The following is a 72,089-nucleotide window of genomic DNA, read 5'->3' as shown; positions in this document are numbered from 1 at the left end:
TTTGGAGAATTGACTAAAAAGTTGATAATGTCTTTGTGTGCAACCGAGTCTCTCCATCCATCTGACATGATTGAGCAACCATATTTAGCCCAATGCTCGTGATGTACTTGTTTCACCATCTCATCGGTTGCCTTAACCGCTTTAGTTAAAAAAGGAACTCGAATTTTGTGGTACGTAGGAGGTTTGAAACATGTCCCACATTGCGCAACCGCTTCCATTGCTACTTTAAAACTATCATAATTTGCTGCATTAAACGCCAATCCAGCATCAAAGAACCAGTTTGACAACTCCATACATGCTTTCTCCCGTAGTTGTTTTTTACATGCTTCATTGATGCTTGGTTGCTTCATTTTCCCATCTTTTCTGTTTTTCACAACTTGTTCAGGTGGTGGGGTGAAAAACATATCAATTGGTCCTTTAATGCCCTTTTTCTTCTTTGATGCTTTACTAGTACTATTACCACTTTTGCGAACACATGTACCAACTTCATCATCCTCGTCATCCCCAAAGTTGTCTACATCATCAAAATCATATAAAACTTTTGCTTCTTTTTTATTTTGACACTTTTTTCTCCATGTATTCTCTAATCTCCTCACGTAAATGAGCTGGACATTTTAGACATATTGTACTATTCCGGTATTCACCCACTATATGTTGTTTAGCCCTATAAATACATTCGGAAGTGATTTTGTCACAAAACATACATTTTACTTTACCTTTGCCCATGTCAATGCAATACTTCCAAGTTATATCTTGCTTTGAAGAAGTTGATGACTGATTTTTCAGAAGTCATAATGTCAAATCAGATTTTCCAAAAGCAAAATATTGATGATTAACAGCTGTAATATTGTCCCAGAAGCCAGAAAAATGAAAACAGAAAATTAAATAAGAGAAACTGTGATTATCAAGAACAGACACATACGCAAACGAATAACTGCATACTTAAAAAAGAAAAAAAAACAAGAACAGACACATACAAAATTACGAATAACTGTATACTTAGAAAAGAAAAGAAAAAAAACAAGAACAAACACATACGCACGAATTGTGGTGATTATCAAGAAAATTTGATTCAGAAAAACAAAATTCTTTCAACACATATGGTTAATAGTATAAATCGAAAGATCAATCGAAGAACAGAATCACTTACGGGAAGAATTGAATGTGTGAATCGATTAATCGAATTGTTTCTACTTTCTTGTTCAACGTCGCAGTCTCCAGTCGAAGAAAAGGAGGAAGCGAACGATCGATATATTAGTATGTATGGATTAGAAGGCTGATTGACAGTAGATTGAGGGTTTTAAATAAGAAAGGAGAAGGAAAAATAAGAAAAGGAGACTCTTACGTGTAATTAGAGCCTTAAAAGACAAATCAAATTCAAATAATAATAAAATATTTTCTTTAAAAAAATTAAAATGAAGATAAGATAGGATAAGTTTATTTTAAAATTTAATATTAAAATTTGTGTTCTGTGAAATATTATTATTTAGATTAGTATAATGTAAATTTCAGAATAATTAAATTAGATTTCAAAATAAATAAATTTAATTATTTTAGTAAAATTCGAATAATTTAAGTATACATACTCACAAAACTTTTAAATCATAGATTTATATCCTTCACTTAGTTATTAATCAGTAAGTTAATTAAACATTCTTTTTAATCTATGCTAATACATAGAAGTACCCTTTCTTTCCGAGTTTCATCAGTTAATCGAAATGCATTCCTATTATAGGTTTGCTTAATTTTTAGACTATCACAAATTTTGATGAGCGGAAAAGAAAATATCAAATACTGATAGATAAATAAACTTAGGTGAAGAAATGACCAAAAACGATTACAAAGCTTATTTGTTTGAAACAACATAACGAAAATGGTCGTTCATTTTTGCAGGCCATGTATGCATAGAAGAGAAGGCCCTGCAGTAATAATTACAAGGTTTTAAGCCCACATCTCGCCTCAATTGCGCCTCGACTGAGCCTCGCTGCGCCTAGGCTACGTGCCTCGCTTCAATGTTGAAAAAACCCCGTCCAGTGAGCCTATGCGCTTTTGCGCCTCAGGCGCGCTTTTTACAACTATGGTCACTCCAATCTGCTAAACTGAGTCTTGGTTGAATCAAGAGGATAAATATTGAGAAACAACAAATTGACAACCAAGGGATAAATAGATGGAAAGTAACACCCTCTAAATTACCATTTGTGCTCAAATCATCAATACTTGTATGTCTCACTGTTTCATAGAGGGGAGGTATGTTTATCGATTCAAACAAAAATGGAAAAAAAGTGAAAGGGATAACCCTACTAAAGTCGGTATAACAATAACATTCAGAAAGAAAGCATAGCATATCTGAATTTTCTATACCTACCTACTTAATGTATTGAGAAACCCACTTGAAACCATCTCCATAACCCATTTTTCGAACAATGCTACACATGAATACCTCAAGGGGGCGAACGTTCGAGTCTCCCAAGTTGACCTGACCCTTGCCAGTGGTGAAATTGGTCAGGCCAAGATGATAACGCAACTCGTCTTCTGAGGCAGCGTATGGTATATCAATCTTGTTGCCCAATATCAGGAATGGAACATTAGCCAAAGATTCATCAGAGAGGAGAGCATCCAACTCTTTTTTTGACTCCGCAAACCTCTCTTTGTCATAAGCATCCACCAGGTAAACAACAGCATCCACCTACCAACAACTTTTATATCAGTTCAACTATGCACTAAAGAAAAAGAAAACAGACATTCTGGTTGAGAGGTATAGACTCGAATCCTCTCTCTTTCGCACCAGTAAAGGTATATTTATTGAAAAAAGTGAATAGTAAAAGAAATGGAAAAGAACTTTAATGAGGTGGCCATTTTTTACACCTACCGCCTTACAAAAAGCATCCCTACATGCACCACCAAGCCTGTGCCTGATTAAATGGGACTTGCCCAAAAGGGTGAGGCGCTTTCTTTGTCTAGTGCTAAGGTGCATGGCACAGGCAAACCTAAGCACATGCCTTGAAAACACTGCTAGTAACTATGCTCTTCTTACAACATGAAATTGGTAACAACAGAAACTTGAAAAACCTATTGTGCACAAGTTCAAACCAAATGAGGAACCAGAATGCGTATAAATTATTGAAGATAAACATAAAAAGAGAACTCCATGTGATTTCTTTTAAAATATTCCTACACTGAAATCTTCACATTCTTACTTTACTAACATAGAGTGGATTATCATCCCGAGAGGTACCTTCAGAACAACTTTTGTTAAATTTAAAGTCATTATCAGCAAACTCCCCATCCTTATTCTTTGCCCATCATGAATCAGATAATCACAACAATCATTATCTGGGATTATAGAGGCACAATAAAGAAAAGGACTATGATAAAACAACTCTTGCAATTAAGTAGGTGCTCAGGTAAAATAGTAAAGAAGAAAAGAAGCCAAACAGGTGCCTATTACTCCCATATTTTAAAACCCCTATTTACACAATGCAACAAGCTTTACCCATACCGAACATTAATTTGTAAAGGGCTTTAGAATTTATTACCTAAAGTTCAATTCAAAAGGAGCTAATATTTGCGAATGATTAAACCTATGTTCCACGGTCCACATCCATGAATAAACACTTTACACATATATAAATGGTGACAAAATTTTGCAAATAAGTGCACAGTTTGTTGTCTGGAAACGATAAAATCACATGAACTTGCAGGTAAAAGATATATATACCTTGGCATAGTAATTTTCCAAACTCTTCGAGCAATCTGATGGCCTCCCAAATCAAAAGCCTTAAATTTGATTTTCCCAATACTCAATTCCTCTGATGTAGGATGCTGTGTAGGCTGATGTTGAACTAATCTCTGTCAAATGCGATTAAAATCAAACTATGAATCAACTTATTATAGAAAAAGGAGGGGGAAAAAGCAACCAACCATTTATTTTCTTCTTTTTGTAAATAAAAAATTCCAGCTACACGATTAATCCCTACATGATCCCATCAATAGTTCAAGAATAGAACATGTTAAATAGCATTCAAATCATTGTTAGATCAGAAATATTAGAACTCCATCAGAAAAACCAACAAGACAACAATGTAACACACAAATCAAATTCCCCAAAATGAGAATTAATATCAACAACAACAAAAAATAATGAATAAAGGGTGAATTGTGAAAATACCTCGTCTTTGAGCATGTGAAGCAGCGTCGTTTTGCCGGCATTATCAAGCCCTAAAAACAAGATCTTGGCCTCTTTCTGCCACAAACCAAGGGAAGCAAGAATCCCATAGAACCAATCAAAGATGAACATGATTTAGAATTGTTTGCTTCACTAAAACTAATTATAACCCAAAAACGAAAATTTGAATCTCGAGTCAAAATAACACAATCAAGAGAGGGTGGAGTTGGCGCAAACATAAAGAAGGGCGAGTTGGCGAGTTTTGACTGGGTGGGTGAGTTGTCCGGACCAATCAGGTGCTTCAAATCACGAGGGTAGTTGGGGTTTGTGGGACAATGGCCAATGGGTCAATCTGGACCGTTTCTATTGTGGCCCTCTCTTGCTATCGGGCTTTGTATTGTTGGGCTTTTTATTTTCATATCAACTTTAAAAATTACTTTTATTTTTAAAAATAAATAAATAAGACTGAATTTAAAAAAAATTAATTTGATTCTCAAATTCGATCAAAAATAATAATTCAGTTAATCTATTATATCATCAACTATTGAAGGTCGTCACGTCAGTACTGCGAACTATCATGTCAACATCGTAACGATCAACAATGAAAAACATTAATCAAATGATTAGATTGGGCTTTTTTTCTGGTCACAATGAGTGTAAAAATAATTTGAAGGTCACATTAATTTTTTTTAAAAAGTTTGAGGACGTCAAATTTCATTAACCCAAAATATTTTAAATCATTTGAGGTTTGGCCACTTTCTTTTGTCCAATTCAGTTAAGGTTTGGGTCAGCTTTAGATTCCAACTGTTTTAGATTTGAGTCATTTAAGTTTGGTGTTAGATTTTTCAAGTTGAAGCATTATGAGTTCTACTTGCATCAAATCAAGGTCATCTCATATTTGAGGTATTTCGAGTTATGGTTAATTTAATTTTAGATTGATTCAGATTTTTAAGTTTTCATGGTCATCAAATTAAATTAAATTTAAATTGATCGAGATCAATTATCGAATTCAATACGCCTAATCAAATGTTTTTCAGTATTATCGTATTATTTTAAGATGAACTTTATCATGTGAAAGTTCATGTTATTTTAAGATACACTTTGTCATATAAAAGTTTATATATACATTTGAAATTATAATCAATAGAATCATATTACTATAACTGAGATCAATTACAAATAAAAGTATATCGAAGACAATAACATCAATGGTCGTTGATGATGGACAGTTGTGGAATGAATATAGAAAGTAAAAAAGGTTCAAATGTTTAGGGTTATCAAATAATTGAATGAAATGGAGAAAATTATGGCACGGTTTAGAATTACTTTTGAAAAGTGTAGTTGAAAAATACTTTTAAAAAACTATTTTGATAAGTATTTTTGGATCATCGGGTAGTGTTTAGTATTATTATCAAAAAGTGCTTTTGAAAATGTAAATTGTCAATTTAGATATGATGTTGTAAATTAAAAGTATACATTTAAATAATATTTAAGTTAAAAAAGGTTCTACCTATGATGAAACCCTCTGAAGCTTCAAGCGTTGATCCCACACTCCCCAAAAAACAATGGCGAAGAGATGAAGACCCGCCTGATCCATCTGTCATGGCAAGAGATAATGCTCCTTCTCTGATGGAGTGCGATGGCTCTCCAGCTGCTATCTCTTACAAGGATGTTGTGACAAAGTCCACTGCTGCTCAACCAGATTCTAAAACTGTCGATTTAGAAGATGATGATATCGAGCTTCTTGAAGAGGATATCACTCTTGGCTCCTCTAACGGTATCCCAACCATAGACTTTTCAGAACGAGTTCAATCTATTGCTGTTAAAAGCATGGATTTAACGCTCGTAGTTAAAGTTCTTGGACGAAGAGTGGGATATAACACCTTGCACAATCGCATGTACTATATTTGGAAACCTTCTCAGCCCCTCAATCTTATTGATATTGAGAATGATTTTTTTTTTCTTGTGAAATTCAGTGATCATGGTGACTACCTTAAGGTGCTCACAGAAGGACCTTAGACCATTTTTTGCCACTATTTAACAGTCGAGCCATGGTCTATAGACTTCCAACCGACTCAAGATTATCCTAATCGTCTCATGGCATGGATTCGATTACCTGGTCTTCCAGTTACTCTTTACAAAAGAAGTTTCATTGAAGCTATTAGAAACCAAGTTGGTTCAGTGATAAAAATTGATTTCCAGACGGACAATGGTTGCAGGGGGCATTTTGCGCATCTAGCTGATAGTCTCAAACTTCATCGGCCATTGGTATCCAAACTTCTCATCAATGGTCAATTTCAAATTATAGAATATGAATCGTTACCCACTGTCTGCTTTCATTGTGGCATATATGGTCATCGTAAAGACCTTTGTCCGCAGTTCTCAGCACAGAGAGATGTCCAACCAACGACTGAGGCTCCACCGCCTCCGACTACAGAAAACCCAGTCTCGGATGAAGCTTTCGGACCATGGATGCTAGTGGAAAGGAAAAAGCATAAATCCAGGAATGCAAATTTTGCAAAACAAATGGTCAATGATTTCAGCCCCATTATAGCAAAATCAAATCACATTTTTGAAGCAGATCCTAATAATCAGGAAACCCATCCAAATTCTAGGGTGATTAAAGCGGAACCCATGGTGCCACCTCCTGCGTCGCATTCAAATCCCGAGATTATATCTTTGACTAAATCAAAGAGTATTCTTGCAGATAAAAATAAATTAAAGGGAAAGGCTAAAGCTAATAAAAAAAAAGCTCTAGCTGCCCCTTACGCCCCCAAGAAGCAACCACACCTTGGAGTTAAACCCGCCAAACTGCATGCATTAATTAAAAACCCCATGCAAGGTTCACGTACTTCAGCTAATGGAGCTTCCTCCAATTTTCCACGATTGAACTCGGCTGAGAACCTCGATCCAAATAAGCATCACGCTCTGAAGTTAACATATGGAGACAATCCCTGCATTCCAACCGAAGCTCTAGCCCCTCCTACAACCAGCAAAGGCCCCGAGGCCATGATGGAATAATGGGCTCCTCTGCCTACCCTCTTCATACTTCTTTATTTATGTATCTAACCATATTTATGTGGAACGCTCAAGGTTGTGGCCACCGGAATTTCAATCGCGTTACTTGGCAATATATACGTAATAATTCTCCGAATATTGTAGGCTTTGTTGAAACCCGTATAAGCAGTCATACTGCTGATAAAGTTATTGCTCAGCTCAAATTTCCAAACTCTTTTAGAGTAGAAGCTGATGGTTTTTCTAGAGGCATTTGGGTCTGTTGGTATGATCATATTCACGTAGACGTCCTATTCAGCCATTTCCAATTTGTTCACTGTCGGATCCACTGTAAGTCCAACAATCATTCTGCTCTTACTACCTTTGTTTACGCAAGCCCGAATCCTACTAAAAGAAAAGCTCTTTGGCCGTACATTCACTCGCTCTCCAATCATATTAATGATCCTTGGGTTATCTTAGGTGATTTCAATGTTGCGTTGTCCCTTAATGATCGAAAAGGTTGTGTAAACATTCCATCCTCGGATCAAGACTTCAGTAATGCTATTTTTTATTCAAGTCTACATGATCTTGGATACCAAGGACCTGACTTCACTTGGTATAGAAGATCATGTGCAGTTCGTCTCGATCGCTGTTTATGCAATGACAAATGGTTGGAAGCATATCATGACACATTGGTTTATCACCTCCTTAGGATGAAGTCTGACCATAGACCTCTCTTACTATCTATTGGCAAAAATCCCAGCAAGCTACAACAAAGTCAATTTCGTTACTTTGTTGGATAGACCCTCCACAAAGATTTTCACAAATTTGTGCTTGATAAGTGGGATTTTTCCCTCCTAATAACAGATACTATCTCTAAGTGGCTTTCCACCAGCAATTACCCGACTCATTTTGCATTGTATTTCATCCTCTTCTATGCAGGTTTAATTTAATGGAGGCCTTAGCACTGAATTTAAACCGCAATGCGGAGTTCGCCAAGGGGATCCAATCTCTCCTTACCTTTTTGTTCTTACTATGGAAAAGCCTGGACATCATATCCAACTTGCTTCTGAGGAGGGTGCTTGGAAACCGTTTAAGCTAATACGTGAAGGACTTCCTATCAGTCATCTATTCTTCGCAGATGACTTAATCTTGAATGCCAAAGCAACTGTTGCACAAGAAATCTTAATTGATAATACCGTGGATGAATTTGGTCACTATTAGGGCCATAAAGTCAACAAGCTCAAATCACATGTGTATTTCTCGCCCAATACAAGTTCGAAACAACAAATACAGTTTGTTCTCATTTTGGCATCAAGCAAGTCCCTAATTTGGGTATCTATCTCGGAATGCCGATGATGATGCATAAGCGCGCCACTTGTGAGTTTTATAACTTCATTATTGACAAAATAAAATCAAAACTCCATGGATGGTCGACTAGAACCCTCTCTTTTACGGGACGGATTACCCTCGCTAACTCCGTTCTTATGGCTATTCATACTTATTTCATGCAAACTTGTCGCTTCCCTTCTCGAGTCTGTCGAGACATTGAAAAGCTAGTTTGGCATTTTATATGGAGTTATAGTAATCAAACTCGAGGCATTCCTCTCGTTAGTTGGGACACCTTAACTCAACCTAGACATAATAGAGGCCTCGACATTCGGAGGTTACATCAACATAATTATGCTTTCCACATGAAACTTTGTTATGACATTGCTTCGGATACGAAGACGTATTACATAAAGCTTCTTCGCCAAAAATATAAGGTGCTCTCTAATTGCCCCCCTTCCATCTTCCGGCCGAATTGCTCTCATTTGTGGATATCCTTATCCAAAGTCTAGAATAGCTTCTATGACTTCATCTCTTGGTCTGTAGGTGACGGTGATATAATCAAATTTTGGCATGATAATTAGCTGCCGAAACTTGGGAGTCTCTCAGAATGGAAACAAGAGTGTTACTATTGAAGATAACATGATGGTCCGTGATGTTGCTCTACCAAACGGTAGTTGGAACTGGAACTTACTTCAGCGGTCTCTTCAAACTTCCACGATTCAGCATCTTCTGAATGTTCAACCTCCTAATCCTAACGCCTGTAATAATCGATGTTTCTGGTCTCACGTCAAACATGGTGAGTTCACAGTGAAATCTGCTTATGATCTCATGACCAAAGACCTTTGGGACTCCAAAGATGTCAAATGGACCAAGCTTTGGCGTATGACTATCCCGGAGCGCATTAAACATTTTTTATGGCTTTCATTTAAAGATCGCTTACGAACGTTAATCGTTGTGCAAGAAATCTTACTGATCCTTTATGCCAAATATGTGGCTTTGCTAACGAAAATATGTTGCATGTTCTGCGTGATTACAAGCACACTGCTACTCTTTGGCAACTGATTATTCGGCAGCAACACTTACCAGACTTCTTCACCATTAACGCTACTGATTGGATCAAGATGAACCTTGAATCTAATAGTCTTTTTGCTGGCACAAAAATCCTATGGAAAATTTTATTCTCTTCCATAGCTTGGCAGATCTGGAAGCGAAGAAATTCATTCATATTTTCTGATTTGATCCTCCACAATGAACAACTCCTCTGCCTAAGTAAAAATTAGTCCCTCTATTTCATTGCAGCAACAACCATTTCTCCAACTGATTCTGTTGCCGCTCGTCCAGAACTAATCCAATGTAAACCCGCACCTGCTGATTGGTACACCCTTAACACGGATGGAGAGTTCATAACATTTCCTCTCTCGGATCGGTGGGTGGCCTCATTCGAAATATAAATGGTGATTGGATCATTGGATTTAATAAACCGGTTGGAATTTCAACTCCACTGCAAACCGAAATTTGGGGAATTTTTGAAGGACTTCAATTGGCGTTGTCCCATAAAATTAAACGTCTCCAATGCCAAACGGACTATGCAGAAGCTCTTAATCTCGTGTCTTCGCCAACGACCAACTACAACCCCATATCACTTGTTCACTCTATTGCAAATATTATATGAAAACAACGGACAATTGAATTCTTTCTCATTCGCCGTGAAGCCAATGCTGCAGCAAATTTCCTTATAAATTCTACCGTTGTTACAAATGAACAACCACAAACTTATCTAGAACCCCCCAAGAGATTATATCTCATCTTCACCGTGACCTCTAAGATCCTGCTTTTATCCGCACTTGATATTTCATTGTAATAGTCTTCTTTATAATTCAAAAAAGAATAATCTTTAAGTTCTTTAATATTATAACATATAAAATATATCAACTTAAATTTTGATACTCGCTCTGTCCCAATACTCGAATGCAGAAACTATTTGCATTATATAAAAAAGGCTATTAAAGCCTAACCATATACCATCTCACAACAGCAGGCTGTCATGGAATGCTATTTTGGATACAATGGAAGCATAAAACATTCACTCAGAGGGCGACCATACTACTCGAGTTAAATACGAATTATAAATAGTCTTAACATGATATAGATCGCCATTTTTCAGATTCAATGCCATTGGCATAGCTATACTATAATAAAGCTTGGGGTTCCCAAGCAAGTCCACAAGCTTTTTACCACTTCATTCTTTTCCATCGGCAGCACGAAGTGACCCGAGCTGGACCGGTGCTTGAGTTCCAACCACCTTAGATGACCCGTAAACAGACAGGTCGATGCCTTGAGTCTTCTCTTTCTCGATTTGTTCCTTGATCCAGAAGTACGTAATTCTCAGCCCATCCTATAAAACAGTAAAATCAGTGGAAAGCAATGACTTTCGACTTTCTTTACTTTAATGGCAAAGGAACGAGACCATTTTTGTGAAATCAGTGAGAATATCATGTGTAAGAACTTAATTTAGTTACCTTCAACCTCATTGTAGGAGCCCAACCAAGTTTTTCTTTGATCAATGTATTGTCTGAATTACGACCACGGACACCCTCTGGACCCGGGATATGATGGATCGGAAGGTTCTTATCCTCAAAGCTAAGAACAATCTCTGCCATCTCATTCATGCTAACCATCTCATCACTCCCAATGTTAACAGGCTCTCGGAAATCTGATTTCGTCAACCTCAAATGCAAAATATAGAAAAAGGTTTATCACTAATAGCGACCCCAAAACGGACTAAACCAGCTAGTAAATGTCGAATACATATCTAGAAGTATTTAATCTAAGGCATAAATACCGTACAGAAATAAATTCCAATTACCAAAATCATCACTTCCCAAATGGCCAAAAATAAAACACATTATACAAATGAGTTGGTATATATATAGCGCTCTAAACAATTGTCTAATATACTTGATATTGAAAGCAGGCAAATATCAGAACTTTGAGGCTTATGTTGATATTTATAGTTTCAAATTCAACTAACATATATAAATCTTATACTATAAGCCAGATCCATGCAGACTAATGTTTACTAAAATGGAACATTGTGGTTTTTCCCTCTAAATTTGTTGCTTAAAATGAGTTCGAGCATGTGTTCTGAAACTGCCTGAATGTTACCTCAGTACACCTTCAACGCATTCGTCAATGAAGGTGAAAGATCGAGTCTGAAGACCATCTCCCCACATCTCAAACTTGTCAGTGGAAGTAATAGCCTTTCTGCAAAAGGCAGCTGGAGCCTTCTCCCTTCCACCTGTTGATACAGACATGTAGAAACGACAAAATTGGTAAGTACCAAAATCAACAAAAATATATATGCACACATCAAAACTAAGAGTTTACCTTTCCATGTTCCAAAAGGGCCGTAAATGTTGTGGAACCTTCCAATGCGACACTCGATTCCGAAGTCTTTGGTGTAGTGCTTGCACAACTCCTCCGTCGCAAGCTTCTCCAATCCATAAGCATCTTGAGGCTAAAACCGGAGTTTAAAACATGGAAATCAGTAATTATATCAGATTAACTAATTGAACATAAGATTACAGGATAGCATTTAATGACTTTGAGTCACAAACCTCAGCAGGCCAGGCATCAGATTCTTTCAAGCTCACATTAGTTTCCAATTGCTTAAATTCAGGATAGATACAAGCACTGGAGGCATAGAAAAACCTAAACAGACCAAGGTATCAAGTTTAAACTAACTGTAAACTTGGTGGCATTGCAATGAATATAAGACAAACATATGATAAAATATACCAATCCGAACAAACCTCTTAACTCCACTGATCCGAGCAGCCTCGAGCATGTTGAAACTTATCATTGTGTTGTTGTACATGATGACAGAGTGATTGGACTGAATGAAACCCATGCCGCCCATATCAGCGGCAAGGTTGAAAACATGATCCACTCCATTGGTAACCTTCAAGCAATTTTCCATCACTCGAAGATCAACGAGATGGAATTCATGGCAGAACATATCTTCTGTCATGTGTTCATTCTTCTTCCAGTCAGAAGCAATGATGTAATGTCCTTCACTCTTCAAACGTCGAGCTATGTGCGAAGCGATGAAACCGCCAGCCCCGGTGATGGAGATTTGTAGCTTCTCGGATGGCCAGTAGGGCTCCCTCTCCAGAGCATCATAGGTGTAAGAACCATAGTTGGTCCCGTCAGCACTTCCCATTCTGCATATGCTCAAATCAAAAACATGCCTTAATTTACAATTTATGCCTGAATTTTGATGAAACAAAAGCAGGATACAAATCAAACCTCAAATTAGTGCTATATTTCACGTTCCTATCTATTCCTCTGGCTTGTAAAGCCAAATTAGTTGAAGAATTTTTATTAACATCCATGAATTATAAAAAAATGAAAAAAAAATCATTCATAATGAAAATGCATGCAACAAATCACTGCAATCCTCCAAAGCCTTTCTGGAAAAGTAAAATAAAACACACATTGACAAGCAAATCTTTTCCTTTTGGGACTTGGAAAGCAAAAGTAATCAGCCAATTCACTACAAAAAAACAAAATAAAAATTGCAAAACAAACACAAAAGTGAAAAGAAATGACCCAAGATTTTGTTGAACTAATGGCTGTAGTGTAAAGCGCCATAAAAATAAAATTCTCAGGCTCTGACCATGTAAGGGTGGATAATCGAAAAATGAGAGGCTAAGGGTAAATAAACATGGAATCTAATACAAACCCAGAAAAAGTTAAACCATAAATAATGAAAATAAGCATTGAGAATCCATAGAAAATGGAACTTGGACAAAGCAAAAACATAGTATTTTAGAGAGAGAAAACATAGGAAATAGCAGGCATAGATATGTACCTGTTTCAGAGTTCAAAGTTGAAAACTTCGACGAGAACAGGATAAGAAAAAAGGAGAAGAAAAAGGCAGAGAAAGAAGATGGAGGGGGAATGGATTGTGAAAGCTTGCAAGGGTATCCTATATATAGAGACAATAGCCATTAATGTTGTGGGGAAAGTTTAAAAAATGTTGACTAAACCAAAAATCATAGTACGGAATTTTGAATTAGAATTATAAAATAGATATTAAAAGATAAAATGATATTTTAAATTAATAGATAATATTTTATTTGATTGAAATTTTATTTTGAATCTTTTTAGTATTTTCAAATAATAAGAAGAAATTAAAATTTTAAAATGTTTTAAAAGTGCATAGAGATTTATAATTTATTTCTAAAATTACAATTTTGAGAATTTTTTATAATTGATAAAATTTTAATAAAATTCTTCATATTTTTCATTGTTTATATATATTTTTTAAATTTTATAATAAAATTTAACGATCAAATATATTTTTAAAAGTTTAATAATTCAATTTAAATTATTTAATTTTTTATTCTAATGTTTAATTTCTTTTTAATTTCGCCATGTTGTTAAAGTAAATTGACTTCGCCTTTAAGTGTTCATGTACTTATAAAAGGAACCTAAAAATATATATATATATATATATATAAATTAATAATAAGAGTTTTAATCTCAGTAAGGGTGTCTATAATTGGATATTTGAAATATTGGGTATTCGAAATATTTGGTATTAAAATGTAGGTCTCTACCCTTCCTCCTTTAAATTAAGACTTCTGCTCCATCACTCTCTGCTCAGTCTTATGTAAACTGATAACAATTATCTTGGTTCATCGCCTTCAACATAACTTGCCTCAAACTCATTACTTCCAACTAAACAAGTTTTATCTCGAGCAGGAATATCTTCGAGAACACTATTATAAACTAAGAAGTCATTCACTCTATGAAATCGAAAAAAGATAAAAACGGTTGGATGGCTATCAAGCTAGACTTTGAGAAAGAAATCGATCGCTTTCGTCAGGGTTTCATTGTTGATTCTCTCAATTAAGCTAATTTCTCCCCTCTTATCACCTGCATTATCCTCCACTAAATCATTTCCTTGTCCATACAAGTCCAACTTAACGGTTTTCTTAGCAGGTCGTTCAAACCTGAAAGAGGAGTGAGACAAGGCGATGTTGTCTCCCTCTATATCTTTGTTCTCACCATGGAGAGACTTGGTCATAGCATCAATAAAGCTCTTAATGAAGGTCTTTGAGATCCATTCCAATTAGTCATATGAGGCCTTTCCGTTTCGTTGATGATTTGATTTTAGATGCTAGAGCGACTACTGATCAAGCATTGTATTCTTGGTGACTTCAGTATCTATTCTAGTCTACTTCTCAGAAAACATTGACAATGATACAACTTCTGAAGTCTCTAATTGTCTTGGGATGCCAAGGATTAACGATTTCGGATTTTACCTTGGTATCCTTGTCATGCCCAAAAGAGATACTTGTGAAATTTACATCTTCATCCTTGACAAAAGCGAAAGAAATTAGATGGTTGGTCTGCTCGTTCTCTAATTTAAATTTTAAATTATAGATACAAAGATAAACCTATAATTTTATCTTCTATAAAAATGTATACATTAATTTCAATAATTCTAAAATTTTCTAACTTCGTACGGGATAAAAATACAAAATATGACGTAACGTTAGGAAATTTCTTAAGAAGATACGAATATGGTATTACAAATTAGGTTATATCGTGGTTTGGTGGTGAAAATGACAATTGGATTAAAGTCTCCGAGCAAGTGAGCAACGTACAATAATTGAGTTAAATTATATTTTCTCCAATTTACTCTTACTTCATTTTCAAGGATATATCTCTTTATCGTTTAGTCTATTGTTTTTTTTTCTAGTGAGACCTACAACTTTTTTCTTTTTATTTCTTTAATATGATTTTCTTTTCAAGTTTAAATATTTTATTAGCAATTTTAATGGCGTGATGCATCTGTACATAGTTTTTATTTTCAATTTGGTATTTAAATTAGTCAATATCTTTCAATTGTTATCTAAAGACTTTCTAGTCCTCAATTTATGTAGAAGTTGTTACTCCAAGCAATCTTGGACACCAATCTTATCCCTTGAGTTAATATTTGAAATATCCCAAAATTTAGGTCAATAGAATTAAGTTTGCAATCGAGTAAATTTCTGTCATTTTCAGGAAAATTAAATTTTTTGAAATAAAAAGAGATATTAATAATTGATTTGAAATTATAAATATGATTTTATAATATATTTTTTAATTTTAATTAAAGGACTAAATTAGATTTTATAAAAATTTAGAGTTTAATGATTAAATTGTAAAATGATCAAAATTTATAAATCTATGAAGATTTGTCCAAAATCAATAATGCATCGTTATGAGAAAATAGATAAGTCCATGTATCATTGTGGACTAAAAAAATACGATACTAATGTAGTAAAAACATACAAATTCAGATATCAATATAGCCTTTAAAAAGAATATATGTATTAATGTGAGAAAAATAAATAAATTTAGAAGCTAAAATATGATTTATCCATATAAAATTTATTGACCATTTCAATATTATATTTAGTAATTAATATTCATATTTTTATTTGAAAATTTAGAGAATAAATAATTTTAAATGGATTTTTTATCAAACTTAAGGGGTTTTGAATGATTTTCCCTATTACAGATTTTTTTCATATTCAATCTATTTTATTTTATTTTATTTTTGTTACTCAGGGAAAGAATGAAACAAAAGGTTTAGATCAGGGAAACTCTTCCAATCTAGGGTTATGGCATACTTAAGACCCAATTAAGATTTACACATGAATTTATAGATTGTCCGTCAAGAGTGACGGTGATAGGATTCGAACTTAACCTTATAAACCAAAATTTATGAATCTCAACTACATGTATCAACACTCGTTTGCTAAATATATTTTATTTATTCATAGCACGCCTAGACATATTAATATGACCTGAAAAGATAATTAAAGTGCAATACAAATATAAGGGTATGTTGAATTTTTTTTATCATCACATAAAATTTTAACTTATGAAAATAATAATCCAAACACAATTATAACATAAATTAATTAATACACGGATTATAAAACTTATAAATCTTTGAAAAAGTGTTGGCACAGGGATGGGTGTGAAGTCAGACAATTTATTTTTTTGGTGTTAATTTTTTTTTATAAATTTGAGGAATATAAGGTAATATTTGTTTAAATACTTTTAATTTTTTGACAATAAATATTAGGATAATATATATATATATATATATATATATATATATATTTCTTGAATTTTTAAGACGTTTGCATTTTGGTCATCCAACTTTTGAAAATTGTAATACAATCATAGAACTTTTAGTTCATTTTCTGTAAGATCTATGTCATTACCTCCCATTAGTTTTTCCTGACGTGGAACTTAACCCCCGTCAACCCCCTTCTTCTTACACTTCTTCTCATTTTTCTCATTCTTCTTAACCAACGGCAGACAGAGGAGGCATGACCGATTGAGTTTTGGTTGGAACGGTGTGAGAACTCCAATGGTGGTGGCGGCGTGGCGAACGAACGACCTAATTAGCTAAAAATCAATTAAAATAGAAAAAGAGCATTGGGATTTTCTGACGAGATTTAGGGCTCTCTCCACGGCGAACAGAGGTGAGTCTCGGCGAGTAGCTAGCGGGGGTTTTGGTCAAAATGGGGTGGCACTCCTACTGGTACTGGCGGTGATAGCCACCTATGACTGACGACAGAGATCGGGGATGGGTGTTCGAACGATCTTCTCGCGATTCAAGCCGAAAGGTGGATGATGAGAATGAATCAAGGGTCGAGGTGTGGTCGAGAGGCGATGCCAATGATGATGGTGATGGTAATGGCGGTGTGTGCCACCACTGACCGGAGGTGTGAGAGAAGAAGAAGAAGGGGGTTAACGGGGGTTAAGTGTCACGTCAGTAAAAATTATCGAGAGGTAACGACAAAGACATTACTGAAAACGAACTAAAAGTTCGATGATTTTATTACAAGTTTTAAAAGTTAGGTGTGTAACACTCCTAACCCGTATCCGACCCATATATGAATCTGAGGTGTCACATTGACTTTTCAAATTGTTTACTTTTAAAAGATAGTTTAAAATTTAAACTTTTAATTATATAAAAGTGGTGGAATCCCTTGATCAAAAAAATATAAAAAAAAATTCAAATTCCAACTGAAAATAAAATACTTAATAATTTACATAAATACAGTAAAGTTTGTTTACAAAATGATCAGAGCATATACAATTTAACCTTTAATTACATGCCAACCAAATTTAATACAACAAAACACATACTGTTAAATCTTCGGAAGGCTTATGCTATCTTGACTCCTAACTTTAATATTCTTGCTTCTCCGAACCTACGTGTGAAACACTCACACGCTAAGTCGTTGACTTAGTGAGACATATAAAATATATATAATAAAGCAATTCATCACTTAAACAAATTCTAAGTATTTCATATAATCATGTAAAAAAACTATAGAACACATCATATAACAAAAGCACATATGGACACATTTATATATATATATATATACATATCATCATCATTATCAACATCATTATCATTGTCAACATCTATTCTCATCATCATCATCATCACCATTATCATTATCATTATCATTATCACTCATTGTTCATTTATATTTATTATTTCTTTTAAATAGCCCATAGTACATCATTGAGAAATTAAAGTATGTGAGTGCATTGAAGTTGTGCACAAATGTTGTCATCACAGCTCGTATAAATTGAACTGAAGTGCTACATAGAAATGTCTCGAAGGACTACATAGTATTGTCCCGAATGATAGTGTAGAAATGTCCCGAAAGACCACATAGAATTGCCCCGAAAGACCGCGTAGAACCCTAGACTCTTGGCATGCCAATCATACCCTTAGCTCTCATATCACATACTTATGGGCTTTACTTTTTATACCGTTTCATATAGCTTATCACATAGGCATGTATTTCACATATACCATTTTTACATTTCACATATTCATATATTCATATATTCATATAATAACGTAGTTTAATATCACATAAACATATAAGCACATCGATCCTTATCATATAGCTTATACCACATGTTCATATAATCACTTAGGTCAATAACACATAGCTTATATCATATTCTCATATAATCACATAGATCACATAACACATAGAGTATGGTCACATATCATATATCACATTTTTTGGTATCACATAAGTAAATGTCACATAGCTTATTTTACCTTTTCATGTAATCATATATGTAACACCCCCAACCCGTATCCAACCCGGATCCGAGGTGTTGCATTGACTTTTCAAAACTTTGTTATTTGCAAATTCACTAAAAACTTAATTTCATCAATTGAGAAAATGAATACTTTCCAGCAATAAATACAATCAAATTATTTTACAACCCAATCGGAGCATATTCAACTCAATCAATTAGTACATGCCAACTATATTCAAAAAGAATCAAATACATTTAATTCATCTATTTTCTGATCTGAAACTTTGTAAGGGAGATGCTGACATATCTTGCTTCTCTTAGCTTCTCTTCTCGCTTCTGTAACCTACGTGTGAAACAATCACACGCTAAGTCTATGACTTAGTGAGGCATTAAATTTATAAAAGAACTCTAACTATTTAAACATGCATAAGCACATCATCTCATGATGACACACTAAAACAATATAACATTACATACATTGTAATATACACATATACATATCTCACACTATTTCTATCACTAACCTTATTCCACTTTCCATATTCTTATTATTTATGTTTTATAATCATATACTCATATATTCATTCATTTAAGCCACATATGATTCATTTAATCAAGCAATATACATATCATCTCATATATCATATAATACAATTCATATCACAAAAGCATATATTTTACATGTAAGATATATTTATTGTTATCTCTTTGTTAGCCCATATACACTTTTGAGAACTATAGATATGTGAGTCTATTGAGGTTGTGAACTATGTTGTCACCACAGCTCGTATAATTGTCCCGAATGACCTATCCTGAGGTCATAAAGAACCTCATCAACTGTCCATAGGTCTCGAAGAACCTAGGTAAACTGTCCATATGCTTCTTAGAACATAGGTATACTATTCATATGTCTCAAAAGACATAGGTAATTTTGTCCATATGTTCCATAGAACATAGGTAAATCCTCGACTCTTGGCATGCCAACTATACCACTAGCTCTCATATTACAAAACATGGGCATTATCATTTATAACATTTCACATATTCATATAAGCACGTAGTTCACTGTCACATATCACGTAGCTTATGTCGGATAACTTGTATCACATATACACATTCACATATACACATAGACACATGGTTCACTTACACGTAGAACATTTTCATATGATTCACATATCACAAAGCTTATCACATACAATTGTATTCTTTTTCATATAATCACATAGTCATATAATATTTCATATGATCGCATAGGTCATATCACATAGATACGTATTCAATACTCATAGTCACATAATAATTTCACCTGACTATATCTTATGTTCATTTCAGGCTTAAATCGTATAATATCTAAGTCTCCTTTATATAGTTTACGCTACCTATTCATATAATCTTATTTGAATATTATAGGTAATTGCTACTTCTCTTGTCTCATTTCCCTTTTACCAGTTTACATGATTTATTACACTAACATTTACAATAACGTATGACTTATATCACTTATCTCACCATATTTAAATCCTAGTTTACTCTATTTATTTAATTCAGTTTCATATAACACCTATAATCCTTCTCATAGGGATTTTCTAGTTCTTCATTTTATAACTCATATATCATAGTTTCTATAGTGCTTATCCTATAGGTTCGTATCACCATTATATAGTCATGCACACATACAAATCATGTATTACATATAATCACAAATATCACATATACTCATCTTACACCCATGATCATGCTCATGATTTTATGTATACTACCATAGGAAATAGACTCATCGCGAGTATTCTTTCCATTCATCATGCATCACTAATATGCACTCACCTGTACCCCACTTGCTATCAATTACTCATATGGCTTGCTTTCTCTTCTTGATCAATTATAACCTTTCAATCATTACGAAACTTGCTCTCGATCGATATCTACACAATCATGTATTTATACTATCAGTATCCCATTTGATATACTTTAATATATCATTTCATAAGCTGAAATAATGATTTATTCCATTTCCCATTAAAGTGCATCCGTACAGTGTATTGATGCATCCCTTAACATGAGCATCGATGCATCCCTTAATATGAGCATCGATGCATACCTTAACATGAGCATCGATGCACTACCCATGCATCGATACACAATTCACCTTCAATGTTTTAATCTTATGGGGGTGTATCGATGCACTCCTTATGCATCGATGCAATAATTGCATTCGATTTTTCCATTTTTAAGGGGTGCATCGATGCACTTCCTGTGCATCGATACACACTGAACAATTTCTGGAAATTTACTCTTGATGCATCGGTACATGTTGAATGTGTACCGATGCACACTAGCCCAGAATTCTATTTCGTACACGAAAATCCACTCAAATCAACTCAAATGCTTCATCTTTCATCTCCTTTCATGTTCTTAACTCATATACACATACTTAAACCAATTTATATCCATATAAACCATTTTTAACCTCAAAATTCTATCCCTCATATGTAACTCAAGAATTATACCAACTTTGCAACATGTTTTAATTCTAATTCTATGGCTTCTAACTTCTTAATTAGACCATTGACAAGTTAAATTTAACTTTCAATTTAACTTATCAACTTTCATTCAAGATTTCCTTTAAAACTTCTAATCTTTAATCTCTCTTGACTCATTTATCTTATGGTTTCAAGATAAATTAAGCTTTCCTTAAGCTTAATTATCATCTAATGATCAAAACTCAATCTTAAATTCGGCTAAATATCAACCAACAAAAGATCTTACCTTTGCTTATGGCTTCACGTGGAGAAGAAGAAGAAAGAAGAAGAAGAGAACTCTGGAGAAATCTCTCATCTTTCACGTGGTTCCCTTATCTTATAAAGGAAAAATAAAAATCTTACTTGTCAAATGACCATTTTACCCTTTAAGTCATTCAATAATTATTAAACAGCCTTCAGCATATATTTCAAATAAGTCATTGAACTATTCATTTATCCTACTTTAATCACCAATTTCTGAAATTTTTCAATCTAGTTACTAACCCGGTATTGAGGATGTTACAAATCTCCCCTCATTTTAAGAAAATTCGTCCTCGAATTTTCACTGCACTCATTGATAAGTACACTACCTATACATATCTTCTAATGCTCTTCATCCACATTCTTTCCTTTATACATTCATCTACTGTCGCTTATCATATAAACAATAACTAGTAACCTTAATCCTCTTCCAATGTGATTAAACATATACTTTACGAAGTTAAACAATCTTTTCACATCACCTTACACACTTCTCTTACTTATATATCAAACTTATCATCTACACTTCCATATACCCTTTATCATATTTAATCCTTTAACTCAATCCTTTTCATTTCTTTATTCCATTATTTCTTTATTTATTCAATATCAAAATCTCCTTATACCCAAATCACATTTTTCCTTTCATGTTCACATACTCTTGTCCTATCACCTATACTCATCTCTGTGTACCAATCTTCATTGCATCCTCATAACTTTGATAACCCAATTTACTTATACATAACTTCATTCTTTATCATCTCTTATACTTTGTATTTTCCTTCCTTAAAGCTCCATACAAATACTTTTCCCTTATCTACATCATAGATATCTGATCAGAATACACAACAATATTCAGATCCAAGTTATAATTGATTAACTCAACTTTATATTTTCTTCCAACCATATAACTCTATCACCTTTACTCTGACAGCTAATCAATAACATCTGTTCAATCTAGGCACAAGCCCTAGTCAACCAATCATATACATCCTTTCCAATCGAAATTATTTCAAAATTAGTTTACTTAACTTATCAATTTCACCTCTATTCTCATGCATCATGTAATTTTCGTTGTTCAAACTCAACATTCCGAATTCCTTTGTCTTATAAGTTGATCATTGGTATACACATTCTTAAACTCTTCTTATCAATCCTTAGCTTGTATCCAGATCCACTTCACATCTTTTATCTTAACCTGACAATATCTTATAATCTTATAATTCTGGTACATTTTTATCACATATTCTGGTTAGCCAACGCTAACTCTTTCCATCTTAACTGCAAATCCTTATCATATACACACACTCTTGCTTATACACAATATTATCCCTTCATTTCAAACCCATAAGCTCTGACTTTATACATCTTATACGCTTGTCACTAATACACTTATTCTTGAACTCTTCCACCAATTCTCATTGCATCATTTGATCTTTTAACGCTCTTATGGTGACACTTGTTCACTATATTCTATCTTATCTAAGGAATAATAAGAATACTTCACATCACTTTTCTGATTTAAAACTGGGAAAACCTTCTATCATTATTCTAATATGATTTCAACTTCTGAAATCAACATTTGATTTTATGAGGCACTTCCTGAGGTGTTCGCTCTTTATCCTGCCTGGCCAGGACAGATGAATAGCTATAACAATCAGGAATATCACCTTTCACTTTATTTCAAAATTATCATAATCATACTTCTATTATAACTTAGCAATCTAATTCTATTAGCAAGACAACACACTTCTTACACTATCAAATAGGAAATTTTCACTCTATGTTGGAATGTACACATTTTTAAAACTCATTTGACTTCGGTTTAAGCCTAGAATCGGCTAAACCTTAGCTCTGATACCATTAAATGTAACACCCCCAACCTGTATCCAACCCGGATCCGAGTCTGAGGTGTTATATTGACTTTTCAAAACTCTGTTCTTTACAAATTCACTAAAAACTTAATTTCATCAATTGAGAAAATGAATACTTTACAATAATAAATACAATCAAATTATTTTACAACTCAATCAGAGCATATTCAACTCAATTAATTAGTACATGCCAACTATATTAAAAAATAATCAAATACATTTAATTCATCTATTTTCTGATCTGAAACTTTGTAAGGGAGATGCTGACTTGTTTTGCTTCTCTTAGCTTCTCTTCTCGCTTCTGTAACCTACATATGAAACAATCACACGCTAAGTCTATGACTTAATGAGGCATTAAATTTATAAAAAAACTCTAACTATTTAAACATGCATAAGCACATCATCTCATGATGTCACACCAAAACAATATAACATTACATATAATGTAATATACATATATACATATCTCACACTATTTCTATCACTAACCTTATTCCACTATCCATATTCTTATTATTTATGTCTTATAATCATATACTCATATATTCATTCATTTAAGCCACATATGATTCATTTAATCAAGCAATATACACATCATCTCATATATCATATAATACAATTCATATAACAAAAGCATATACTTTACATGTAAGATATATTTATTGTTATCTCTTTGTTAGCCCATGTACACTTTTGAGAACTATAGATATATGAGTCTATTGAGGTTGTGTACTATGTTGTCACCACAGCTCGTATAATTATCCCGAAGGACCTATCCAGAGGTCATAAAGAATCTCAGCAACTGTCCATAGGTCCCGAATAACCTAGGTAAACTGTCCATATGCTCCTTAGAACATATGTATATTGTCCATATGTCTCAAAAGATATAGGTAATTATGTCCATATGTTCCGTAGAACATAGGTAAACCCTCGACTCTTGACATGCCAACTATACCACTAGCTCTCATATTACATAACATGGGCATTTTCATTTATAACATTTCACATATTCATATAAACATGTAGTTCACTGTCACATATCACATAGCTTATGTTGAATAACTTGTATCACGTATACACATTCACATATACACATAGACACATGGTTCACTTACACGTAGAACATTTTCATATGATTCACATATCACAGAGCTTATCACATACAATTGTATTCTTTTTCATATAATCACATAGCCACATAATATTTCATATGATCTCATAGGTCATATCACATAGATACATATTCAATACTCATAGTCACATAATAATTTCACCTGACTATATCTTATGTTCATTTCAGGCTTAAATCGTATAATATCTAAGTCTCCCTTATATAGTTTATGCTACCTATTCATATAATCTTATTTGAATCTTATAGGTAATTGTTACTTCTCTTGTCTCATTTCCCTTTTACCAGTTTACATGATTTATTATAGTAACCTTTACAATAACGTATGACTTATATCACTTATCTCACCATATTTAAATCCTAGTTTACTCTATTTATTTAATTCAGTTTTATATAACACCTATAATCCTTCTCATAGGGATTTTATAGTTCTTCATTTTATAACTCATATATCATAGTTTCTATAGTGCTTATCCTATAGGTTCGTATCACTGTTATATAGTCATGCACACATACAAATCATGTATTACATATAATCACAAATATCACATATACTCATCTTACACCCATGATCATGCTCATGATTTTATGCATACTACCATAGGAAATAGACTCATCACGAGTCTTGTTTCCATTCATTATACATCACTAATATGCACTCACTTGTGCCTCACTTGCTATCAATTACTCTTATGGCTTGCTTTATCTTCTTGATCAATCCTAACCTTTCAATCATTATGGAACTTGCTCTCGATCGATAACTACACAATCATGTATTTATACTATCAGTATCCCATTCGATATACTTTAATCTATCATTTCATAAACTGAAATAATGATTTATTCCATTTCCCATTAAAGTGCATCGGTACATTCTACAGTGTATCGATGCATCCCTTAACATGTGCATCAATGCACTACCCATGTATCGATACACAATTCATCTTCGATGTTTTAATCTTAAGAGGGTGTATCGATGCACTCCTTATGCATCGATGCACTAATTGCATTCGATGTTTCCATTTTTAAGGGGTGCATTGATATACACTAAACAATTTCTGGAAATTTACTCTTGATGCATCGGTACAGGTTGAATGTGTACCGATGTACACTAGCCCAGAATTCTATTTCGTGCATGAAAATCCACTCAAATCAACTCAAATGCTTCATCTTTCATCCCCTTTCATGTTCTTAACTCATATACACATGCTTAAACCAATTTATATCCATATAAACCATCTTTAACCTCAAAATTCTATCCCTCATCTGTAACTCAAGAATTATACCAACTTTGCAACATGTTTTAATTCCAATTCTATGGCTTTTAACTTCTTAATTAGACCCTTGACAAGTCAAATTTAACTTCCAATTTAACTTATCAACTTTCATTCAAGATTTCCTTTAAAACTTCTAATCTTTAATCTCTATTGACTCCTTTATCTTATGGTTTCAAGATAAATTAAGCTTTCCTTAATCTTAATTATCATCTAATGATCAAAACTCAATCTTAAATTCGGCTAAATATCAACCAACAAGAGATCTTACCTTTGCTTATGGCTTCACGTGAAGAAGAAGAAGAAGAAATGAGAAGAAGAGAACTCTAGAGAAATCTCTCATCTTCCACGTGGTTCCCTTATCTTATAAAGGAAAAAATAAAAATCTTACTTGTCAAATGACCATTTTACCCTTTAATTCATTCAATAATTACTAAACATCCTTCAGCATATATTTTCAAATAAGTTATTGAACTATTCATTTATCCTACATTAATCACTAATTTCTGAAATTTTTTAATCTAGTCAATAACCCGGTATTGAGGATGTTACAATATATACCAAGTAGAACAAAACATATAACACATATACATATACTTATATTCCGGTACACATAGAAATCATATCACAACATACTAGTATTCATAAATTATGAAATCCAATTATTTGAAATAAACTCATTGCAAGTCTTATTTCCCATATCACCATATATTATAGTAGTATGCACTCACCTTGGCCTCACTAGTCAAAGCAAAAAATACTTATAACTCTTGCACACTCTTATAAATTCGAACCGTCCGAGACTTGTCTTCGTTCAATATCTAAACAATAATACAATTGGTATTAATATCGGAATTCATATCACTATAATCAATCCTTAATAACATAAGCTAAATGAAGCACTTAGTTCACAATTTCAATCTGAATAGTATCGGTACCCCAGGTACAGTACCGATACTTCCTTACTGTGGTATCGATACTATGCTTCAATATCGATACCTATTCATTATTCTGGAATTCGTCTTCTAAAAATGGTACTGATACTTGTACATTGGTATCGATACTCCTGGTATCGATGCTACTCCTTAGGTATCGATACTCTTTGAAGGATTCATCAACTTTTACCTTATGGTATCAATACTGCTCATCCAGTATCGATACCCAGACCAAGATATCACCTATTTTTGCCCTGAAGTATTGGTAATGTTCTTCCAGTATCGATACCCCTTGCCCAGAACTTACACATTTTAACCCTAAAATCAACCAAAACTCAGCTAAATTTCTCATTTTACTCTTCTTTAAAACCTTTAAACTTAACTACACTTATTCAAATCAACTTATCTCACTTTAATTCGTCTTAACATCCAATATCTAACTAGAACACTTAAACCCAAAAATCACACTAAATATTCAACATGTCTCAAATCCATATCTAATGCTTTAGATTTCTTATTTCAGCTTATGACAAGTCAATTATGACTTCAAAATACATTTATTAACCTTTTCTCAACAATTCACTTACAAACCCTTTATACAAAATCTCTCATAACTTGCAAATCTTTTACTTTTTACTTCTCTTTAAGATTCCTTAAGCTTTCTTAATACTCCAAAAATCAAAACCACTCGTAAATTGTAAGAAATAACCAACAGGAAAAATTCTTACCTTAACCAAGCACTCACGGTGGAAGAAGAAGAAACTAAATTCCATATTTTTCCTTCCTTTATCTCATATCCTCAACGTGCTTATATAACAATCACAATGAATTTTAAATTCATTTCCTTTGTCAAATGACCTACATATCTTTCTATCCTTCCATCTTTACAAATCAATCCTACACAAATAATTCCAATTAAATCCTTGAACTTTTTAATTTATCAAAATTAACCACAAAATTTTAAAATCTTACACTTTGGTCACTAACCCGGTTTTTGAGATGTTACAAGGTGACTAAAATGCAAGAGCCCTAAAAGTTCGATGGCTATTTATATATTTTACCCTAAATGCTATCACATCCCTGCATATGCGGTGCTCAAACTTGAGATCTTAAGAGATAACAACAAATCCCTTGGCTTAAATATTGTATGAAGAAATTTTTTTTAGTGTGTGGAAATGAAAATTAGGCGTCGATTTATTTTTAAGGGTGTCAATATTTTAAAAATGTATATATTAATTTTATTTTTAAATTTTTTATATTAAATTTATAAGGAATTTTTTTAAAAGTATCATATTACATTATAAGCCGGCCTCGGCCCATGTCCTTACACATGAGGAAAATTCCTAGAAAATAGCCATGAAGGTGAATGCAGCTTTGTTTGGTTTTGGGACCAAAGGAAATTACTTGGAAAGTATCCTTTTCGGTTTTACTCAAAAGACAAAGTAATAATAGTGAAATTTTAAGGTGCAGTTTTTTTTATTAAAAAATCATATGGAAACGTAAAGTTTTTCCATAAATAAATAAATAAATAAAGTATTTAATTATTATATAAAATAAATAATAACCTTATAATAAAATTTATTTTCAAGATTCACTCGTTTTTTTAAGAAAGAAACTACATAATGCAATATATGTAGGGATGGGTAAAAAAATTAGTTTCGGGTCGGGCCGGGTTCGAGTTTAAGGTGAAAAATACCTGACCTGACCCGAAAAAATATATAATTTTATATATTTATGAATAATTACAATAATACTCCTTTTTATATTATTTTTTCAATTAAATCACTGTTTTTATTGAATAAATATAATATTTTTTTTTATTTCTGGTCGGGTCAGGTTTTTAAGTTATATATTGGGTCGGGTGGAATCTTGTTTTGGTCAGGTCGGGTCGAATCTCGGGTGGAGGATTCCTTGTTCTTGGGTCGGGTGGATGAAAAACTTGACCCATGCTCATCCCTAAATGAGACACAAATTATGAGATGCAGGGAGTAAGAATTATATATATTTAAACTGAATCTAAAAAATATCAATTAGACCAATCTACTTTTTAACATAATTTGTACATATTTTTATTTTATGGGTCATGGGTGGGCCATGGCCTAGGTACGTCCACCCTTAGTCTAAGTATTTTTCTGTATTTTTAAAAAAAATAAAAAATAGAAATAATATATATTAAATTATTTGTGTAAAATTTTTATAAAAAAGTATATAAATTAGAAATAAAAAAATATGTTCTAAGAAATTTTATGTAAATATTTTCATTTTAATATTAATAATTTAACTTGTTAAAAAGAAAATATATCTCAATGACAATTTGATAAAATATTCATTCTTTGTATCCTATATTCTTAATTTTATATTCTTGCTTAATAAACCAAACAATATAATACGACGTTCTCAATAAAATATTAAATAGTAATATATTCTAATAATCTTATTTTAAAAAACAATCTTCCATTTTGTTAATCAAATCAATCTAAATGTTAAAGCCAAATGTTTGTAACGGTGTGTACAGATTATATGTATGAAGAAATTGTTCATAGACTGCATGATGATGTGCTTTGTGTATTATATTAGTCAGAGTTGTTGCAAGCCAAGTATCGTTTCTCGTGAATATGCATGTACTTGATAACAAAAAAATAAAAAAATAAAAATAAAGGTGGCTAGCGTGATGGAATGCTACAAAAGTTTATATTGTTATTATTATCACATGAATTTGTTATGATGTCAGATGAGATGATATGAGTCTCGTTTATAGGATTAAATTGATACAAATAATCATCGATATGTTTAACCGTATAATAAGAATAAGGTTTAATGTAAAAATAAATATTTAAATTATATTTTAAATTAAATTTATATATTAATTTTTTTATTAAAAATAAATGTTTATTTTTTTATTAGACTTTTAGATGTTTGATCCGTCACGGTCGTTAAATTTTATTGTTATTTGATATGTGTTGGACTTGTAAAATAAAATTTTAAATTATAATTTATTTTTTAAAAAAAAATCTCATATTTCTTTAAAATCACAAAAAACCCAAAACCCTAACATTTTTAATTTCAAATTCATTTTCAATCGTGGTCAATCATTTCTGGTCACCATCTCTACCTCTAAAAGGCCACCTACTTGTCATCATCCTTGTCATTACTTAAAACTCCTAAATACCTAAACCCTTAAATCCCCAACTCTAAATTTAATGAGCATTTGAGACGAAGGGAAATTTAATGGTTGGGGAGGAAATATGAGAAGAAGGGGGAAGGAGAGGGGTCTTGAGAGAAGAAAGGGAAGGGGAAAGCAAACAAAGGTTAACTTTTAGATAAAATAACAAATATAGTAACACGTGTTAGATAACGATTTTTTTAGTGACCGTTACAGTCTAGATACTTAAAAGTGTAACGTCAAAAACATTAGATATCTATTTTAACAAAAATATTTTTAGACATATATTATAATAAAAAAATCTTAAATACCAAAAGTTAATATAAGATATAGTTTAAAAAGTTACTTTTGCATTAAGTCTAAGAATGATGATAATTCTTAATAACTTGTGATATCCGTGTGAACGTATTTATTGTGAATTGATAAACTTAACATCGGAATATTGCTTACGGCCGACATGATCAAGTACTAGGAGTATGTACATGTTATGACTGTCATGAGCATGTTACCAATGAATGACATGATCAAGTACTAGGAGTGTGTGCTTTGTCACAGATTTATTGGTTTCATAGGCAAATACACAATTCGTCAAAGGTGGCGGTGGAGAAGCACTACATCATTGAGGGAGTCTATGTCATCACTTGGACTCTAATTCTTATATGCATGTGTGTCTTGAAACCTTTCTCTTATGTCCATTGGTTTGTAAATTTCGACTGCATCTTTTGTCATTGTATTTCATATGGTAAGTCGGAGTCGGGTTTGAATTTGAGTTTGGATTCGGATTATGATTTAGGTGGGTTTGATCCAGGCCTAGGAGTTTATAACTAGGTTTCATTGGATTTGGGTGTTAAGTTTATAAATGGGCTTAGGTTAGCTTTTTAGATTTGGATTTGGGTATTAAAGAAGGTTGGCCTTGGAAAAAATTGGTATCTACATGCGTTTTTTACTCTAAGATGTGGACTTTACAAAGGTGATCTTCTTTCCCCGTATTTATTTTATTTTGCATCGAAGGATTACCTTGTTTGTTTTGACAGCCTCATATTCCAAGTACTTATTCTGGTGTTTGCCTAAGCATGATGATCCGTTTCTGCATCATTTGCTTTTCGTTGATGATTGCTTCTCTTCATTGTTTCAGATTAAAGCTGTTGAAATATAATAGATTGTAAATTAGTTTAATTCAAGAATGATCTATCCTTTTCTTTTAAAGAGACATGTCCTATACGAAAAACTGTAACCTTTTAAAGTGGTGTCTATTAGATGCATACAGATAGATGATCCATGGTGTTCTCCGGTTCATTACAAACAATCCAATCTTCTATGATAAAAGTAAGAATAAGTGATTTTTTTTTTATTTTACTTTTCAAAAGAAATTCAAACTTTGTTGTATCCCGAGAGGACCTTTGTCTTAACCCTCTAACAATTGTGTGGAAACAAATAATTCTCTTTGGAAAGCGTCGTTAGTGACTCGAAATTTTCTATATAACTCTATATCATCTCCAGTTTTATTATCTTCAGATAAAAATTCAAAAGAGAAGCAACTATGTCTACCAAAGTCTTAGATTACACTTGTAAATGAAAATAATAGAAGGACGAAATTAAAGTTGAATGGTAGTAGTAATAATAGTAATAATAATAATGTAAAAACGACCGAAAAGTAGTTGAGATAAGAAGCATCCCTTGCAAAAAGGAAAAGGTTTGGTTGGCCCTTCAAAATTGGAAAGGGGAACCTTTGAATTAAAGCTTTGCTCACCATATTTCCATACTTTTTCCTCCTATTTCTTTGTTCTCTCCTTAATGGAAAACACAAACACCCACTAACATGTCTTATACGTAGTTTTCCAAATAATAATTTGTTAAAGTATTCGTACATATAAATATATTCATGAGAGTTAACTTTAAAAAGTTATTTTCTTTTGAATGTAAGATTTCCATGGACATATTTTCACACAAACAATAGAATTTGATTTCGTTGATAAAAGATTGAATTTTTTTTTCTTTTGAATAGTCTAGGGTGTTTATAAGGTAAAGTTATTCATATTTTTTTAAGCATATATACATTCTATAAGTGCAACCCGAATGTCTCCTCTCATTGAGTAGCTGATACCACTGATTCAGTTAAGGCAAATAGCCCATATATATAATCTCTCCTGTTGGTCAATCCCACCTTGCGACCTTCATCCCCCTTCGAATGAACAAAGTAAACTCAAAACTTTAAAGAAAAACAAATCATATGTCTACTATTAAGACCAATAGTTTAATAAAAGATTAAAAGTTACTTTCTCTTGTTGATTGAAAAAAAATGTATATTTGGGTAAAAGACACCGATCCCTAAGGTTTGATATAAAATATACTTGGCCATTATGATTTTAAAAATATGTACTTATCCCTTTAGGTTAGGTTAGAAGAAATCCTCATATATCTCCTTGAGATATATTTACTATGTAAATTTAAAATAGGATAAATTACATGTTTAGTCATCAAACTATTAAATATGAACTTGATTATTAAATTTTTAAATATTAATTTTGGATCACTCAATCATTAATTCTTTAATGTCGTTTAAAAATTATATTGAAACTTTGAAACATTTTGTTAAATTTATGCAACCCGTGAAAATGTGCTCCCTCAAAATCTTAAATTCAAATTTTCGAACTCCGTTTGATTCATCAACGTCAAAATATTTATAATTTATATAAATATAATTTTTATAGTTTATAATTGTAAATGGTAGTTTTATAATTTATACTTATATGATTTGAAATATATCCATAAGGTTTAATATATGTTTTTATTAGAATATAATATAATTTTCATTTTCATGTAATCGTGATCAAAATAATTTTACAAACAAATATTTCTGTTATTATTTTTAATACATTAGACTCATTTAAAGCAATTTTTCTTTTTCTTTTTTCAATTTGTATTTTATGATCAATATATTATAGAATTATGATATTCTAATCCATGCACATTTTCTTGTTCGAAACATTGTGTATCTTGTAATGCTTCGGATTTCAGGTCAACGATGTCAGGTTGACTCGAGTCGATTAAGAATTGATTTAAAATAGTATTAGTAAACATTGGGCCATGTTTGAGCTTGATTGAACTAGAATTAATCCTAAAATGGGAACTTTTGAATTAGGTTCAATGAAGGGAGGACCAATGAGGTAATTAACCCATCTAGTATTTGAAAGGCTGATTTTCTTTTATTATGGTTATGCCAATGGCCGGCGAAGGAGGACAAAACTGCTTTATGTTTTCTCATTTTGTTCGCTCTTTTATCTTCGTTCTCCTTCACCTTTCTTCGTTCTCTCGAGTAGAGAGAACTCAGAGGAGCCAATTTTATTGTCTAGGAGTTTGATTAGGTAAGAACTATAATCTTCACCTCTAGAGCTTCTATTCAAGTTCTCTTTCTTAACGTTTGTCCATGATGGCCATGGTGAGGGTTTTAGAGGAGTTTTGAGCTCTTGAGCTTAAGGGTGATTCTAACATGTTTCTAATGCTTGGAATTCATGTCTTTACTTATCTTAAGTCTTTTCTATTTTATTTTACCAAGCACCTTCGTAACGTTTTCATATAATTCATTATATTAAATAATCTCATCATTAAAAAAATCAAGTATAAGAACCAATTAAGTGCTAAAAGAAAATATTATTCTCGGTTTTGGGTTCGAACAATTGCGTTTGTAGGGTGTATGTTGTCAATTGGTTAAAAAATCATTTTTTATTAAGTTAAAGTGATACAAAGTAATATATGTTCTAAATACTCTCAACTATTTGACAATGAACGTGCAATCACCCTTGCAGTCGCTGGTGCTCAAACCCATAACCTGAGTAACAATTTCTTTAACCATTAAAGTAAATTAGTATAGATTAAAAAAATCTTAATAAATATTATTTTATAATCACTCTATATTATTAAAAAATAAATTTTAAATAATGATTTAATCAAACACAACATCTATTGCATCTTTTTTTTATTGTGTAAAGAATATTAAATTATAAATATTAAAATGGAAAAGGCATGTTTTGAGAGTGGCTTGGGCGTTGTGTGGATAAAATGGGGTCCACCAACATGTGGACCCAATTCAATATTCATCCATAGAAATAAAGGCCGCATCTCAAGGACGAAGGACCTCTCCATTCCGTCCCTTCCTATCCAATAGTAATAATCAAATCCATTAAATTAATAAATATTAAATATTTGATACATAAATGTTTTTCCATAAACAAATTTAATTCTCATTAATTTATTTTAAATAAATAATTAATAATACATAACAATAGTTTAAAATTATTTTTTTTAAATTCCACTACTAATATATCAAAAATATATGGTCAGTTTATTAATTCAAAACTTGTAATTTTACTTGCAAGTTACATATTGTTTAGATATATGAAAAATATTTATTGAATAAAATATTATTTTTATAAATTCAGGATACATAAATTAAAAAATCATAACCAGAATAAATATATACTTCCTAAATAAAAAAAGGTAAAATTTACATTTAGTATCCCAACTATCATTTTTATTTAATTTTGATCATCCAACTATTTTTCTTTCAAAATCATATCTAACGTTTATTTTTTATTTCATTTTAATCACTCATCGTTAAAAAAATAACGATATTAACGTGTCATCATAAGATACTGCCATATTATCATTGAAAAGATAAAAAAAATATGACATCAACATTTTTATTAACTTTTTTAATAGTCTATGATCAAAATGGGAGTAAAACGTATCGTTAAGTATGATTAAAAGAACTAGTTATGTAACTAAAATGAAACAAAAGTGATAGTTGAGTGTATCAGAGGTTAGAGATGTTCAATTGGTTAATTTGGTTATCGATTGAACCGAATTAACCGATATTTTTTTTTTGTCTTCTCGGTTTCAAGGTTTCGTCTTAACTAATCTGAACTTTACTTAAGCGATATCAAATTGCTTATCACTTGAACTAAATTAAACCAAACTTTTTTTCAGAAATATTAGTCAAACTAATTTATTTCGATTGGGTAGTTTAATTAAAACCGAAAAATAAACACATTATAGTTTAACCTAAAAACAATTGAAGATATATTCTTATTTCGAAAGCAAAAAAAGCGCGTGGTTGCACCAAAATTATTCTAGAGACGGGAGCAATGAATTTTGTAAACCTTATCCATATAAGAAAATTCGGAGGGGACCACAGGAATTGAATGGCACCAAATAATAAAATAATTAATGACAGAAAAATATTGTAAGTAAAGTCTTTATGACTCGAATCTGAATCAGCAATCATAGAAATAAAACCCCAACCAAATCAACAAACAAAACACAATGGATAGAGTTTTCTCCGTCGAGAACCCCTTCTGGTCGTCTTCCTCCTCCTCCTCCTACGCCGCCGCCGGAGAGAACGATGAGACAACCGGTCCTACAATGAACCGTAGTGCTTCCGAGTGGGCTTTTCAGAGGTTTATTACAGAAGAAGTTGATAAGAAACTTGAAGATAAAGAAGAAGGCCAGACTAAGGGAGATCTGGAGAAGAATGGGGCGACGTCGTTTTTCAATGTCTGTTCTGAGAGTAACAAGAATAACAATGTTCCCGTGGATTTAGATGAATACCAAGCTGTTCTTAAGAACAAGCTTAACTTGGCTTGCGCTGCTGTTGCCATGTCAAGGGTAAGTCTTTTTTTCTCTTGTGAAATGTTGTTATTATTTTCGTCTCTGTGTTTGGATGATGAGAAACGGCGTTGCGAATAAAAGGGTAAAGGCGGGAAAGTTTGGATCACTAATGTTTTTGCTTTTATTAAATACATGATTTTTTTCCTTCTTTTTCTGGGTTGTGTTTGGCGGTTGAGAAAATTTAAAGTGTACTTTTTTTAATAAAAAAAAAAGCATAGGTTCATTCAAAAAGAAAAGTCTGGATAGTTTCTTAAAACTGAAATTTGTTTCTTTTGGGATGTTTTAGGCTAATTTAACTTTGGTCTGATTTTCCAAGAAAATCAAGGTTTTTCGTTTGGCTTTGTGGCAGTGAAAAGGTTAACCTGATTTTTTTTAGGATGGAAATAAATGTATTAATAATACAAAATTTTTATATAGCATAAATAAAATTTTAAAATTGACACAATCAGAAAAATAAATAACTATTAGGAGCACAATTAGAAACATAGATAACTATTAGGAGAAAATTCGGACGTGCCCTTCTCACACAAAAGCGGCTCTGCCACTGGTTTGATAACACTCGTGGTGTACTTGTCCATACATATTCGGATATGAATACACGTATAATTTTCTAAAAATACGGAAAATACTAAATAAGTGGAGTATATTTATAGAAGACATACATTAATATCGGAGACGCTCATCCAAATCATTGTAGCATAAACTAGTATTAGGAAATCCTAAAACAGCTTATTGATACTATTAATATCAGTTTGTTTATCATTTTTTGCTTTGATTTGGATGGTTGATGTTCATTATTCAGATTCTTTCTCCCATGAATTCGGAATAAGCTTGGTTTGGATGCTTTCTAATGAGTTGTTTTTGTACAAGGAAGTATCTTTTTCCCATAAAAAGAGAAAATTCTTATAGCTATGTTACTCGTACTCGTGTGTGAGTGTTGGATACGAGTATATGCGTATGATACTGATATGTTCAACTTTTTCTTTGAAAAGAGTAAAAATTCTTATAGCTATGTTACTCGTATTTGTGTGCGAGTGTTGGATATGAGTATATGCATATGACATTTATATGTGTATTACATGAGTATGACTTATTATGTTATATCCATATCAAACAGGCATGTTTTGTGAAGCCCCAAGACTCTGGTGCTAGAGCTGATAGTGGATCGCAGGCTTCCAATACTCTGCAATCTGGATCCAAAGCTACTTCTAAAGGTTTAAAATCATCAGTTCATCACTGAAATTTCTTAGATGCAGCTGCTCTGCGTACCATTTTCTTTGTTGCAGTGTCCATTATATTCGTTTTCACTGTATATATAGGGGCCAGTGATAAGGACGGTAATGCACCGGTGGGATTTCCTCCCTTGCTCAAGGGACAAAAGAAGTCTGGAGCTCAGGTGAGGCCAAGCACAATTGGATCATCAAGTGAACTGTCGGACGAAGATGAACTTGAAGGAGAGAATGAAACAATGGAGAATATGGATCCTGCTGATGCAAAACGTGTAAGGAGGTAATCGTTCCTTACCCTTTTTCTTCTAGATTGCCGATAGGTTCACATTGAATAATTCTTGTTCATAATTGTGCATTTTATGATGCTATCAATTCATATGGTGGTTAAGGATGCTTTCAAATCGAGAGTCAGCTAGGCGCTCTAGAAGAAGGAAGCAGGCTCACTTGACTGAACTTGGGACACAGGTGCCTTTGTTTGTTAGTTTCCTCTTTGTTTTACTGAACCACCTTTGAGCTATAGAATCCTAATCCGTTATCTAATGTAGGTTTCTCAACTACGAGTCGAAAATGCAGCCTTATTGAAGCGTCTCTCTGACATTAGCCAAAAGTACAATAATGCAGCCGTTGACAACAGAGTTCTGAAAGCTGATGTCGAAACATTGAAAGCAAAGGTAAATGACTTATTGGATATATTGGTCTTAAAGTTTAGTTTCTGGCTTCATAGGGAGATTGTTTCAGTTCTGCAATGCTCAATAATATGCAGATTGGTGAACTTTGTTCTTTTTCTAGGTGAAAATGGCTGAAGAATCAGTCAAAAGAATCACCGGTTTGAGCTACTCAACCGAAATATCAAAAATGAGGATGTCGTTGTTTGACGGAAGTCCCCCCGATACGTCAACGGGTGCTGCTGTTCCTGTACAAGACGGATCAAAGCATCCCATATATCAGGCTGCTGCAAACAAAGCTATATCTACACATGACCTGAGAACCAGCAATGCACTCTCAGACATCTCTTCTGTAGAAAACATACAACTGAGTTCAGGAGGATCTGCCGTACCGGAAAAGAAAATCGGACGAACAAATTCCTTGCCGTACCGGAAAAGAAAATCGGACGAACAAATTCCTTGCAGCGAGTGGCTAGCTTGGAGCATCTACAAAAGCGGATCTGCGGGCGTGTGAGCCCCTGTAAGCCCCAGTTTAACGGTGAGAAAAAGTAGAAAATACACAAAAGCCTGCTGTAAAAAGAGATAAACTGAAGAATAGTCTTAGAATGATCAAATAGTAGTATAATTTCTGGTTTTAAATGTTGGAATCAATGTTATTCTTTATGTTAATTATGCAGTAATGGGCTAATGTCAACTGCTGAAAAGATTGATTCATCAATACATTATGCTCAATTATTTGCTATTGAACGAACATACTCATGTATATATGATGCTCAAACCCGAGACCTTAAGGAATAACAACAATACGCATATAATCAATGTTATTCATAAATTTATATGATAAAATTACACTCACTTTAGGGTATGAGAGTTTTTACCCTCCACTTGAACACTACCCAACCTGGTCTCTCCCCTATATAAAATTCGACATGACCCGACCCAAATTTGATTTTCTTTTCTAAAAAATTTGACTCTATCGGGTTGGATCATGTCGAAATTTGTCGACTTCAGATTAAATTTTTATCCCTAGATAAACATACACTAAACAAACGATAAACGAATATGTTCGTGAACGCTAAATGAACACGTTCTCGAACATTAAACAAACATGTTCGGGAATAATAAATAAACGAACACGGACAGCTTCAAAAATAAATAAATGAACAGAAATACGATACTAAAAATTTAAATGAACAAAAATCAAAAATAAACACCTTAAAAAATAAACAAACATGTTCGGGAATAATAAATAAACGAACACGGACAACTTCAAAAATAAATAAATGAACAGAAATACGATACTAAAAATTTAAATGAACAAAAACCAAACATAAACACCTTAAAAAATAAACAAACGAACATAAACATAATCTTGTTCGTTCAACCTCAATTCATTTACACCCTTATAATATTGTTCGTTCAAGCTCGGTTCATTTACATCTCTAAAAAGCAATTTAGAAAATGATTAATAATGGTATAAAAATGTATTTACCTAGATTAGCCCAAATTAATATAAAGTACAATAGCTTCTATTTAGATTTAATTAAAATATTATTAGACATAATATCAAAATTAACTCCTAATGTTCAATAAAATAATTGTTTTAACTCATAATCTAATTTTAGAGCATTTTAACTCCCAATGTTTCATTTTAAGACAAAAATAACTTTTAATTAAATAATAAATTTAACTTTTACTCCTTTTTTCTAGAATATTTTAACTTATTATGTTCCATTTTACAGTAACAAAAATATTATTTTAAAACATTGACCGTTTGTTAACTAACAAATTTCCTCCACAGAGAAATCTATCTCAAAATAAAATGTTAGAAAAAACCAAAATAACCATTTCGATAAACATATTTTGGCATTATATCAAATTATTAATATTATTATGAACAATAATAAAAATAATCCAACCTCAGGTAAAGGGATTTTAGAAACCACCTATGAAGAGGATTGTGATGGTACAAATCTGATTTTCCAACGGACGTGTTAATTAGGTAAGAAACAGTCCAAATGCTTATGATCTTCTAAGGAGAAAGCAGTACAAAATTTTTAGAAAAAACTTGCTACTAACGTGAATATATCAAACACTAATCAAATTTACAGTGAAATCCTAATCAAATCAGCAGAGACAATTAGAACTTGAACTTGAAATTGCCAAAAAGAAGTGGGTTGGATTTTTATCCATCTTTGAAACACCATCATTGCTCAATCCTTGAAGGCACAAGTGAGAGCTCTTTGTACATTGTCAGCTACAGTTCTTAACCTTCCCTGAGTTGCATCCGCCGGTGAAGAACCGCTAACCTCAATCGTCCGAGCCACCCTCTGCTTGCACTTCTCCCACTCATCAAGCCGCGACCAGTACGCCCATCCTCCATGGCTTCCTTCCATGCCAAGAAATGACACGTTAGGGTTTTCACCAAAGGAATATTTTAATCTCACCGAGACACAGTAGGGCAGCCATGCAGCACCCCCAGCAGTATTTATATGAGGTATATGGGCAGGATCAAGTACAACCGTCAGAGCAAAATCTACAGAGTTATGACGTCGATCATAGTGGATATTGCTTTTAGTTGCAGATGAACTTTCGGAAGCATCACCAATGTTCACCCCAGTATGATTTTCAAGACATAACTCAATTCGCGGTTTCTGAGCAGGAGCTATATCTCCACTCTGTGTTAATGCTAATCCTTTCTTCCAATCTATTAATTTCAGGAATTCTCGTAAAACTGAAATGGGTAATGTGAGAAGTGTAATGAATGATGCGACACGTGAGGCATCATAAGGTTCAGATGCGACACGTCGGCTAAAGTAGTCACATATCTCACTTATTTCGGACTGAGTTAATTCCTCTTGACCATTAGCATTGTTTTGTTGCTGCTGTTGCTGTTGATGGTGATGGAAGCGCTTCACGCTAAGAACCTGAAGAAGAAGTTGAACTCTGTGGACGCTTACGGCAAACACATAGCCTCTGCAGAAAGACGTGATCAGATAATTATCCAAATCTGAACTACATATAAAACACACAAAACCGGCCTAAGGAGAGGATCATTCAACAGAATAAAACTGATCAACAATGCAATGCAATTCTCCACTATGTTCATCGGAAATTAAGATGCAAAATATTATTAGCAAAAGATTCAAGACAGTCTATTTGCTGAAAGCTTTTAAGGGAGGTTGACCCATTCAATGCTAGGCATCAAATGACTGTACGTGCATTATTATCCATCAATTTGCACCAAGGACTATAGAACCAACAAAACTAGTAACGTACTTGGAAAATAAAATCAGTGAGCTCATCAAAGACAAAAGGTTTCATGCACGAAGAGAAGATAAACATACTGTAAATTAATCTTACCCCACAAAGAAACGCAAGGCAGGCTGTTCTTGGTCCAAGTTCAAAAGTGCACCTTCATTTTCCTTCAAGATTGATCCCAGGATCTCTTTCAAAAGTTCAGGTAACTGGGCAAATAACCACAGAACTCCGAGGTATTTAAGAATACCCCTCAAAACCTTCTTAAGAGCAACAACAGGAACCCATCCACCACCATATCCTCCGTCGTCACCAAGCCCAATAATGGCAGTATTCAGTTCCCCCCTAACGTGTGCAGGAACACCACTACCAGGCGGTCGACGTAGTGGCAATCCCGTGCTCGCAACAGCCAAATTCGGTGATCCTGGAAGAGCATTTCCCACACGGTTTAAAGCCGCTACCTGGTTTGCTGCCCTAGACATTGCTGCAGATGTAGGAAGGTTAATTCTATTTCCATTTGCTGAAAGCTGTGGACCTGTACTCAAGTTCATACTGTTAGAATTTGCTGGGCCAATTGTTTGTTGGCCACTCGTGAAACCAGAATCTAATCCGTTTAGTTCTTGGGCAACATGTTCCATAATGAAAGGCCTGAACTGTGGACATGGTAAGGACCCTCCAATAGAAGATCCCCCTCCAGGTGATGCTGCAGGTGGTGTCGCTGGTTGCAGCCAAACCTGATCACCAGCAAAGCACCGCATGTCAACTGCAAAACGCTTGCGATATATTATGCGTATCCAATATGGACCACGTAATACAACGGAGACATCAATGGGCAACAGTGAGCTAGGTACAATGCCAGGACCACCTCTCCCAGCAGCAGTTAACATTGCAGCCCCATGGAGGCTATGGTTCCCCATAGAGCTTGCAGAAGCAGATGCAGTAGTATTTCCTGCTGGAACAGCAGCAACCTGATTAACATTTGCAGTTGAACTGCTTGGCAGAAGTCCCTGAAATGGAGTGTATCCTGACTGTTTTGGCACAGAAGAAATAGCTCCAGATCCCCCAGAGACTCCAGGAGCAGGACTAGCTCGAGCAGGCCGAGTTGCAGCAGCAAGAGCATGCAAAGGACCTGCAGTTAGTCGAATGCAGTCTAACAGAGATGCAACTTCAGCTCCATCTATGAAATCTTCCAAAAACTGTACAAAGTAATCACAACAATCAGTGTATTTATGATGCGTAGTGGGAACTTGTACCAATATCAGATTTGAGCCAAAGAGAAGGTTCTCTATTATCCAGAATTATCTACATTATATCCAAAAGTTGAAAAGTGCCATGTGTTTAAGATGAACCCCTCCTTTTTCCTCATGTGAGATAAGCTTAAATAAGGTGCATCTCATAAGTGACCACACTGTGCCACAATGTAGTTCAAGGGAATTTTTTACTAAGACCTACTTGAACACATTCATGATTTCATGTATGTTACTTGTCAGCTGATCCGTTGAGGGAACTCTTATGCTCATAAATTATCAGTCTTTCTCTTAGCACAGTTCAAAGAAAATTATACAACTTTAAGCCAACAACCAATTGTCCTACTTGTTGAGGGAACTCTTATACTCATAAATGATCATTCTTTGTCTTAGTACAGTTCAAAGAAAATGATACAACTTTAAGCCAACAACCATTTGTCCAAAAGCCAGTAAAGGAAAAGGTAACAATGTTTTCATTCAAGCATTGAGGTAAACCACCATGGCATGAATAACAATTCATTCAGTGTTATTCTAAAAAAATTCAGGAATGAAATGATACTACCAAGCACCAAAATAGGATCTTTGTAATTCTGAAAAGCTCAGGAAAAACAGCGATGCTCTCAAGCCATCTAGCATGCTTAATCAAGTTCTTAAGAGGTAAAGATAAAATCAAAGAAAGGCCAGCAAAGACATTTTGTAATATTACATAATAAATGTAAAAGAAACAAAGTGGTTGACAAATGTACCAAGCAAGCACATAATCACAGTAAAATAGTACGAGACAAAATAATGGACAATGAAATTATTTTAAATGAAAGGGGGAAACAAACCTTGGTATGAGGCCAAAGTTGATCGGGAGACACATGCATTGTGCAACCTTCTTTACCAGATTCCCACTCCACAACAAAGCGAGCTAACACACCTGATCCAAAGCAAAACCACAAACTCAATAATCCTACTGCCTCAATCCTAAAAGACCTCCTCATCTGCTCTGATAACTTATCAGCAGCCTCAATAGCACCTTTGCCTCCAACAGGCGCTTTAACATCAGAGTTTGCACAGCCTTCTTCAGGTTTTTCTTCTGTTCTAACCCCGAGCAATTTCCACATCCCCAGAGAAAATGTTTTAGCATTAGAGAGCCTTCGTATATCCGCCACCAACTTTTTAATACTATCTGACTCAACAGAATGATAACTAAGAACAACACCATCCGGATCATAACGAATATGAGAATCCACATGAGATGTATTAGCTATGCGTATTTCAGAGCCCCAAGGTGTACTAGTACTTCCCTTCTGAAGTTCCCACAAATCTCTGAAGTGTTGGTCATTTATTTTGACATCCCAGTACAAGCTTCCAGGCCTGCCAAGTCGCAAGCAGATATGTCGCCACGAATCACCTTGGGAACATGGAAGTCGGAACCATATATTCGAGGATGCATTTCTTAAACCCACTTCTTCAACATAAGGAATGTCCAATTCCTCCATCTGACTAGTGAGTTTGGCATGTTTAATACATAGTGAAGAATGCCTAACCACGTGAAGAAGAGCAGAAACATAGATGCCAGAAGGTGCATTCCCTTTATTTGCTTCAGCTATAAGATTATCACAACTGTATGCTTCAGATTTAGAGATCATTTCCGAAGATTTAAGCACCTGAGATGCAGGCAGCTGAGTGCAAGCGACATCAGAGGTTTTCCTTCTCTTAGAAAAGCCTGCATCCACTTCTATACCTTGGAGAGAGGGAATAAAACTCAACAAATTTGAAATTTTGCGCTTTCGTGGATTCTGGTCGTGTTTGGAAGCATCATGAGAAGTGCCATGACAAATTGTAGTTTCTGCTGCTTGGGCTGCAAAAGGTACATTTAGCCAGTCAAATTTAAGTGAACACAAAACAATTTGAACAGATAGTGCACTCAGAGAAAGTATCTTACATATGACGGGTGAAGCCAAAGGGCTTGCTCCGGAAAATCTAACAGCTGCAGTAAGATTTCCAGGGGATGAGCTTCTAGATACATTAGGCTTTGCATTTTGTACAACGACTCGAGGAAGGGTTGGTCTAGGTGGAGATAATAGCCGAGACCTACTTGCTGAAGGTGCATCCTTTGAAGTATCATTTAGTAATCTCAACTGATCTTCATCCAATACTTCATTGTCAAGTGAATGAGGAGATCTGAGAGAAGCCAGATCCTGCTCAAATTTTGAAGCAGATAGCTTCTTTAAAGATGTGATTCTTCCTGTGCCAGATGATAACAAACCAAATGAAGCAGAGTGAAATGAGCTCTTAAGACCACTTGATGGATACAATGAACCATCATAATGAGTAGCTGAACCTGCTGATTTTGCAACATTATTATGCTGTGAGACCAGCAAACCCACTTCCCACTTTGGACAGGGGGTTCCTACTTTTACACTATGAACATTCATCGGGACAGAAGTAAGATGAGAGACACTCTGAGAAGGAAAAGGAATTGCAGATGTCCCCTTTTCAATTTCGAAAACTTCATCAACAATAGATGAAAAACTTGATGAAGGACCCCCAACATTTTGCATAGAACCATCAAGGTTGAACACATCACGTTCAGATATCTGATTTGGTCTCCCAACATTAGGCAAAGATGAAACCAACTTCCCCCAGTCAATTATGCTCAAATTTGTTTCATCTTCAAGCATCTGCATCTGGCTAATGTCAATTTTCTTAATGCGCAACGCATTATCTAAGTCATTAAACGAATGACCTTTCCCTGATGCTTCTGGCTGAGTCTCTAGCAGTTTAAACACCGGCTTGAAATCCTTATCAAGTTCCATCAAGAGAAAATAAGAATTCCCGGAGTCCGGAAACCCCATTACCAGTACAGCAGAACCATTCACGAGGTTCTTGGGCACTTTCACTGCAGCAAAACCATGTTCATAGACCTACAAGAATTAAACATACAGATTCATTAATCATTACAAAATAAATAAAAGGACAAAAACAGTTATATTGCATTTTGGTAACAATAAAAATAAAAAGCATAGATGGTTACTTCGAGGCCTAAGAATTTTCCAATAGCGGCAAATAGATGTAATATACTTTTGCTTCGCAAGCTTGTAAAAACATCAGCTGCTGCCATAGTTCCTTGATTTAAAGTTTCTTCACACTCTAACAATGCTGAAGGTGCAAGAATATTTTGTGATAACTGGAGAAGAAAGCGGCCATTTCTGTGACCCAAAACAAAGCTTCATAAACTCTAAAGTAGGCCAAGAAATATTTATTAACAGAACTGCAACTGTAAATATGCCAGTTCAAAAATCTTGCGTTAAAAAAAAGATTAACTAGGTCAAGAAGCATCTATGCAAGTAACAAAGTTTAAAAATGTGCAGATAAGTACTTTTTGAGAGAGTGCACATATTAAGGGTGGGTGCACATGGAAAAGAAGTAAAAAAATAGACACGGAAAAGGACATGTTACTTGTATGGGTAAAAGCTGACCTTATATTTATTCCAAGGGTAAAAAAAGATGAGCCATAAGCACGGACTCGCAATAATTCCTGCCCCCCATGTTCCTTACTGTCAAGCTTAGCATCCTTCAACAACACAAAATGGAGGGAAAATATCAAATTCACCAAAAAGTATCATCAGTGATATTGTAATAAAAACTTCAGCAATGGCATAGTGTGATGATAATTTGATAAAAAGACAAAGAACTAAGGTACAATTGGTTTAGCCCAAGTAGATTCTATCTCCTGATTAAGACATTCCAGGATAAGTTGCCAGCAAATAAATCCATAATATAAGGAAATCAACCTTTCTATGCTCACTATCAGCTTCATCAGCCTGTGAAAGGAGAACAACATCACTAGCATCTCGACAAATCTGCGCATCTTTCATCAGCTCTTTCTGAATTTCCAGCAGACGAGTATATCTATTGCATGATATAGCTCTTAATAGCAGCTTTTCTACATTAATGCAACTTTGATCAAGGAAGAAAACCGCCTCCTTGCCAGTTAATGGGTCTATAACAAACGTGCTATGTTGACACTTAATCTGCAGGTCCAGTCCAGGTTCAATTTTTATATATGGGCAAGATCCTGAGTCTGAAGCACCTGAGTTTTTATCAAAATCTAGCCAATAGAGAAGTTTCAATCCAGGAGTTCGTAGACCAGCTGAATCAGATTCATTATCTTGATTCAGCTGTGTGGACCCACCACTTCCTCCGTCAGATATCAGCTCAAAGCGTATAGCATCTTTCCATCTCCCTTGTCGGAGTGCTTGTACTTGCCTTATGACAGTGTCCATCACAAGTGCAACACAGAGCTCATGCAGAACCGTGTATAAGGTAGCAAATGGATTCTCTGCTGCAGACATTCTGCGCTCTAAGTCATCTCCAAGGACATGCCTCCTCATCTCCTGTAATTTCACAGGCCCGCTTCTCTCACCAACCAGTAATTCTAAATGCAATATCCTCCACAATGATAGATGTCCACGATAACCAAGAGTAACTAACACCTTAAATTCTCCATCTACACGAATCAAAGCGGTACCATCAGCAACTTTCACTTCAGAAATTTCCTTGGGCAATGTAATTTCAAGTAACTTAGAAAGTACAAGTGTGTCCAGCTTTTTCAAAGCCGGGTTTTGCTGATCTTCAGTTAATGAGCTTTGCATACCCACATCTTCTATACATTTTGGTAACCGCTCATATGATCCTGTGAGTAGGACTTCAACAGCAGATGGAACGTCATACACAGGGGCACGAGCTTGCTGTAACCCCTCATGCATGAAGAACAATGAGTCTGAAGCCTGGGTGAAACATGTATCATGACTTGATAAAGTTGATGCCAGTTGCTGGCAATACTGTATGAGTGGAACCTGCATATTACGACATAAAGCTAACTATGAGCTTATATAGCCAATATGTCAATTGATACCCATGTGGAAAGGACACTACGGAATTTGGAATCAAAGGTAAAAATTTACTTCCAGAAGCAATTTAGAGGCAGCACACTCACCCATCACAATAGTTCAAATTCATTAACTAAGATAATATAGCTCTTTAATATCCAACCAACATAATTAAAATGATCTAAAACATTAATTAATGCTAAAAAATCTGCAAAGGTTCAAGGCAATCATTGTGTCTAGACAGAATTCAACTACAACAACGGGATAAACTAATGGGTTGGGAACTTGCCATAGAAATTGAAGTCATAAAGGTGTTGAAAACTCATAACAGAGTTAATGGAAACAAAAAAGTTGGCATATCCATGATAATTCAGCAATCATCAGGTCAACTCTTACACATCTATCCCCACAAGTAATCTATTTGAGCACATTACTAATAATCTAAATAAGAACTGGGCACGATGATGAGTGACAACCATAGCCGACACTCGGTTAGATATTCACCCTTTTATTTTTTTAAAGTAATTGTATTTCTTCATTATTTGTTCTCACTAGTGCAACACCAAGCTATAATTCTATAACAATGCCTTGATTCTACACTTCAGGAGATTCAAAACTAACTAAAATCCGATAAATTGCACAACCAGAAACAAAAAAACACGTGCTACAAATAAAATACTTGATTCGCTTCCATAATTCAATTTTCAAAAGACAATTAACTAACAAAAAGGACAAGTCACAAGCTTAAAACTCAAAAACCAATAAATCTTTTTACTAAAAAAGAGCTCAAATCTTTCAATTAAGAAAACCATAATATTTTCAAGCAACAAAACACCCACAAATCTTTTTCGAAGAAAGACATGTGAAACTTGAAGCAAACTAGCTAAGTGAACTCGGGTGAACATGAGCGGCTCGACTAACCTGCTGACACCACTTAGCCAGAACATTGAGTCTAAGCATCCGTTGCTGGGTCTTGACTATATACTTAAGGAGATTGATCTTCTTCTCCGTATCCGATTGGTCGCTTGATTTAGATTTATCCACGAGTTCTTTCAATGACCTGAAAGATTCCTCGGCCGTTCGACTCACTAAACTCGAAAAGTCCACCGTTTGTTGCCCTAATTCAGCCATTGAAAACAATAATGAAAATCCCTCCAAGCAAAAAGATAAGAAATTGATGTTAATTAGGGAATCTAGGGGTCAGAATGGATCTGGGTTTCATTTAAAAATCAAGAAATTAAGGTTTTTGAACATCTCTCTCTCCCCCCTTTAGGTTTCTCACGTAAGAGAAATTGAGTTTTTCTCTAGCTTCGGGAGAGAAAGAGAGAGGCACAACACACTAAAATTTTCAGATGTAAGAAAGATATAAAAAACAAAGAATTCCACGTCATTTTAAAACTAATTCCATTTTATGGTTAATTACAATATACATCCCTGAACTATGTCTGATTTTAAATTTATCTCAAAATTTCAAAGTATTTCAATTAAACTTTAGGCAAAAAGGTACATGGGGTCCTTGTACTTTGAAAAAAAATCCAATGTGACTCTCAAACTTTGAAAACAAACTCAATGTGACCCTTTGACCAATGATCCTCAGAATAGTCTCTTATATAGTTAGAGTGCAATTTCGTAAATCGTTTGAATGAAAGGATATCCTTAGTGATTTTAAAATAAGTTTTAATATTTATATTTTTAAATTTTTAATCGCAATATATTTAATTTCATGCTTTATTAGCATTATTATTTTCACTTATCTCATCTATTTTATACTCAACATGTTAATTCTGTTGGCATCACATATTTTTGGTTCGTTAAAGTGTTAGGGTAATTTCATTTTATTAATTAGAAAAACATTCTTTTAAATAAATCGAGTGAATTGCGGCATTTACTTTCAAAAGAATCAATCAAGATTATATCTTCAATTAAAATCTTTAAACCATTTTTTATAATTACCACCATCAACAAAATATATGAAACTTTTAAACCATTTTGTTATTCTAATTTCTAAATATATAAAATCAATTTATTCAATTTCTTTAATACTAAACCAACAAAATCTTTAATAAAAATTAAAATACAATTCAAAATATATATTTCTTTAAATATATACATCATCATGATACTTTTACTGACTTAAATGCCTATTTCCTATAATCACTCAAGTGATGAAACAATTCACCAAACCGTTACATGCAAAATAATAGTCATTTCACCCAACCAGACATGCTTTTGATGAAACAAACATCAAACTATTGCAGCCAAATACTTAGATTCTGTCACACCCCAATTTAGGGGCTAAATTTTTAGAAATTATAAAGTATTGAATTTAAGTGATATTTTGGAAGAAATTGAGGATTAAATTGTAAAATTTCAAAGTTGATAGATTATTTTAGGAAGTGTAGGAAATTCAGGGACTCAGTCCTGAATTAACCCATTTTTCTTATATGTTGAATTATAAACTCACTCTCCCCCGTGTAATATGGTTTTTCCCAGATTATTTTTTTCATTTTCTCTCCCTCGTCAACCCACTTTGAGCTCCGATTTCTCCACCGTCCGACCACCATCGTGTTCGTTGTCGACCGAAGAACAAAACCCCTCAAACCCCTCAAACCTCTACTCGTGAATCGGTGTCGTTCGTCGTAAATCTCAACCAAAAGTATCTTCAGTTTTAACTCGATCGTTTTCAGTCGATTCAGGTAGATCCAGCAACCCGTTTTCGATACCTCCCGCACCATCGTATTCCTTGCACCGTTCCGAGTCCAACGGTGTACTTATTGTCTCTGCCACCGCCAGCGCGTGAGCGGTGAGGAAGTTAAAGTTTCTGACGTTTCGGAATCGAGCTCTCCGCCGTTCAAAATTGTGAACCGAGCTTGGTAAGCATCTCAAAATGTCTTAAAATAATTTTAGGAATTTTTTTCGTAATTTTTCGAAGTCCCTAGGCCACCGCACGCGCCCCCACGCGCTACCCCCTGAGAATGGGCTTCGTCTGGCAGCTTGGGGAGAGTGTTGACCGGTTAGGTCGGTCCGAGCCGAGTCGCCGAGTAGTTGACCGTTGACCGGACGTTGACCGGTGTTGACTTTGACCAAAAAGTCAAATTTTTTGAAAAGTCATATTTTATATTTTTCGACGTCCCGAGTCCGATTCCGAAGTCTGTTTCGCCAAATTCGAACCTGGTAAGCTGTTTTTCACTAATTTATCACCTGATTCGATACATTTTTTGCAATTAAGCTTCGTTTTTATGAAATTTCTGTTGATATGTAATCAAGGAATTATTGGAAGTTGATTTCAAGATCGAGGGAATTCAAATTGAGTTTAAATGGTCGATCAATATGGCACAAAAATCGAGGTAATATATTACTACCTCTTTATGCTTTATAGAACATATTGAAAATGGAAAAATGCATGGATGTATATGATTGGACTATTATGTCTGTTTGATTATTGATAGACTTGAACCGAATACGGTTTAAGTGATAAATTATGAGAATACTTCGATTTGGTAAAATTACAAAAATACCCTTATATTGTAAAAAGACAATAATTGACTCTAGAAGTTAGATAAGAAGTTTTAAAGACATTGATCTGATGAAACTATTGATGTGTATAGAAAATACTAGTTTTGCATAGAAAATCTAAATAATTGATTTCTAAACCCAAGATGGCTTGTACAGATTACTAGAAGTTTGATAAGGAATAATTTCAAGTTAAGAGATTATTCGATAAAGCAATTAACCTTAGGATCTCCAAATTATATTATCCTTGTTAAGAGTTTAACATCGAAGTTATCTGGTTACGAAATTACGAAAATGCCTTTGAGAGGTGAAAATAGTCCGAGTTAACCCTGAATACACTGGATCTGTAAAATAACCAAAATGCTTCTGGAATGGAAATGACCCAAGAATATAACCAAGCCCATGAATGATTGGATATCATCAAGCTATGAAATGAATGGAATAAAATTGAGCACCAAAATGACCAAAATACCCTTATGACCTAGACTAAGTAAATGTCTTGGATTAATTAAGGAATCCAAATAAACATGAATGTTGTACTACCCTTAAAAGTTATGGAACACAAGTTAAGTGAGCTGATCAACCCCAATGATATGTCAGTACCTGAATGACATAAATATCACTTGAATGCGTGTTCGACTTCTCAAGTCTCGATGACAATTTTGGAAGTATTCAGCTCAGCTCAACTCTAGATCGCATTTGGTACTAAGAAGTGGATATTCGTTAGACAAATCAACCATGAAGACCAAATTGAACTGAATGGAAGTACAATATGTATCCGAAATTCAGAAATGTTAGAATTACTCTGGAAAACTCTGGAGTAATCGGGATATACTTGACTACTAAATGAACTAAGTAACCTCAATGAATGAGGATTAGGTAAGTGATTGAGATAAGTCTGGAAACTCGGATGAACTTACATGATGTATCATTCATATGGGTTATGAACCACAAATCAAGTACGTCGGCATTTCCTGATATAGTTGAAATATGGAAATGAAATAAAGACTATTAGAATATATGTTCGTCTCCTTAACATCCATTCAGCGATGACTCAGAAGATAATTTATGGACAAGAATTATTGGTATTAAAAAGTAAATATTATGGAAGAACAATGAATTGACCAGTCGACAAGCATTAGTTATGTGAATTATTCAGCTTGAGTTATTTCGATAATATGATAGATCGACACAAATTATAAGTGCCCTAAATTTTCGTTTCTCCCTTATCAGCTCAAATCATTACGCTCATATATGAAAACACAAGTAACATAGATGCAAAGTATTCTGAATACCCCATTTGGTTCAATTGGACTAAAATCATGTTAATTCAATACATACTCTTGAATACCCCTGATTGTTGGGTAACAGAATCACTCTTAGTAAATATGAATCTATAATTATTTTGTATAAAGGTTCCTGAACACTTTCCTGATACACATGAATCATAATGTGATTCTAAAGTATCAACCTTAAATGTCGGATTAGATCAACTAGCAATCGATTTCCCTTCAATAGGACCTCGTTCCTGGAATCTGATCAAATTACTTCAGTTTCATGTTATCCATTCTGAAAACTACCAAGTGTCTCTGAGAAATACTTGGATATCCTAATGTGTTCCACATGTATTACATGATGATTTTATATGTTTTTAAATGAGTTTCACCGAAATTATTGATTTACTAGTTTATGAACCATGGCAACATGTTATATGTTTTCCGGTTACGGTTTCACCGAAAAATATGAATTATTCATGATTTATGACATCATGGAATCTTTTGGTTTTATAAACTATGGTTACCTAAAATATGTCACTAGGTTTCCCTGTTTTCATCAGGCTTATCTGTTATGTGCAAGGGTAAGTCCTTACTGTTTCCCAGGCTCCTTTGTTGTGTGTAAGGGTAAGCCTTATAGTTTCCCCATGTTCATTTGCTATGTGTAAGGGTAAGCCTTACAGTTTCCCCCAGGTTCCTTTGTTGTGTACAAGGGTAAGCTTTACAGTTTCTCCCAGGTTCCTTTGTTGTGTGCAAGGGTAAGCCTTACAGTTTCTCCAAGTTCCTTTGTTGTATGCAAAAGTAAGCCTTACAGTTTTCCCCAGGTTTATTTACTGTGTGTAAGGGTAAGACCTTATAGTTTCTCAGGTTCCTTTACTATGTGCAAGGGTAAAACCTTACCGGTTCCCCAGGCTCTTTTGCTATGTGCAAGGGTAAGACCTTACTATTTTTGCAGGCCCCTCTGCTTTGTGCACAGGGTAAATATGTTTTAAACTGCTATTGTTTTAAAAGAGATTTGTATCTTTTCACTGGTTTTATGGGAACACACTAGTTAACATATCCTGATCTCCTAAACTCAGTCATCCGAAATATTTCTCTGAACTGAAAGCTCACTGTCTATTACTATCTGAAATATTAGTAGGATCTCCTCTCAACATAAAGATATATAGATGTCTGAACCGATAAGGAAATATATGTTTATCTTTATCTACACGTTCTTCAGCATCATTTGATAGTTCTGTATTACTGAGCTTTCCAAAGCTCACTCTATTACTAATCTTTTCAGGTTAAAAGGATTGAATCAGTGCAACTATCGACATCAGTAGGGAGTTCCATTGTCATAATTTGCGGAGTACGGTTCATATTATTAGGGGGCATGTATCTTGTATCTTGTATTTTATTTTTATATCCGAGTCTGAAAATCTGTTTTATTTCTGAATACTGATAAATTTTATATTTGTATTCATAAATCATTTTGAGTTTACATGTTTTGATAAAAGTTTTAAATTTTTTGAGATTTTTACAGTGAGTCGCTCTGGTGGCCCTAACGTAACACCCTGGATCGGATCGGGTTACCTGCATCGGTCTGAAGGGTTTACATTTAGTGGTATCAGAGCTTAGGTTGAGTTAAAATTTTAAGATAGACCAGTCGGTCGAATGTCAAAAGATGTTTGATCAGTACATGCCCCTAGACTACAATCGTACTTCTCTGAGCCAGAACTCCAAGGTTGAGTCCCTATCTGTAACGAGCAAATCTAAGTTTTTATCCATTAAGACTCTATCTTTGCATAAAGAAATATCAGTAACATATATCTAAATTCTGTAAAGTACCTCACGAGCTTTGTAAGAGCTACTAATATGAGAAATTTCGATCCAACTCCAGAAATGAAATTGGGATATGTTATCACTCTATGAGCCTATTCTCGTAACCAATGCTGAATTGATTCCACAAGGATAAACTTGTTCTGATTATTTTATTGGAATGAGAGAGTTCTGAAGAAAATGTATACTCAACTGGTTAAAGATTTATAGAGGAACAATACATTTGTAAAAACTATTTGAAGATATGAAAGAACTGATGGAAGTTCCATTTATGCAATTATGTGACATGAATGAATTTCGAGGATGAAATTATTTTAAAGAGGAGAAAATTATCACACCCTAATTTAGGGGCTAAATTTTTAAAAATTATAAAATATTGAATTTAAGTGATATTTTGGAAGAAATTGAGGATTAAATTATAAAATTTCAAAGTTGACGGACCATTTTAGGAAGTATAGGAAATTTAGGGACACAGTAATGAATTAACCCATTTTTCTTATATGTTGAATTATAAACTCTTTCCTCCCCATGTAATCTGGTTTTTCCCAAATTTATTTTTCTCATTTTCTCTCCCCCGTCATCCACTTTGAGCTTCGATTTCTCCACCGTTCGACCAGCGTTCATTGATCCAAAACCATCATCGTGTTCATTATCGACCGAAGAACAAAACCCTCAAACCTCTCGTCATAAATCTGAGTAGTTCGTCGTAAATTTTAACCGGAAGTATCTTCAGTTTTAACTCGATCGCTATTGGTTTTCCATCAATTCAGGTCAATCTCGCCACCCGTTTTCGACACCTCCCGCACCATCGTATTCCTTGCATTGTTTCGAGCCCACCAGTGTCCTTCTTGTCTCTACTGTCGCCAGCGCGTGAGTGGTGAGGAAGTTAAAGTTTATGATGTTTCGGAATCGAGCTCTCCGCCATTCAAAATTGTGAACCGAGCTTGGTAAGTGTCTCAAAATGCCTTAAAATAATTTTAGGATTTTTTTCGTAATTTTTCGGAGTCCCTAGGCCACCGTATATGTCCACATGCGCCACCCCTGAGAGTGGGCTTCGTCTGGCAGCTTGGGGAGAGTGTTGACCGGTTCGAGCCGAGCCACCGAGTCGAGCCGAGCCGTTGACCAGCTTTGACCGTTGACCGAGCGTTGATCAGTGTTGACTTTGACCATTGATTTTTACCAAAAAGTCAAAATTTTCGAAGAGTCATATTTTATGTTTTTCGTCGACATGAGCCTGATTTCAAAGTCCATTTCGCCAAATTCGAACTCGGTAAGTTGTTTTTCACTGATTTATCACTCGATTCGATCCGTTTTTCTCAATTAAGCTCCGTTTTTTATGAAATTTTTGTTGATATGTAACAGAGGAATTATTGGAAGTTGATTTCAAGATCGAGAGCATTCGAATTGAGTTTAAATGATCGATCGATATGGCACAGGTAATATATTACTACCTCTTTATGCTTTATAGTACATGTTGAAAATGGAAAAATGCATGGATGTATATGATTGAACTATTATGCCTGTTTGATTATGGATTACTCGAACCAAATATAGTTTAAGTGATAAATTATGAGAATACTTCAATTAGGTAAAATTATGAAAATACCCTTATGTTGTAAAAAGACAAGAATTGACTCTGGAAGTTGGATAAGAAGTTTTAAAGATATTGATTTGACGAAACTACTGATGTGTATAGAAAATACTAGTTTTGCTTAGAAAATCTGAATAATCGATTTCTAAACCCAAGATGGCTTGTACAAATTATTAAAAGTTTGATAAAGAATAATTTCAAGTTAAGAGATTATTCGGGAAACCAATTAACCTTAGGATCTCCAAATTATATTATATGTGTTAAGAGTTCAACATCGAAGCTATCTGGTTACGAGATTACGAAAATAGTCCAAGTTAACCCTGAATGAGAAAGTACCCTGAGAATTCGTACTTAACCCGATAAATTGCAGATTTAATAATAAGATCGGATGAAAGGAAATGATTGTAATACACTGGATCTATAAAATGACCAAAATACCCCTAGAATGGAAATGACCTAAGAATATCACCAAGCCCAGGAATGATTGAATATCATCAAGCTATGAAATGAATGGAATAAAACTGAGCACCAAAATACCCTTATGGCCTAGACTAAGTAAATGTCTTGGATTAATTAAGGAATCCAAATAAACATGGGTGTTGTATTACCCTTAAAAGTTATGGAACACAACTTAAGTAAGTCGATCAACCCCAATGATATGTCAGTACCTGAACAACATACATATCACTTGAATGGATGTTTGTCTTCTCAAGTTTGGCTCAATGATAATTTTGGAAGTATTCAGCTCATCTCAACTCTAGATCGCATTCGGTACTAAGAAGTGGATATTCGTTAGACAAATTAATCATGAAGACCAAATTAAACTGAACGAAAGTACAATATGTATTCGAAATTCAGAAACGTCCGAATTACTCTAGAAAACTCTGGAGTAATCAGGATATACTTGACTACTAAATGAACTAAGTGACCTCAATGACTGAGGATTAGGTAAGTGATTGGGATAAGTTTGGAAACTCGGATGAACTTACATTATGTATCATCTCTATGGGTTATGAACCACAAATCAAATACGTCGACATTTCCTGATATAGTTGAAACATGGAAATGAAATAAAGACTATTAGAATATATGTTCATCTCCTTAACATCCATTCAGCGATGACTCAGAAGATGATTTATGGACAAGAATTATTGGTATTAAAAAATAAATATCCTGGAAGGATAATGAATTGACCAGTCGACAAGCATTAGTTCTGGGAGTTGTTCAGCTTGAGTTATTTCAATAATCTGATAGATCGACACAAATTATAAGTGCCCTAAATTTTCGTTTCTCCCTTGTCAGCTCAAATCACTACGCTCATATATGAAAACACAAGTAACACAGATGCAAAGTATTATGAATACCCCATTTGGTTCAATTGGACTAAAATCCTGTTAATTCAATACATACTCCTGAATACCCATGATTGTTGGGTAACGAAATCACTCTCAGTAAATCTGAATCTATAATTATTTTGTATAAAGGTTCCTGAACACTTTTCTGATGCACATGAATCATAATGTGATTCTAAAGTATCAACCTTAAATGTCAGATTAGATCGACTAGCAATCGATTTCCCTTCAATAGGACCTCGTTCCTGGAATCTGATCAAATTACATCAATTTCATGTTATCCATTCTGATAACTACCAAGTGTCTCTAAGAAATACTTGGATATCCTAGTGTGTTCCACATGTACTACATGACGATTTTATATGTTTTTGAATGAGTTTCACCGAAATTATTGATTTACTAGTTTATGAACCATGACAACATGTTATATATTTTCCGGTTACGGTTTCACCGAAAAATATGAATTATTCATGATTTATGACATCATGGAATCTATTGGTTTTATGAACTATGGTTACCTGAAATATGTTATCAGGTTTCCCTGTTTTCATCAGGCTCCTCTGCTATGTGCAAGGGTAAGTCTTTACAGTTTCCCAGGCTCCTTTGTTGTGTGCAAGGGTAAGCCTTATAGTTTCCCCCAGGTTCATTTGATGTATCCAAGGGTAAATATGTTTTAAACTGCTATTGTTTTAAAAGAGATCTGTATCTTTTCACTGGTTTTATGGGAACACATAAGTTAACCTATCCTGATCTCCTGAACTCAGTCATCCGAAATATTTCTCTGAATTGAAAGCTCACTGTCTGTTACTACCTGAAATATTAGTAGGATCTCCGATCAACATAAAGATATATAGATGTCTGAACCAATAAGGAAATATATGTTTATCTATATCTACACGTTCTTCAGCATCATCTGGTAGTTCTGTATTACTGAGATTTCCAAAGCTCACTCTGTTACTCATCGTTTCAGGTTAAAAGGATTGAACCAGTGCAACTATCGACATCAGTATGGAGTTCCATCAGCATCATTTGCGGAGTACATCTCATATGATTACGGGCATGTATCTTGTATTTTATTTTTATAATCGAGTCTGAAAATCTGTTTTATTTCTAAATACTGATAAATTTTATATTTGTATTCATAAATCATTTTGAGTTTACTTGTTTTGACAAAAGTTTTAAAATTTTCGTGATTTTTACAGTGGGTCGCTTCGGTGGCCCTAATGTGACACCTTGAATCGGATCGGGTTACCCGCATCGGTCTGAGGGGGTTACAGATTCATAGTAGAGTCATGATTAAATATTGATAGAGACCAAAATATTGATTTTTTTAAGAAAAATACAATGACTTATTAGGTTTTAAACTCAAAATTCAAAAAATAATATTTATTTTTTCTAATATTTAAACTTACAAAGACGTAAATTATTATTAAACAAAAAAATTGAGAACATGTGACTATCATTCTTTAGTTCAACCCCTATTTAATGAAATATTTAATAAATTCTTCTATCTTTTAATTTGAATACTTGTGTTTTTATATAAATTCTTTTATTTTTAACTGTTGGTGATTAAAATAGAAAAAAGTAATTTTAGTGACATTTTTTTCTAAAAAAAAATTAGTTTGATAGTTAAAATAGTAAAGAAGAAATAAGTTGATGACTATTGAAATAATTTACCCTTAATTCAATAATGTTGGATCCATAGGATACAAGAACAATTCTCTCCTCTTTATTCAATTAACTTACAACAGAAATTTTAAATTTTCACAAGTAAAATACACCATTTACTTTACCAGTGTTCAGAAACACAACTAAGGGTTTGTTTGTTTGGTTGTAATTGATTTTTCGAAAAATGAATTACTGAAATTTGAATTACTGGAAAATGAATTACTGGAATTTGAATTCTGGAAAATGAATTACATTTCTGGAAAATGAATTACATTTCTGGAAAACGTTTTCCGGAAAATGTTTTCCGTAAAATGAATTACATTTTTCTGAAATACATCTGGAAAACGTTTTATGATGTTTGGTAGATGTTATTTAAACTTTTTTTCCACTAGTTGAAGAGTTTTTAAAAAAAATATTTATTACAAATATTAAATACAATAAATAATATTATTTATCATAAAACTTTTTTTATTATTAAAAATAATTTATTTATTATTAAATAGTATTTTTATAATTTTATTAATAAAAATATTATAAATATTATAAATTATTTATTAAAGTAATAGTGTTATATTATATTTTAAAAATATTAATTAGTATATTTTAAATATCTTTATTAAAATATTATTTAAATATATAAATAATATTATTCATTATTAAATATATAAAAAATTTTATTATATATTATTAAAATAAAAATATAATATCTTCTTATATTATTATAATATAATTGATTATTTTATATAATATTAAAAATATAATATTATATTATTATAAATATTAATAAATTAATAAATAATATTTTGATGAAAATGATATTAAAATATTTTATTAATATTAAATTCATAAAATAAAATTATTTTGAGTATTTATTCTTTGAAGTGAAAAGTTCGGAAAATGACTTACGAAAAATGAATCTGTATGTCATTTTCCAGAAAACAAAAAGAAAATTTTGTTACTAGGAAAATGAATTACGTTCAGGAAAACAAATTACGTGAAACAAACACTGAAAAACATTTTTCAGAAAATGAATTACGGGAAACAAACACGGGAAAACATTTTCCGAAAAACGAATTACGTGAAACAAACACGAGAATTCGGGGAAAACCAATTCTGTAATTCTAATTACGGGAAACAAACAGACCCTAAATATGGTAAAGAACCCCAACATTAAGGGACCGTTTAGTTCATAGTATTTTTTATTACTGGAGGAATAGAATCCTCATTCTCCCGTTTAGTTGGTTGGTAATCATATTCCCGATAGTGTTTTATTACCAACAGTGAATTTTTTGGGGTATATCACCGGGAATGTGATTACCCTTTTCCCTTAAGTATTGTTGGATTACCAGCATTTTGGACTAAAATGCCCTTAATCCCCCCCCCAAAAATTATCTTTCTTCTGTCGTTAAATAATAAAAATTCTACGAAGATTAAATTACAAATTTATACTTAAACTATTTTAGATTTACAAAAAAATTCATAATTAGAATTTTATATGAAATTCAGGGGTTAAAATAAAATTTTACCCTTACATTAAACCTATTTATCTATTCAATTTTGTAAAAAAATTATATAAATTTTATGAATTAAAATATTTTAAAGAAAATATATAAATTAATTATAGTAATATTATAATAGAATTTAACATGTTAAAAAAATAAATATATAATAAGGACAATTTGGTAAAATATACATTCCAATAATTTTTTATTTCTTTAACCAAACACGATAATCTTACATTCCTACTAAACCAACCAAATACATTCCAATAATCTTTTATTCCTTTAATCAAATACGATAATCTTACATTCCTACTAAACCAACCAAATACAAAATACAACATTCTCAGTAATCCTATTCCCTAGTAATCTTTTATTCTCACTGGTAATCTTACATTCCGTAAACAAAACACACCCTAAGATAGGCAAAAACACATTTCCATTTTAAAATATAAAGAAAATAGTAAAAAAAATTGAAATTATTAAATGAAGCAACCAGGACTCCATGGAGAGAGAAAAAAAACAGAAGGAATAGACTTTGGATCGCATATTAGAAATGAAGAAGTCAAAGGGTATTAAAATGTGATGAACTTATTCAAACCTGGATTTCAGTTATCACGTACCAACACAAATTCATCCAGTGTGAGAATTGGTTAGAAAAAGCTGGGTCTCCAACTGCATGATCCATCGTGTTTTTGTCAAATCATGCACATGAACGCCTGAAAATTGTACACCGCTCAACACCTAGCTCAAAATTTTCCTCCAATTAATTCTCATGTATCTTCATCACCCATTCAATTCTACATTCTCTCTGTTGAGAAAAACAATTCTATATAAGTTAAGCTCTTCTCTGAGCACCTGTTCAGACAAGAAAAATCATGAGAAAAACCCAACATTAACACCCAAGTCCAAGTAAGATACGCATGCAATCCATACTTACCATTCGAACTTAGAAGGGAGCCTCAAGTGATTCATCCCAAACATCTGCAGTTCCATTGGAGGCATCTTCGACATCTTCCATTGAAAGCCGAATGTATTCTCTATGTGCAAAACGGCCCCACTCCGTCAATGTAGGATTCTCTCGCTCCTGTTCATTCCAATATAAACAAAGCTTGTTAAAATATGCGATGGTATACAAACAGGGATGATCAACGGAGGCTGGTGGGGCGGTCCCCTGAAAATTCTAAATTCTAATTAGGTATTTTCTTTGTATTTTCTATTGATAATATATTTTTGTTCTTAACATAAAATCTTGAATCCGTCATTGTATACAAATACAAATCCTTTTTAAAGGCAATACTCACAAGTCAATAAGAACTGAAGTGTCACATTGATTTACCTGACGAATGAGGAATGGATCGCGAGATTCAAAGGCTATGAATTTGTTGAGATTGAAAAGGATATTGAAAACACTTCCCGAAAGTTTAGAACCTTTTAGGTCACAGGATGTGATACAGTTTTCTGTCATGATCACGAGAGATTTAGGGTTATAACATTTTCATCCTGCAAACAAGAAAATTCAGTAGTCAAACGTGTAAAACAATCTATCTTCATTAGCAGCGTGTATGAATGAGAATATTGAATAGAAATTCAGTTCCTGAAGGGCCAAAGTATATAGCAAAAAGCAGTTCACGGTATAATTTTCTCATAGCCTTAAATACCATTAAATGATCTAATTGTAAATCAGCCATGAATAACCTGCTTCGAAATGAAGATGTAATGATAAGAACTCAACATTTGCCAGAAACCTGCCTTTCAGACAACTGTATTTTTATACGAGCATAAATCTTTCATGTTTAAAGTTACAAACAGAGCATAGCAGAGAAAGGCATCATCCATTTCCAGAAACACACTCAGATATGCACAATACTAAACCAGGAAAGACACAGAAAATGAATAATGATAAAATGGCAAACCTCCGGTTTAATCATGTCAATTATTTGACACAAGATGTCCTCAAAGAGCACAGGCTCTTGCGCCATGCATTCCATTCGATGCAACTGCTCCTCGTAAAAAAATTGCATTTCGTTACGCATTATAACTCCATTGCCATCCAAATCTAAACACTTCAGCCTACAAAAAAAAACCCAATTACTGGCTAGTCATGGTATGTCTCCCCACCCAGCTAAACTATGTGAAAGTATTCCAATAAGAGAAAACAAAAGCATGAAAATGAAACTTAGAATATAGTAACATTGGGAAAAACTAGCCAATATTTTTTTTAAACACATGCAGAAATCCAATCTTAATGAGATCATTTGAAAGCTCCACCTCCTCAAACAACAGTGCTATTCCTAAAATATTAATGAAAATATTCATAGAACTGCATATGAATCAGTTACATCATTTATTTTCTTTGTTAAATTTGTTTGATCAAGACTAATTCCCTAGTCTATAGTTTCTGACAAATCTTTCTGAATATTTTGGTAAGTAAGAACAAAAGCTGTTTACAAATATTTTTTAGGGACATTTTCAATTAAGTGTTTTCAAAAAAGAGATGGAAGATGTATTTACTTCAATACAGTGAGAGCGAGCTTTGAAATTGACAATCAGTTCACAAAGTCCCCAGCAATACCCTTGAGTCTACAGAGAAAGATCACAAAATATACCAATACTCAAGACTAGGCTCAGATGACTTGTCCTCTTCTGCCAGGATAAAGTAAACAAAATCTTCATACCCCATCTTTCCTTCAACCTTACAGGTAAACTTTCTTGGAATCTAAGATGATATGAAAGCATAACATGAGTAAAAGTTCAAAATCTGAAATTAAATCAATCAATTGAAGAAACAGAAGAACGTGATAGAAGACTGTAGTTGAATAGATAATATGCAATTAAATGAAATCTTCTTTCTGCATGTAAAATGTGATTCAGACCAAAGAATAAAAATATCATCCGACTTGGACAAACCTGAGAAAATATCCTATCTACAACCCGGTAGGTAAGCAAATGGTTACCATATCTGATAAGGTTCTCCTTGTCAATCAAAAATCATGATCTGTATCCAGCTCCCAAAATTTGCAGTATATTACATAAAAATGTTCATAAGAAAAGTACCTGTATATTTTTTCCCAAAAGAAGGGGGAATAGGTTTAAATGTGATAAAAATAACATTAATAATGGTAATAATAATAAAAGGTATCTACCAGAATGTATTAAGGATGCAAACTTATTCTGGATTTTGTGGTATTTGGAAACAAATAAGATCAGTTTCCTACTCCATGCATTCAAGTAGATTCAAGCCAAGTATATACCTCAAAACTTTATTAATGTCATCTTCCTCATCAGCATGTAGCATGGCATCAATCAAGTTTCCATGTTTCAACTCTCTAAGAGTGAGGCGACCATTCCCGGATCTATTTATGTAGTAAAATATTCGGTATATCACAGTTTCAGCTGGCCACGTGCAACAAAACTAATGTCAAACAAGCAACCTCAGGTAGAAATCAATGGCATTCCAAACAATTATGAAAACACATGGTAGTTGTGTTAATTGCCTGTACAGTAATAAACACCATATAGAGTGGGAAAAGGCCCCTGACATGTTGAGCCAAATATAGAATAAGCTGTAATGCATGAATTAATCAGATATTTTAGTTACATTTTCAATAACACAAAATGTTCCTAAAGCAACGTCTCTATGCTCATCAAATTGTCAACAAATTACTCATTCTAATATAATTAGAAGAATATAAGATTACTTTACATTAAACTAAAAAGTAGGCTTGTTAAAAAGAATTCCTGTGTGAATTCATCATCCTAAAATAAGCATTTTAAAAATATGAAAGCTAAGCCATTGAAACCGGATACTTATGTGAAAGCTATACTGCAAACCGTTCTTAGCAAAGACAACCAACAAAATAAACAAAAACATGAACCCTGTTTTCCTTGCACCTTTCGTTCTGTCTGAGTGGATGTGCAAATTTCGACCTCAACTCATCAAAGAATTAGCTTGCATTCCTGCCTTGTTAATATGCTACATTGCCAAACACATTAGGGACAGAACCACTTCATCAAAGAAACAGGGTGCACTGCAATCATGGAAATTTACATGAAAATAGATGCATTTTAGGATCTTTTTGTTCATAACTTACTGGTTCCAGCATTAAATGAACATTCAAGAAACAAATCAATATCAGTGTCCAAATGCCTTAGATATTGTATAAGGACAGGTGAGATTTGAAAAGAGAAAAAATCTCACATCTTAAATGTCCATTTGAAGTGCAAAACTGCGAAAGGTATCAAACAGATGAAAACCAACCATATCTTTCCTGAAACTCAGGTGTTCTCTTTAAGAATTCCAACCCTGGATGAGTTTCCAGTAGTTCTCGGAGAATAGGTTTGAAATCGTCCTGTCAGATTGGAAAGAATAGAAGAAATTAAGCCTAAACATGAACGGTTATTAGACTAGTAATCAATATTACAGTTGATTTAAGCTCTCAAAAATGATTAAAGACCTGAATGGGTAATTGAGATCTGGTTGCTTCAATATTGTATATATTTGTGTTGCCATGTCCATCGGCAACATGTTGCCATTGACCCAATAATCAATAAATGCATCTCTGCAAGCAAATGAGGCAAACTTAAATGAAAGCTACAACATAAAAAGATGAAAATGATATCACAGCTGCAATGCAAATACAAGGAGAAATATTAAAATGTTAAGAATCTTAGAAGAAACATTTTCATCTGCTTATCATCATTACTCCATCAGTAGCAATTTAAATTTAAAACACATAATTCTCCAACAAGACCCATCATGAAGAGCACCTCACAACAGAAAAGAATCAAAATATGAATTCTCATGATTTTCAAAGAAACATCCTAGCAGTTACAAAAGATATGATAGATCTTGGGTAGCAACATAATAGCTCCATTTCCATGAACAAGAAAATATACCTTGTAACCAAACCAGTGCTATTAACATCAATTTTTCTGAAAAGTGATGTGGAGAAAAATGTTGGCAGCTTGCAGATTCCCTTGGTCAATAGTTTGAACTCTGATATGTATAAATATAAGGTAAACAAGAATATCAGATGAATTCCAGAAATGTCTGTTACAACAATGCGTACATGTATATTACCAGACAGTTGTAGTCCATCTGGGTGGCCAGAGAAAAACTGACTGATTTGAGACAAGCATTGTTCCTTTAGTTCCTTTGGAGGTGGACGACCTTTTTCAAAATAAAACTGGAGGCATTTTCAATTATCAAAACAACAAGTTATCACCAACTTCCGAATAGAAAGGCAAATACAGAAGATAAAACACAGCCAAGGTCAACGGTTGAGAAAGAAACCTAACATATCAATTAAACAGGATCCTAACCTGTGGTATTAATTCTTTCACAGGCTTGCTAACTACATTCAGTGGAGAACCCAAGTTTGAAGGACCAGCCCTTTGTTTTAGTGTTCGGGGGGAACCAGATGTACTTGTTGGTGAAAGGGGAGGACCACTACCAGCAGGAAACATAGAAGGTAAAGAATTGCCTGAGGCAGTACTTCCAGATGAAGTATTTCCAGGAACATTCAAGGGATTACCCGCCTTTTCATCATTAACCAATAACGTTACCTAGCACAGAAACAAAAATTAAACATTGGTGCACATCCAGTCATAGGCTTTGATGAATATTTTTAACAAATATATGAATTCCATATCCTGTTCTTCAAAGACACTTGACGGGGGAGGGGGAATATTCCATGTTTAAATACAAAGCAATGTAGATTTTATCATGATTCCGGGTTATTGTTAAGACCACTAAGCTGACTTAAAATCAATTCGCACGGGAAACTCTAAACTTGACCAATGTTGGACAATAAACCAAGACTTCTACAGAAAGAACAATCGCAGGTCCACAATATTCCTTTCAAATCCATTAAAATACCTTAATTTCTTCTTGAAATATGGATTTCACATATGTATATGACACACACATAATGGACTGAATAATAAAATCTAAATGAATCGGCATCAGGTATACTTTAATTATCATACAAATCAAACTACTTTTCTTAAAATCACTAATTTTTATCGTCAAATAAGAGCGAAATGAATTGATTAGAATAATTTTATCTTAACAACGATCAATTATTTTCATTTGGAGTAATCAATACAAAATAATTCAAATAAAACTCCGTTCGGCATCGAAACTAAAAGAAAAGTGCAGGGGGGGGGGACGAAGTGTACCAGCTTATTAGCAACAGGAAGAGAAAGCCATTGTTCGAAAAGCATTTGGCTGAATTCAGGATTGGATTTGAGAGCTAATGGAGACATCTCCTGGAGCTGCAATAACTCCGCGTCCAAACACGCAATATCTCCAACAACAACAGTCCCCATTTCCTTTTCTCCGCAAGACCAAATGCAGCTCCCGCACAGATGAAATTTAAAACCTGCTTTTAAAAATTAAAAACGCAACTCTATATCTTCATAGAATGAGCGAAAGAGCTATAAAAAAATCGTTTCTTATCTTTGACGATAGCAAGAGAGATTACGAGGAGAGAACGAAAGAAAGTGAAATATATTTTTCTCAATTTGAAAGAGAGAGATCAACGCCATTCAAGAGGAGATTAGTTAAGAAATTAGAGACGTTTGGGTAACACTTAAAAATTATAATCAGAATATTAAAAGAGGTAAACTACAAGTGTAATATCTAAACTATCAGTTTTATTTCGTTTTGGTACCTAAACTTTTATTTATTTTAAAATAATACCTAACGTTTACTTTTTATTTCGTTTTGATACCTTACTGTTAAAAACTTAGCATAACATGACACTTTTTATAAGTATATTACATCATTAATCACTCAAATATCTTCTCACTCTTAGTTTGGTCATCAAAGTTTAATTTTTTTATTTAATTCCTTAACTTTCAAATTACTCATAATTTAATCACTCTAACTTTCAAATTTATTTTTTATTTTAATTATATATTAATAAAATAATATTAATAAATTCCATGTCACAAAATTATTGATAAAATAAATTAGAGTGATTAAAACATGAATAATTTAAAAGTTAAGTAGTTAAATTGAATTTTTTTAATTTTAGTGACCAAAATAGGAGAGAAAATATAGTTAAGTGATAAATGATATAATTTATCCGTAAAAATAACACTAGCAACACTTCTGTTAAGTTTTTAACAGATGAATACTAAAATGAAATAAAAAGTAAACGTTTAAGTATAATTTTGAAACAAATGGAAGATTGGGTACTAAAACGAAACAAAACATATAATTTAGGTACTAAACGTGTACTTTACCCTATTAAGAGATGGTAAATTATAATTTTATTATATTTAATGATATTTATAATAAACTAATTAATTTATTAATTAATTTATATTTGTTTTCTTATGTTTGGGCCTGTTACATGACACTTTTATATCTGCTTTGTTAGGCTTGTGATTTTGGTATCTAAGGGGGGCATAACTCCAATCTAAAAACCAATTTGAGTCAGATTTCGAGTTAAATTGTCTTGCTTAAGAGTTTTTTTTTTAATTAATTTGTTTGCAGCGGCAATTAAAAGAGATGCAATTCCTGGACGTTCACGCATGAACGGCGAAGAGGGAGGAATTGGAGTATTTAATTTTTTTTAAAAAAAAATGATTTTTCAGTAATAGTTTAATTTTTTTTGAAAAAATAAAAATTTCAAAAAATATAAATATTATAAGCGTCAGTTAACGATTTTTTTAACATCTGTTATGGCTGAAACACTTAAAATGATAACATTAAATACCTATATTGACCCCCAAAAAAATTTAAACACCTAAATGAAAAAAGAAATATAATTTAAACATTTTTTAAAATTAAACTTTAAAATTAAAATAAATAATAATTATAACATCCTATCATTACTTAACGTCGAATTTACGAGTGCTACATTAGAACACAAAAAATAATCCGATGCTTGACGACTCTGAAAAAACATTATTTACTTCAAGCTAAGGCCTCGACCACTCGTCTGACGCGTGCTTGTACCAACACGTTGATTCCATGTAAATCCTTCCCAATTCCCATTGGGATCACTCATGATTGCAGCAATACTTGTCGAATTTGAATTCATCACAAATTTTGTTTCACATGTAACTAGAGGATGTAAGTTGATTCCAAATAAGTAGTCGCACAGAGATTTATGTTATGCCGACTCTTCATCGTCGATAAGGCTTAATCATGTTCAACACTTGTGTCCGATATGTATTTGAAGATGAGTATGGAGGTATGGTTCTCTAAATATATAAAAGATCTCAAACAAATTTTGTATGTACGTGTTGAACATGTACCTGTAACCTTAGTTTTACAAGGCGTAACGCAGACCAAGGTGCAAAAGGTCCCTGAAGCCTAGGCACAAGGCGCAGGACGAAGACGCAAGGCACAGGGCGAAGGCAAGTGCCTTTCGTAGACGAAGAGCACTCAGGTACAGGTGATAATCACACCCGATTACCTCTCTTCCAAAAGATCCCGAAGGAAAGATCTTTCAGAACATGTCTTATGTAGTATGTTCTTCAAGTTTCCTACTTTTAGCTTCTCGTGCATTTCGACCTTCCTAAATTGAGGAATTTTCTGATATGTTGTATGCAGACAATTAGTAGCTTGCCCCCCAAAAAAACCAGTTTCAACTATGATTTAAGCTAAAAGAACGTGTTACCTTTATCAGCCACACAAAGTAAATTGCCGAGCACATCGCTTGTGCTTCGAAATCCTCGAATTCTGTATCTTGAATCATCAAGCAGGAATCCAGGAGACAAAATTCTTTATCAAAAAATATATTGATTTCATTATCCATGTTGGTTTTCTGCTCAGAATGGTATGAAATACCACACATGGTTGTCAAATGCCGTATCCAACATAGGGACAGGTAACGACGATGAAGCCAGAGAGCCTGTGAAAGATAAAAGTGGATTGAAAGAATACCGAAATCGGATGCTACGCAAATAACACTAGGCCATGGTGTCATCTGCCACAGATAGGCTGTATTTGCAATTACAAAGAACTGCACAAACTCACTTCACTGTTTTCTTTTATTCGAAGGAAAGAGACTAGATGAGCTTCGTACCTCTCTCCCAATGTACCGCTTTATTAAAACTTCATTCAACTCGAGTTCCTCCTGCCCGGTACAAATTTTCAAAAGGGTCAAATAAGCAAGTAGTAGCAAGAATCACTAGTGCATATTGCATGAGTCTGCCATAGAATTACCTTCATGACTTGATAGTTTTCCACATCATAAGAAAAGTTGTCACCTTGTTTGTTCGGCTTATTCTCTAAAATCCTGAGTATTAGCCGCTGCAAATCGAGTTACACAAAGTTGAATGCAAAAAATGTATTACTCGAATTTATGGGATTAAACTAATGATGATTTCAGAGTTCCTCCAGGTAAAAAAATTATATTTTCCCTTTATTCTTTGAAGTTCAATCATGTTTAAATTGAAGAATAGAAACTTACTCTACGATAGTGAAAGCATGAATTATCGGCAACATGTAATCCAGCCCAATCTTTGGATCTCTTTAACTCGTGAAGCATCTGAAATTATACAATTACATCGGTAACAACAGTGAGCATCTAAACACCAAAAATCAAACTTGATTCAGACACATACTGTATCTTCTATGAAAAATCAGTGTTACTACAGCTATTGATTATTCACTTCTCCGTATAATCCAAGTATCTAACCTGTTCTCTTGTCATATAGGAAACTAACCAGCAGCGATGATTCCAGGCTCGATAGTTCATTTTTGATCTCTGCATTTTGAAGAATGTGAATTGCATCAAGTCTGGCTCTACCCACAAGCATTGTCCAACCATTGATGGTCGATGAATAAAAACAAATAATTTCTTTAGCATGAGACTTCGTCCACTAGAAAAAGAAAGACTCCAAAATCTTAATAATAAAGACTGGGTTTACATGAAAGAGGGAAAAGAGTACGACAAAGTTATAGGAATATTTATGAGCTATCAACTTAAGACCCACATGGGAAAACAAACAGCTTAGTGCAGTCAAACTTTCAGGTAAACCACTTCTTGAGATAGAAAAAAAGAAAGAAATCAAGGATCTACTTCGAGAAAGCTAATTAAACCTCAGCTATTTTTTCGACGAGCCCGGATTCTTTTGCTACAATTTGTTGAAGATTCAGATATTTCTCAGCAATCATCTTGATCACCCATCGCCTATGGCTCCAAGCTTGTTCGCTTTTAGGTGAATAAGAGAGAACAAGAGCGGACAAAAGAAGTTCATCTGTAAACACTGACAGCTGCGGCTTCTTCAACACAAGTAGCTTCCTAATGGCATAACACGAAAACTACAATCACGATAAAATAAAACCATAAATCAAAGATAAAACTAAAATGTTATACCATAACAGTAAGCATAAGGAACTTCAAAACTTTCAGCATATGCTCATCCAAAGACAATCTCAAAGCTCAATTTGTCATTCTCAAAGTTTATGCCTGAATCTTGGTAAGATTAAGCTTAAACCGAGACTTGAAGAACCAATAAACTAGCCCACGAACAAAGAATTGAAATTCAACAGCAGGATAAACAAGAACGATGCGGCATGCCCTAGGTTATAAAACACTGTTTCCAAGACATATCAATCATTTATCAACAGTGAAACTACAAGCAAATAGGGATCAATAAGATCACAAACGAAACAATTCACAATGCCATACAAGAAACAGAAAATGAATAACAATTCCCAACGTCTTCCCAGTAATCAATTTTTGCATCCAAATTGCAAGTTAATGGAAGAAGTAAAGACAGGTATAAATCCGAATTACGAAAACCTGGCATTCCATGCAGTGCCAAAATCACAGCTTAACAATAAAAGTGCTCTGCTGTGCTTCATGACTTCGTGTTCGAAATATTGGCAAGACGATGAAGAGCCATAAACGATGTTCTCATCCTCATGCTTATCATCTGATAAGTTGCTAAGCATCTTATATTGCTTCATCGCATCCATGAATGCGCTTTTTGCAGCTTTACACAAAGGAAGAACAACTTCAGTTGAAATCCCCAACTTATGATCTCTATTCCAAAATTTTGTATCTGTTGGTCTGAAAGCATCATCCACGGACGAGTTACCGAATTCACCAACCTCTTTGTTGAGAGTGACAAACTGAGATGAGTGAATAAGCCCTACTTCATCACTGAATTCAAGAACAGACAATATTAACTTAAAAATAATATGTTTCAACAGATGCATAATGTATTGCTTTCCATTAAAAGAAATGATCCAAAAGCCTCAACAAATGAAAATCCTAAGAAAATGTACAAATGATTATTCTAAATAAATCAAATTCAAAAAAATGAAAATAGTGATATAATCCAGAAATTAACATGATAAATCTGTATATGTTCATTAGAAAAAGATGTAATTTTTCAAACAAAATATAGTAACTCACATGAGAGGATCAGATTCCAAAATGGTTTCCAGCTGACTCAACAGATCCATCGCTCCTTCATCACACGAGTTTTCTCCCGCAAAAAAAACCAGGAAAAAAAAAGAAGCTTTAACTTGAAAGAGAGACTGAAAAGAAAAAAAAGAATAGTAATGTTTAGCAACTTTGTTTCTGGCAATGATGAAAGTTAAATTTTCATTTTCAATTGCTGATGACGTCATTCACTAGGGTTCAATCGGTGGTATAATTGCATTTCAAGTACTTGATATTTTACCCATCACGATTCAGGATTTTTCCCCAGCAGTTCAGGCTCCATTTATTTACACAATTTAAGGAAATATCTTTTTTCAACTTTTTCATATTTTCTCTCCGGGTAACACCCAAAAGTGTTTTTATTATTATTTTAAATTGTGTAAAAACCGTCAAAGTTGATGTTGTCGTTGAAACATCGAGACATCAACTTTGAGCTTCCATTCGTTTTAATATTAAATCCTTTTATTCACATCAATATCAATAGAGAATAGAGGTACAAGGGCTTTTTTGAAGGCGTTGTAGAATTTATTGTAGTGGTAGATACATAAATATTTTTAAGGATGAATATGTATATATATATATTAATCACACAATTTTTTATATAAGTGGGTACAAATAAAATTATAGGTAATTACAATCAATAAAATAAATCAATAATTAAAAAATTTTGAATTTTAGAAAGATCACGTACCACGTTAATATAGGCGTACATCCGCTTTCTGACTCATTGATGTAGATCGAAAAGGTAATTGTGATATTATAAAAAAAAATATGTTTATTATTATATTATTTGGTTTTTGGTTCTTGAAGAAGTCACTGAAAAATGAAAAGTGAGGATGTTTAAGGAAAGACAACCTAATATAAGATTAAGAAAAAATATTATCGAAAATGTTAATACTTTTTTAATATTTTCGGTAAAGCGTTATCTAAAATGTTATTTTTTTATTGAAAATATTAATATCAAAAATATTCATTTTAAGTAATGAAATTAACATTCCGATAAAAAAAATAACATTTTAGATAACATTATACTAAAAATATTAAAAAAAAATTAATATTTTCGATAACGACTGTCATATAACAAAACTACCCCAAAAAGTGAATCTTTGTTTTACAAAGAAATAAGCAAATAGTGGAAATGTAACTCAGATTCTAATATGGCTGTTCCATGAGAATGTAAAACAATTCAAAATACATCTAT

At 33.4% G+C, this 72,089-nt stretch overlaps 4 protein-coding genes, 1 non-coding gene and 2 pseudogenes across 6 annotated transcripts; 1 reads left to right on the top strand and 6 right to left on the bottom strand.

Annotated features, from left to right (window-relative positions):
• Positions 1–2,247: 2,247 nt before the first annotated feature.
• On the bottom strand, positions 2,248–4,328 carry LOC120150252 (annotated as a pseudogene).
• LOC120150669 lies at positions 3,218–3,340 on the bottom strand. The gene has a single exon (XR_005518546.1). It is a non-coding gene; the product is annotated as a small nucleolar RNA snoR83 (small nucleolar RNA).
• Positions 4,329–10,700: 6,372 nt separating the features above from the next.
• Positions 10,701–13,504, bottom strand: LOC120150411 (GDP-mannose 3,5-epimerase 1). The gene is made up of 7 exons (XM_039163094.1): positions 13,365–13,504; positions 12,304–12,714; positions 12,109–12,202; positions 11,879–12,008; positions 11,657–11,789; positions 11,011–11,218; positions 10,701–10,886 (listed from the first exon to the last, which is right to left on the bottom strand). The coding sequence occupies exons 2-7, from the start codon at positions 12,711–12,713 to the stop codon at positions 10,731–10,733; spliced, it is 1,131 nt and encodes a 376-aa protein (XP_039019025.1). The 5' UTR covers position 12,714; positions 13,365–13,504; the 3' UTR covers positions 10,701–10,730.
• Positions 13,505–35,098: 21,594 nt separating this feature from the next.
• On the top strand, positions 35,099–38,080 carry LOC120150410 (light-inducible protein CPRF2-like). The gene is made up of 7 exons (XM_039163093.1): positions 35,099–35,465; positions 36,586–36,682; positions 36,788–36,977; positions 37,087–37,162; positions 37,243–37,368; positions 37,487–37,754; positions 37,792–38,080. The coding sequence occupies exons 1-7, from the start codon at positions 35,124–35,126 to the stop codon at positions 37,836–37,838; spliced, it is 1,146 nt and encodes a 381-aa protein (XP_039019024.1). The 5' UTR covers positions 35,099–35,123; the 3' UTR covers positions 37,839–38,080.
• A 1,280-nt stretch (positions 38,081–39,360) lies between these two features.
• LOC120150222 (mediator of RNA polymerase II transcription subunit 14-like) lies at positions 39,361–48,093 on the bottom strand. The gene is given in 9 exon segments (XM_039162911.1): positions 39,361–39,599; positions 39,602–40,338; positions 40,726–41,816; positions 42,698–43,716; positions 43,801–44,782; positions 44,893–45,067; positions 45,338–45,432; positions 45,653–46,717; positions 47,672–48,093. Coding segments are annotated over 9 exon segments (5,484 nt in total). The 5' UTR covers positions 47,882–48,093; the 3' UTR covers positions 39,361–39,489.
• An 11,964-nt stretch (positions 48,094–60,057) lies between these two features.
• Positions 60,058–65,891, bottom strand: LOC120150384 (annotated as a pseudogene).
• A 1,616-nt stretch (positions 65,892–67,507) lies between these two features.
• On the bottom strand, positions 67,508–70,982 carry LOC120150336 (protein prenyltransferase alpha subunit repeat-containing protein 1-B-like). Of its 2 annotated transcripts, XM_039163029.1 has the most exons (9): positions 70,859–70,982; positions 70,241–70,603; positions 69,535–69,736; positions 69,131–69,199; positions 68,903–68,980; positions 68,656–68,742; positions 68,516–68,566; positions 68,108–68,341; positions 67,508–68,022 (listed from the first exon to the last, which is right to left on the bottom strand). In XM_039163029.1, the coding sequence occupies exons 1-9, from the start codon at positions 70,906–70,908 to the stop codon at positions 67,900–67,902; spliced, it is 1,257 nt and encodes a 418-aa protein (XP_039018960.1). In that variant the 5' UTR covers positions 70,909–70,982; the 3' UTR covers positions 67,508–67,899. The 2 variants fall into 2 exon arrangements, with proteins under 2 accessions (XP_039018960.1, XP_039018961.1); XM_039163030.1 differs by lacking the exon at positions 67,508–68,022 and having other exon boundaries at positions 68,257–68,379; positions 68,439–68,566.
• Between the last annotated feature and the right edge of the window lie 1,107 nt (positions 70,983–72,089).

Source organism: Hibiscus syriacus, unplaced genomic scaffold (genome assembly GCF_006381635.1).
Source record: "Hibiscus syriacus cultivar Baekdansim isolate YM2019G1 unplaced genomic scaffold, ASM638163v2 tig00111022_pilon, whole genome shotgun sequence".
Taxonomy (NCBI): Eukaryota; Viridiplantae; Streptophyta; class Magnoliopsida; order Malvales; family Malvaceae; genus Hibiscus; species Hibiscus syriacus.
Note: the sequence above shows the minus strand (reverse complement) of the source record. Positions and strands in the feature narration are given on the sequence as shown.

What these genes read in the sequence shown, in the direction of transcription:
- LOC120150411 (XM_039163094.1), bottom strand. Translation starts at nt 12,713, where the DNA reads ATGGGAAGTGCTGACGGGACCAACTATGGTTCTTACACCTATGATGCT. An exon ending in CGGATCAGTGGAGTTAAGAG is followed by an intron (nt 12,203 to 12,303) that starts GTTTGTTCGGAT and finishes TGGTCTGTTTAG; the next exon opens with GTTTTTCTATGCCTCCAGTG. An exon ending in TGCGTTGAAGGTGTACTGAG is followed by an intron (nt 11,219 to 11,656) that starts GTAACATTCAGG and finishes TTTGCATTTGAG; the next exon opens with GTTGACGAAATCAGATTTCC.
- LOC120150410 (XM_039163093.1), top strand. Translation starts at nt 35,124, where the DNA reads ATGGATAGAGTTTTCTCCGTCGAGAACCCCTTCTGGTCGTCTTCCTCC. An exon ending in TCGAAACATTGAAAGCAAAG is followed by an intron (nt 37,369 to 37,486) that starts GTAAATGACTTA and finishes TTCTTTTTCTAG; the next exon opens with GTGAAAATGGCTGAAGAATC. An exon ending in TTCAGGAGGATCTGCCGTAC is followed by an intron (nt 37,755 to 37,791) that starts CGGAAAAGAAAA and finishes TTCCTTGCCGTA; the next exon opens with CCGGAAAAGAAAATCGGACG.
- LOC120150336 (XM_039163029.1), bottom strand. Translation starts at nt 70,908, where the DNA reads ATGGATCTGTTGAGTCAGCTGGAAACCATTTTGGAATCTGATCCTCTC. An exon ending in TCGTCGAAAAAATAGCTGAG is followed by an intron (nt 69,200 to 69,534) that starts GTTTAATTAGCT and finishes TTCAAAATGCAG; the next exon opens with AGATCAAAAATGAACTATCG. An exon ending in CCTATATGACAAGAGAACAG is followed by an intron (nt 68,981 to 69,130) that starts GTTAGATACTTG and finishes GTATAATTTCAG; the next exon opens with ATGCTTCACGAGTTAAAGAG.